This window comes from Plecotus auritus, assembly GCF_963455305.1.
Source record: "Plecotus auritus genome assembly, chromosome: 7".
In the NCBI taxonomy this organism is placed as follows: Eukaryota; Metazoa; Chordata; class Mammalia; order Chiroptera; family Vespertilionidae; genus Plecotus; species Plecotus auritus.
In genome coordinates this window covers 55,502,247-55,573,526 of record NC_137774.1, presented here as the reverse complement: position 1 = coordinate 55,573,526, position 71,280 = coordinate 55,502,247, and the positions used below count along the sequence as shown (strand labels likewise).

The window sequence follows — 71,280 nt, the reverse complement described above, 5'->3', positions numbered from 1 at the left end:
TGCTGGAGGAAGAAGTGGAGGACAGGACTCTACTCCTCTGCTGCCTACCTGTCTCATGTGCCGAAGGGACTTAAAGACGGACAGCTTTCGGGGCTGCCAGCTCTCACAGTCTGAGAGCAAGGAGGAACCTGTGGGGCATTTGGTCAGCTCCCGCCTCTCCGCACCCTCCGGCAAGACAGAGGCTTTTTCCTCTTCAGCCTCAGAGTTGTCCCAGCTTTCTGATTCCTCTTCTAAATCTGCAAGACGGACAACAAAGACAGCTATGAAGCCTGCTGCCCCCTGGACTCCTCCACTTCCTGGCTGCGATGGTCTCCTTGTGTGACCACTTCAGCCAGGGCTCCTCAAATTTTTTAAACAGGGGGCCAGTTCACTGTCCCTCAGACCGTTGGAGGGCCGGATTATAGTTTAAAAAAAAAACTATGAACAAATTCCTATGCGCACTGCGGGCCCGGGACGAGTCAGCTGCTAAGCAGGACAGGCAGCGGCACCCGGCGGGCCGGATAAATGTCCTTGGCGGGCCGCATGTGGCCCGTGGGCCGTAGTTTGAGGACCCCTGCTCAATACCATCCTCCTCATTTTAAAGATAAAGAAATGTCTGTTATTTCAACTAGTTTTCATACAATCTTCACCTGGTGAGACCCTCGGGGAGAGCTGTGCTCAGCACATGGAACAGAGCAGAAGGCAGGCCCTGCAGATGGGTCAGCTGCCCCCAGAGCCTGTGCTCTGAGCCTCCTATGACCAGGACACCGACCAAGATGTGACAGGAAGCCCTGGAAGTTTGTCCGGATGCACGGGGCTCTCTGTATAAGTAACTCTCACCATCTTCACTAGCCTTGAAACTTAGAATCACTACAATAATGAACTAGTCTAGGGCCAACCTGTCCATGATTGCAAAGTTTTCTCTTCTGAGTATCTTCTGCTCTCGCTGAAACTCTATTTCCTCTTCCCTACTCAGGAGAAGGTTTGAGTGCAAGCGTGTGGAAGTCACCTGACTACAGGAGGGGCCTTGAGACAGCTCCAATGTTTTAAGGTCAATTATTTGCCACTGCAGCACACCAGCAGGGTTAGTAACAAGCTATACACACACGCGCCATGGTCAGATCTACCCAACCATGCCACTGAGACTAGACCTCAAGCACCAAGTGACTGCCCTCTGGAGTAAAGCACAGCGGGGGAGACCAGGGGTTCCCGGGCTGCTGTCCTCGGCACCAGCCCCTGGGGAGCTCCTCAGCACACGGGCCCTGCGCCCAGACACGAAGACCTGACCCCACCCCTGAGAGGGCGGCCTAGAGACAGTGAAGTGTGGGAACCGCCGCCCTTGATGGAGCCCTGGGTCTGGAGGCAGCACAGCACTCTATTGACGAGCACAGAGTAAGAGAGTCTGGAAAGGCCAAGCACTTGGTTAACGATAAAACAGGGACAAGAAAGCTTCCCATCAGCCAATCCTTACACAGACCAACGGCCAGACAGTAGGTTTTCCCGGCGGCCTGGGACACAGACTCTCCTGGACTGTCCAGGAAAATGAGACAGGAATCAAAACAGGAGCGCCTGGGTTAAAGGGCAAGCTTCTCTGCAGAGGCTCCTCGTGGGCTTATCTCCAGGGTCCCCTGGTCAGCTCTCTGCCGGCCTGGAGGAGGCCGCTGGCTGGGATGGCCCCAGAGACCGCGTGGGCAGAGGGTGCCCCCGCTTACCCGCGAGCTTCTCCATCTGGACCAAGGTGTCCTCGGTGGGCGCGCCCTCCAGGAGCTTCTCCGTCAGCCGGCTGCCGCATGCCTTCAGGAGCCTGAGAACAGAGCCGGCATGTCTCTTGCCAAGAGAAAGCTGAACCCGAAGCCCCTCAAGCCTCTTGTTCTAACTCCCAGTTTACAGAAAACAGCGTAAAAGAACGTGTGAGCAATACCACAATATGATCAGCCAAATCCCAAACCAATGGCCCAGCTCTCCCAACAAAAGGCACAGGAAAAGCAGGGTAGGAGACACTATTCCAGACAAGGGATTTACAACAAGCCACACACTGCGTGTGACCTGATTCAAAAGTCACTTCTGAGGCAAAACAGGAAAAGTGAACGTGGACTGGGCTGGACGGTACTAAGAAATTAGTCCATTTTGTTGGTTATGATCATGGTTTTACGGTTGAAATGATATAATTGACATTTGCTTTAAAACTCTAGAAAAAAGTGAGGGGACCCATGAAAAAGCAGGAAGATGTTGATAGCTGCCAAAGCTGGACGACAGGATGCCTAGTGCACTGTACTGTTTATTCCACTTTGAGCTGTTTAGAAATTTCCTAGATAGAAGTGATCTTTAAAAACCAGGAGGGATGTACGTGGATGGTGGGGTTCGCAGGTCCTGGGAGCTGCACTTGGGGGTCCCCCTCTGAGCTCCTTGCCCACTAGGACCTTAGAGGATGAACCCTAGACTTCACACTAACAGCACAGGAATGAGCATCTGGGGGGTCTTCAGAGGATCGTGCAATGGAGGGACAGAAACAATCAAAGGCCAGAGGACAAACAGGGTCATTTCAAATACATCCACCAACCCACTGGCTCCTCCCTTCCCAAGAGGAAGACAGACCCTCTCCTCCAGACGAGTCTAGCCCCGGCAACACAGCACAGTCCTAACAAACAGCGGGACACAGCCGGGTGGAGCTGTGGTCGGGTCAAGAACTTGCGTATCCCACCCCTTCTCTCCTTGATCACTCACTCTGAGGGAAGTCAGCTCATCTGTCCGCACAGTGAGGGGCTGAGGCCTCCTGCCCACAGCCAGCACCAACGTGCCAGCCCCATGAGGAAGCCAAGCCAGATGACAAAAACCTCCTTAGAATCTGAGCCAGAACTGGCTAGCTGAGCTTCTCTCCAACTCCTGACCCACTGAAGGTGTGGGAGATAAATGATCACTGTTGTTTACAAAGAAGGAAGAAGATCCCTTGTCTTGGAATATCTTTCTTTTTTAAATGTATTTCTATTGATTTCAGAGAGAAAGGAAAAGGGAGAGATAGAAGCATCAATGATGAGAGAGAATTACTGATTGGCTGCCTCCTGCACACCCCTCACTGGGGATTGGGGGCGTGTGCCCTGACTGGGAATTGAACCGTGACCTCCTGGTTCATAGGTAAACGCTCAACCACTGAGCCACGGCGGCCGGGCCTAGTTTTTTTTTTTAGAGGACGTTTATTAAGGCTGGGGACAGCGAAACAAAGAAGGGCCTAGGATAGAAGCAACAGGAGAGGGATGTGCTGGGGAAATGAGCCTCAGCTGGGCTGCTTCAGCTCAGTAAGAAGTCCGAGAGCCAAAACCGGTTTGGCTCAGTGGATAGAGCATCGGCCTGCGGACTGGAGGGTCCCAGGTTCGATTCCGGTCAAGGGCACGTAACTTGGTTGTGGGCACATCCCCAGTGGGAGGTGTGCAGGAGGCAGCTGATCGATGTTTCTCTCTCATCGATGTTTCTAACTCTCTATCCCTCTTCCTTCCTCTCTGTAAAAAAATCAATTAAAATATATTAAAAAAAAAAGTAGTCCGAGAAAAGGGGGCCTAAGGACAGGGCCAGGGGTTAGCCTGAAACGAGCTGGGAGCAGCCGCTGCACACAGGTCCCTGGTTGCAAGCCTCCTAGGGGCCCTAAGAGTTTAGGGGGGCCCACCTGTAGGGAAAAAGAGGGAGAGGGAAAGGCACAGGCGTGCTCCTGGGAGGGAGCATGCACTCTGGGACTAGCATTTAGCAACATCGCTGGGAGGGGAGCTCTACAGGACGCATCCTGCACTCCTCAGGGAGAACGGGGTCCAGGTCAGTGCTCACTACACTGCACACCACGGAGGCCCAACACTGCTCTTCCCCAAGTCCTCCCTGCTCTCTCTAGAGATGCTGAAAGGCCTGTGGCCTCCTTACCACGCGAAGGAGGTGTGCAGGCATGCCCACAGGTTGTCATCGCTGGTCAAGGAGGTGAGCGACCGGGCGGCGTTGCCGTTCCTCTGGTGCAGGAATGGGGTGAAGGCTGTGTTCATCCTCTGGGCGCGCTGTGGGCACCCAAACTGCTCTGCCTCAAACACCTGCAACGCAGAGGAGGGCAGCCCTGCACCCGAGCACAGCAGCCAAGCGGCCGTGGGCTCCCAGCCAGCATCCTGGTGCTGCCCAGAAGCCTGTCCCCAGCCCACGCAGAGCAAGGAGCACCAGTCTCCTGATTCCGACAGATGGCTGGGCAAGGGAACTGGGAACATCCCCTGCCTCTCCTACAATAGCCTTCTGGGGCGCTGGAGAGACATTGAGGCGGCAGGTGTGCTCATGGCCACGATTGTCATGCTCCACATCTATCCAGTCCTCCCCCTCCAGGCACATGGAGGGCTCACCATGCAGAGCATATGGGGGACACGTGACCAGCACCCTCACTTCCCTTGAGCAGGCAAACGAGCAACACTCAATATGGCTGTCGGGATCCTACAACGAGCAGATCCCCGCCCAGTCCCTGCAATAGACAAGCAACCTGAGCCAGAGAAAAACTGTTGCCAGGTATCACCTGGCCTGCCCTGAGGTGCAATGCCAGCTGGGGGTAGCGGGTCTGCAGCCTGGTTAGTGACCAGGCCTTTGCAACGGAGGTCAGAGGACGAAGACATCAGGTGAAGCTAGGTCTGACGACAGCCAAGAAGCCAGAGCTGAACCAGACCAGGACAGATCAGAGACCAGAAAAACAACCCGTCTGACTGGCTGACGGCCGGGCCTCCAGACAACTCTGACCGAGGCCAGGAAACAATTTACTAGCAGAAAGAGCAGCAACTGCAGGACCACTTGCGCACACCCTGCTGCCCACTCCCTCCATCTGGGTCACCTTGAGCGCCTTGCCCTGGAGTTCATCAATGATCCCGCGGATCTTCCCAAGCAGGAAAGGCCAGGAGTTGATGAGGTAGATGCGGTCCATCATGATGGTGATGATGCTATACCAGCGCTGGAAGCCCCGGGCCAGGCTGTCTTTGATGAAGAAGGTGTGGCTGAACACAAACCCGTGCTGCTCGTCCCCAAAGAAGATAGGGCCTTCACGGCCAGGGCAGACCTGCGCCAAAGCAAGACAGTCCTCCCCTTGCTTCCAGGACAGAGTCCTCCCGCTCAGATTCCCTTCCGGCATCAGCCACCGTTAATTATGGGAGGGAAAGGAGGGAATGGGAGGAAAACTGCTCCCATCTCCTCCTGGGATCCAACTGTCTGTTATCCTGGAGTGCAAGGGCCAGCCAAGTAGGCTTATTACTTTTTTCTACCTTGAGCCATAAGTAACTCCTACACAAATAAATCTACCCCAGACTCATATGTGCCAACATCACTCTGAGATACACTGGAGAGCGGCAGGGGAGACAGCCACTGCGGAGCCCATGTGATAAAAAGTGCTGCATTTGTAGGAGAGGACTTGGGTCCCGTGACACAGCCATGCTCCCTTGTACACACAACCCCATCGGGCATGATTGCCTGCTACCTAGCAGGTTAGGAGCAGAACAGCAAGAGGAAGGAAAGAGCCGAAGGTGGACACACGGAACAGAAGTGAGCCCTAAGAGTGGGGGCTCAGTGGTCTGACCAAGTGGGCATAGTGACAGAAGTCTCAGTTACTGAATTATGAATTCTTCCTGACAGATATAAAACATAAAAGCTAAGACTGAAACTCAACAGCAGCAACCACATAGTTTAGAAACAATGGACTCCCTCTTCAGGAGAATCTGAGAGCACATGATGATTGAGGGGAAAAAAGATGATGTCTGATATGGTAAATTACATATCCTAGAAATATTCCATATCTTAGAAATGTGTCCATTAAGAATGAACAAATAACAAAAGTTTGGTGCTTAAAATGATAAGCTAACAACCACTTAGAAGCCATGAGCGCAGCACAGTGTGTTTTGGGTTCTGGAGAAGGGGCCCCAGTGGCCCCACCCCGCTTAGGGTCTGCCCGTGGCTTCTCTATAGGACTGACTTCTGTCTTCCTTCCCATAGCCCGCTGGGCCTGTTCAGGATTCCTGGGGTACGAGATCTCCAAGGACAGCCGCACCCTCCCACACCGCAGTGCCCACCTCACAGCTCAGGCTGCGCACGCAGGCCTGGCGGACAATGCTGAAGAGCTGGGGGTGGCTGGGGTGCTGATGGCTGACATATTTAATCGAAGTCTCTTTATCATGGCTCAGGTACCCGGGATGTCCCACAGCAAGTGACCGGCAGCCCTGCCCACAAGAAGGAAAAGAAAACGAGTTAGTCGGGAAGCAGGCACCATGTTTTCTTGCCCTGTGCAGAGCTGAAGCAGACTCCATACATTCGTAACTGCATGCTAGTTATATTTCCTGAGGATTCCGCTGTTTCCTGACGAGAAGAACCAGGATGCAAAGACCACAAAGGTTTCACAGGGTGTGAGCAACAGATCCAATCTACTGAGCACTCATGCAGCAGGTGTTCAGAAAGCTCTACAGCCCTGGCCGGTATTTCTCAATAATTAGAGTGTCGGCCCACACACCAGTCACCGGTTTGAATTCTGGTCAAGGGCATGTGCCTGGGTTTCAGGTTCAATCCCTAGCCCCTGTCAGGGCACGTGGGAGAGGCAACCAATCCATGTGTCTCTCTCATTTCGATATTTCTCTCCCCCATCCCTTCCACTCTCTCTAAAAATCAATGGGGAAAATGTCCTTGGGTGAGGATTAACAACAACAAAAAGCTCTGTACACATTACCTCTTTAATCCAAAGGACAGCCTTATGAGAAAATTAGCGAGACTCCCCATCATACAGAAGGGACACCTGAGGCTCACAGCTGCGAGTGGCTCACAGTGCGCTGTGCTGGCATCTGTCCTTGGTGTTGACACAGCCACTTAGCAGGAGTCTCAGGAAGAGGCCACAGGTATTAGCATCAGTGTGAGCAAGAATCCAACACTGCCTCTGATGTCAGGGCCCAACCCAGGTCCCTCATGTGAAGAAGTGACCTGGTGAGGGAACTTAAACTCCGCTTCCCAGAGCTCACAAAGCAGCACATGGGAGCCCCAGGACCCCGCGGGGAGGAAGCGCCCGAGAACACCAGCCAGAGGGAATCGGAGCCTGGGATGGGCCAATGTGGACACGAGTATGAACACGAGCATGTGGTGGGGAGGCTGAAAGGCAAATGGGATGGTGGTGGCGAGTCTGCTGGCACAGGGCGGGTTGAAAGGCTGAAGCTAGGATGAAGGGAAGAGCTAAAGGGACATAAAAGAAGCCAACTCCCTCCATGGAGAATGGTCTGCACACACCACTGGAAGAGCACACTTCCTGGGAGGCCCACCCATTGCACCACGGGCCTTGCTGCCCCCAGGAGGCCCCCAGCATAAGCAAAAGTCCTGGAGGGAGAGAAATGGCCCAGCCCCCAAGACACTTGCCTCGCACATGTCTGACTTCTTGGGTCCCGGGCTGCTGGACTCTGTGCTGGCCCCTTCTGCTGGGCTGTGCGTGCAGATCCCACTGCTCATCTGGATGCCGCCCTCCTCCTCCTCGGCCTGCTCCCCCTGGCCAGGGCTGTCCCCAGCCCCCTTTGGAAGAGGGGCGTGCAGAACCTCCGTGCAAAAGAGAGTGCGGGGGCCATGGAGCTCACAGAAATGGCAGAGGGCGACGATGGCGTTCATAGTGCCCTGAAGACAGCACAGGCCTGTGTTGGGAGGAGGGAAGGCCATCAGCTGCCTGTGTGCTCACACCACAGAACCATCAGCAACGCTGGAGCCTGGGACTGGGCAGGTATTGCCTGGGGCTTCCCATCCGGCAGAGGTGGCCACCCAGCAGGCAGCACCAGCTGAGCACCTATCCTGTGCCAGCACTGCCCTTGGTGCAGGGAGAACAAGAAGAGTTACACGAGGAGTTACAGCCAACAAGAGGGAAAAGATACTTCCGTGATCACATACACAGCCCTTCAGTCAGAGTGCTGAGCGGGCTTCGAGGCCACAGCACAGAGGGCAATGCTGAGGGAGCTCAGCCTGGCGGGGGGGGGGGGGGGGGGGGGGGGCGCGGGGAACATGAGCAGCTGCCTTCTCTGCATGACACATGAGGACTGCCCGCACAGGGGTCCTGGCTGAGCTGCACCAGAGAGGGACGTGTTCTCATACAAGGGCTCCTCAGCAAGTCCTGAAGGAACAGAGGGCAGGGAACCAAGGGCTGAGGCGGGCACGGCTGGGGGCTGAGTGTTGGCAGAGCTGAGGGAACAAGGGCAGAAAACCAGGAGGAAGATGTTAGGGACCTTTCAGGCCATGGCAATACCCTGAACTTCTCTGGCAGAGATCAGAGAGCCTTTGTTGGGTTCTGCTGAGAAACATGATAAACATGAACCTTGAGTCACGCCTGTGAAGCCTCCCAGGGGAGATGGTGATGGCAGAGGGAGCACGGGCTAGAGCTGAGCAGGGGGTCAGTCTGGTGGGGCCAGGGCACCTCGATGGGGCCCAGGCACCTCGATGGGGCCCAGGCCCCTCCCCAGAGCCTCGATGTGAAAGGGAGGGAGAGCTGGACAGGGTGACAGATAATGGCAGGCAGTGAGGTAAACTCCAGTGTCACCCTGGAGACCAAGTGAGCACCATGGGAATCGTGAGAGGAGCAGAGGTCGGGGAGGGGGGGGGGGGGGAGGCCGCAGAGGATGGGCCCAGTGCACAGCGGAGGGCTGGGCTTGGCAGCTTGTCCATCTGAAGGGAGGGAGAGCAGGGATGTGAATGGAGACAGTGTCTGCTAGTTGGAAAGAATCAGGCAAGGCTGTAAAGTAGGAGCGTGTCCACTGGGCTGGCAGGCAGAGGAGGTTTGGAAAGGAGAATACAGGCGCGAAGGCATGGAGGAGGGACAGTGACGTCAGCTTACAGCACGTGTGTGATGTGTGTGTGTTGGGGGGCCTGAAAGCCAGTCCCACACATCCAAGACAGCAGCTGTGAGCCGGCACTTAGAGTAAAAACACTGAAAAGCCACGTGCCTTGGTCTCACTCACCAGCCACATTTCAGGTGTTCCCGAGCAGCTGCACTCACAGTCATTGTTTTAAAAGGACAGTGCAGATCACAGACCATTCCCACCATCCCAGCAAGTTCTACTAGGAAGCCTTGCTCAGAACCATCGAGGAAACATTTAGGTTCCTGAATGACCGACTGAGGGGTGGACACTGGCCAGGTTCTAAACCAGGGGTGGGCAAACTTTTTGACTCGAGGGCCACAATGGGTTCTTAAACTGGACCGGAGGGCCGGAACAAAAGCATGGATGGAGTGTTTGTGTGAACTAATATAAATTCAAATTAAAGGAGCGGAAGGGAGAGCAAGAGAACCGGATAGAACAGCCGGATCCGGCCCGTGGGCCGTAGTTTGCCCACGGCTGTTCTAAACCCTCTTCTCCCACCCCCACTACAAGCCAAAGAAGGTGGGCACCCTCTGTCCTCACACCCGTGTAGGCAAGGGCATGTCCACAGCCTTGCCCTGAGAGGGCCTGCCTGGGACACGAACCTACAGGGAAGCAAAGCCTCAGAGTATGAATATGCACGGGGGGATGGGAGTGGGGCAGGGGGGGGGGAGAGAGACAGTCCCCTGGGAGGGTGCACCCTGGGGGGCAGCGTTCTCAACAAACCGCCGGAGGTTGCCCCTGATGTGCCCTCCGAGCAGCCCCCTGCCGTGGCTCTCCTCTGGTGATCAACCCCTCAGCTGCCACCACATCCACAGTCCTCGTCCCAGAGGCAGCGGCTGGGGTTCAGTGGGAGGGGGCAGCAGAGCCCAACACAGAACAGACTCTGGAAGAGAAAGTCAGCTGGTCCGACAGCAAATCAGGCCTGGGCTCAGACACACGGACACAGGGTGGCTGGCAGGTGTGGAGAGCCAGGGCCCTGTGTTCCCGGGGAGTGGGCAGTGGGAGAGGAGACGGAGTTTAAGAGATAGGAGGACGTTCAGTGGGGAGCCTTGAGTTACAAGCCTGGACTATAGTATGAGAGTGGCTGAAGAAAAAGGTCCCAAACACTCCTCACAGCCTTCGCCTGACTCCCTCCTCACCATTCAGTCTCTCTGTGCGTGTCCCCTGCCAGGCACCCCTAATCCGCCCACCCCCGCCACTTCTCACCTCCCACCTCACCGCTCTCTCCCCTCCCTGCATGAGCATTCCCTATGTGGAGAGGCCTTGTCATGTGCACAATAGTTCCTGACACATGGTAGGCACCACATTAATAGTTTTGAATAAAGTGACTTAGAAGCTGCCCCCAGCGAGATGACCATTGTTGCCACAGAATGTGGAGGCTCATTGAGGTATCCACAAGCAGGGAAGGTTCAACACAATCATGGGGAACACCAAGAGCCTAGTGTCATGGGAACCAAATAAACTGAATTTAAATAAAGGGTCCACGTGACTTACTACAGTGAAGTCAAAGAAAACAATGGTTTAAAAATTCATTGTGGGGACACCATGAAATTTACAGCATCTGCATCATAGGGATGCCAGAAGGAGAAGCAAGCAAGCCAGAGATAGAGAACGTGTTTTTAAAAATGACAGAAAACTTCCTGAGCCCAGTGAAGAAAAAAGTCACACAAATTCAGGAGGCACAGAGAGCCCCATACAAGATTAAATCCAAAGAGATCCACACCAAAACACATCACAAAATGGCAAAAAAAAAAAAAAAAAAAAGCCAAAATTAAACACAAAGAGAGAATCTTGAAGGCAGCAAGAGAGAAAGAGTCGGTTACCTACAAGGAAGTTCCTATTTGACCCAGCTGATTTCTCAACAGAAACATTTTGGCCAGAAGGATTGGCATGAAGTATTCAAAGTGATGAAAAGCAAGGACCTGAATCCAAGATTGCTCTATCCAACAAGGCTATCATTTAAAATAGAATGTGAAATAAAGAGCTTCCCAGACAAAAGAAGATTAAAGGAGTTCATTACCACCAAACCAGCATTTCAAAAAATGCTAAAGGAACTACTTTATGAAGAAATTGAGAGCGAGAGAAACATAGGCATTGGGAAAATAGCAATAAATAAGTATCTACCAATAATAAATAACCTTAAATGTAAATGGAATAAATGCTCCAATCAAAAGACACAGGGTAGCCGAATGGATAAGAAACACGACCCATATATGTGCTGTCTACAAGAGATGCACCACAGAGCAAAAGATACGCACAGGCTAAAAGTGAAGGGATGGAAGAAAAATGTCCCATGCAAACAGAAACAAAAAAAAGCTAGGGCAGCAATACTTATATCTGACAAAATAGACTTCAAAAACAAAGGCCATAAAAGAAACAAAGAAGGTCAGACATCTCTCATAGCAATGCTTTTGCAGATATGTATCCGAGGGCAAGGGAAACTCAGGAAAAGACAAACAAATGGAACTACATCAAATTAAAAAGCTTGTGCACAGCAAAAGAAGATATCAGCAAAATGAAAAGAGAACCCACTGTGTGGGAGAACATGTTTGGCAATGATACATCTGATAAGGGGTTAATTTCCAAAATATATAAAGAACTTACACAACTCAACACTAGGAAGACAAACAATCCAATAATGGGAAAAAGCCCTGGTCAATTTGGCTCAGTGGTTAGAGCACTGGCCTGCAGAGAAGGGTTGAGGGTTCAATTCCTGATCAAGGGCATGTACCTAGGTTACAGGTTCCCCAGCCCCAGTAAGGGTGCACATGGGAGGCAGCCAATCAATGTGACTCTCATGATGATGTTTTTCTCTCCCTCCTCCCTCCCTTCCACTCTCTAGAAATCAATGGAAAAGTATCCTCGGGTGAGGATTTAAAAAGAAAAATTGGGCAAAGGACCTAAATAGACATATCTCTAAAGAGGACATACAGATGGCCAATAGACATAAAAAAAATGCTCAATGTCAGAGATGCAAATTACAACTATAAAGAGGTGTCCAGCTGGGGTGGCTCAGTGATTGAGTGTTGACCTATGAATCAGGAGGTCGTGGTTCAATACACAGTCAGGGCACATGCCCGATTTGCGGGCTCGGTCCCCAGTGTGGGGAGTGCAGGGGATAGCCAATCAATGATTCTAATCATTGATGTTTCTTTCTTTTTTTTTTTTTTTTTTAATATATTTTATTGATTTTTTACAGAGAGGAAGGGAGAGGGATAGAGAGTTAGAAACATCGATGAGAGAGAAACATCGATCAGCTGCCTCCTGCACACCCCCTACTGGGGATGTGCCCGCAACCAAGGTACATGCCCCTGACCGGAATCGAACCCGGAACCCTTCAGTCCGCAGGCCGACGCTCTATCCACTGAGCCAAACCAGTTTCGGTTCATTGATGTTTCAATCTCTCTCCTCCTCCCTTCCTCTCTGAAATCAATAGAAATATATATTTTAAAAACTACAAAGAGGTATCCCCTCACACCTGTCATAATGGATACTATCAATAAATCAACAAACAAATGCTGGTGAGGATGTGGAGAAAAGGGAACCTTTGTGCACTATTGGTGGGAATGTAGACTGGTGTGGCCACTGTGGAAAACAGTATGGAATTTCCTCAAAAAATTTAAAATGGAACTGCCTTTTGACCCAGGGATCCTACTTCTGGGAATATATCCTAAGAATCCCAAAACACCAATTAGAAAGAATGTATGCACCCCTATGTTCATACCAGCATTATATACAACTAGAAGCCTGATGCACGAAGATTCATGCTAGAATGGGCTTTCCTTTCCCTGGCTGCCGGCACCGCCTTTCCACTCCGGCCCAGCCCCTTTCTGCTCAGGCCCCGGAGCTGCCTCTCTCCGCTCTGGGAGCCGCCTCTTTCTGCTCCGGCCCTGCCTTCCCACACTGTCCAGAGGCCCTGAGACCGGGGGTGGGGCAGAACGCCTGCATCATCGCCATGGTGATGACGCAAGCACCCCGTCACTCGCGCCTGTGTATGCAAATTAACCGCCATCTTTGTTGGGTTAATTTGCATATCACTCCTGATTGGCTGGTGGTGTGGCGGAGGTATGGTCAATTTACTTGTTTGTCTATTTATTAGGTAAGACTAGAGGCCCGGTGCAGTTTTGTGCACCGGTGCAGTTCTTCGGCATGGCCTGCATGGATCAGGCTTAAGTGGGCATCCAACATCCCCTAAGGGATATAGTAGTGCATGAAGCGACAGATAGCCCAGGGGGAACCCGGGCAGGTGCTGCGCCACTACCGCTCATCCCGACCCCGCTGCGCCTGCCACCGCTCAGTAGGCTCGCTACCACTCTGCTGCACACCCATGACCGAGAAGCAGTTGTGGGCTCACACCCAGTCAGTCCCAATGCCAGTCCCAATCTCAGTCCCAGTCTGGATGGGGGAGGGGCATGCAGGGGGAGTGTCTGTGGGAGAGGCTTGCACTGCCACAGCTGCGCTCGCCAGCCATGAGCCCCACATCTGGCCTGTAAGTCAGCTGAGTGGTGCTCCTGCTGTGGGAGCGCACTGACCACCAGGAGGCAGCTCCTGTGTTGAGCATCTGCCCCCTGGTGGTCAGTGCACGTCATAGTGACCGGTCAACTGGTCACTTAGGCTTTTATATATATACCAGAGGTCCATTGCATGAAGATTTGTGCAACAGGCCTTCCTTCCCCTGGCTGCCGGCACCAGTTTTCCTCCGGCACCCGGGACCCAGGCCTTCGCTATGGCCGCCGCCTTCCATCTTTGCTCCAGCCAGAGCCTTCAGTCTTCTCCGCTCCAGCTGGAGCACCGCTCCTGTAGCTCCCTCCACCCTCCCCCTCATAGCAGGTGTCCCACCCTGCCCAGCCGATCTGGGGTGTCTGCATATGCAAATTAACCCATCTTTGTTGGGTTAACTTGCATACTCACTCCTGATTGGCTTGTGGGTGTTGTGGAGGTATGGTCAATTTGCATATTTCTCTTTCATTAGTGTAGATAGATAGCTGGAAACAGCCCAGGTGCCCATCAGCAGATGAGTGAATAAAAAAGCTGTAGTACATTTACACAATGGAATACTACTTAGCTGTGAAAAAGCAGTCTTACTGTGTGTAACAACATGGAGGGACCTGTAGAGTATTATGCTAGATGAAATAAGTCAGTCAGAGAAAGGCAAATACTATATGATCTCACTAATAAGTGGAATCCAATGAACAAAATAAACTGAGGAACAAAATGGAAGCAGAAGCATGGTTACATGGAACAGACTGGATGGTGTCCAGGGGTGGGGGAGTGACTGAATAAAGAATACATATACATACCCCATGGACACAGGGAGGTGGGGGAGTATGGAAGTGGGCAAAGCAGGGGAGGGGGAACTCCTGTAATAATACCAACATTAAAAAATGTTTTGAGCCCTAACCGGTTTGGCTCAGTGGATAGAGCGTCGGCCTGTGGACTCAAGGGTCCCAGGTTCGATTCCGGTCAGGGGCATGTACCTTGGTTGCTGGCACATACCCAGTAGGGGGTGTGCAGGGGGCAGCTGATCGATGTTTCTCTCTCATCGATGTTTCTAACTCTCTATCCCTCTCCCTTCCTCTCAGTAAAAAACCAATAAAATATATTTTTAAAAAAATGTTTTGATTTTTTAAAAAATCCAATGTGGAAGAGGGGTGAGGCAACCACTGATGGAATAAGACCCTTGGAGGAATAAGTGTAGGGACCCAAACTAAAGGAGAGGTGTGAACCCTGGAAAGGCCACATCTTCCTGGAACGGCACATACTTTAGCGGAATCACAGGCCCACTGTCCCGCCTAGACTAGAGCACTCAAGGTCATTTCCAAATGAATCAGGCAGGACAGTGGCAGTCATATTTCAGAGAAGACCCGATGTTTTGTAGGTAAAGAAAAAATTCAGAGCTAATTCTAAGAGCAAGAGGTTTAGTGGCATGAAAAAAGTTCAAGCCAGTTACAGCCAACCTCAACCAAAATACAAACGAGGATTTGGGGATTCCACTTGAAGTTCACATTTCTGCGGCAGTATTTCACAAAGGACCTCTTCAAATATAAATATGTGGAACTGCACATTTTTGTAAAACATATAACGCTAAAAAACCGTCTTCACCCTCCCTACTGTTGGTAAGAAGGCCGCAGCCACCGGAGGCAGAGAGGTTCCCTAAATAACTCATCTGGAGTCGCCCAGCCCTGGGCATTTTCCCAGCCCGTCTTCAGCCCCTGCGGGCAGTGCTGTCGGAGGTCAGTCTTTCCTCACCCTCTAACGCTGGGCTGAGCACACCCGACAGGCTCTCCTTTCCAGCAAGCTTCCCAGAATCCAAGGGCAGAAATCAATCTGCCCTGCCCCGTCCCCTCCCACGTGTCTGAGCAGCGACGCCCCCACGCCCGGTGCTGCCCTGAGCCTGGGTCCACGACACCCCCTACCTTTGGTCTCCCCAAAGGACAGGAGGATAGGAGCGCTGAGCACGGACCTGGCGCGCGCGCGCGGCGTCACGTGGCCTCAGCCCCGCAGCCGGGAACCGCCCCCACGGGGGAGCCTCTCCGAGTCCGGCGCAGAGTGAGAGCGCCGCGGAGCCCGGATCCCCGTCAGGCCCGCTCGGTGGCTGTTCCCACGGGTGCCGCCAGGACCTGTGGGCAGCGGTGCCACGGCGTCCCTCCTGCCCCCTGGCGCCGGCCCTTCCGGGAAGCGACTCCTGGCCCTCGGCCTCCGGGGCTGCTGCTGACCAGTGACGGTCTCAGCCACAAGGGACCAAGGCCTGGCTAGGCTTCAGGAAAGAAGGGTGCCCGCTTGCCCGCCAGACGGGAGAAGTCGCGGGCGGGGCCTCATGCCCACCTCAGGCCTCGGGGGAGGAAGTCACCTCGCTCCCCTGACTCCAGCCGGGCGGACGGCCTCACCCCTTAGAACAGCGACCTTCACCCTCTTTCATCTCCGGCACATAAACTACTACACACCAAAAACTACAACCTTTGTCAACGTGACAAAACGTAAAGGTATCATTTTGCCTCACTCCCCGAGGCTGTTTGCCGTGTTGGCGGCAATCGATTCTCCGGCTGCACCAGGGAGGCGGTGCTGGCTCGGGGCTGCACGCTCCGGAGCCTGCGGGTCACAGACCGCACCCCGCCTCCGCCCTCCACGCGGTCCTCGGCCCCCAACCACGAACCTGCCCCGCCCTGCGGTCCGCACGTCCCCTCCCGCCCGTCCCGCACCGGCGCACTTCATGCCTCCGCCGAGGGCCCCACCCCTGCTGGGTCGCGGCGCGCCCCGGACTACCGGACGCCGAGCCGCCGCCCTGGGCCTCAGTCCACACGGTCCCCGCCGCGAGCCGGGCTCAGACGGCGGGGAGCACCGCCGGGCCGCACTCAGCCGCTGAGCACCTGACAGCTCGCCTTCTTCCACAGCCCGCCCAGCGTCCTCCTCGCGAGCCCAGTTCCCTCAGCCACAGCTGCGCCCGCGCCCAACTCACCGGATCAGACCTCACCAGCCGAGCCGACCCGGGCGCCTGACTCGGCCGGGGCCGCACCACCTGCCCAGGCCGCGGAGGGGCGCACGGACCGCACCACCTGCCCAGGCCGTGGAGGGATGCACGGGCCGCACCAACCGCCCAGGACGCGCAGGAGATCACGGACCGCACCACCCTCCCAGGCCGCGGAGGGGCGCACGGACCGCACCATCCGCCCAGGACGCGAAGGAGAGCACGGGCCGCACACCCGCCCAGGCTCCGGAGGGGCGCACGGGCCGCACCACCCGCCCAGGACGCGGAGGAGCGCGAGTTTGGTAACTCCGAATCTGGCCTGGAACCTGAAGCCCCTGCCCGACACCTTGCTCTGCCGCCCCCTGTTCCTAGCCCCCCACCAAGAAGTACGAAATGGTTCAATCCGTACCGGTGGGACTATTGGAGGCAGCCACTCCAAGAGGGGATTATACTTAATTTTTTTAAAGAAACGAACACATTTTTAAAAGAGCTTTGATGGAAGATATAGCTGTTCTAGGGCTCCCGGTCCACATCGAAGACGAAAGGAAACGGAACGTCGCAACGATATAAAAAACACTGTAATTTCTCGGAAAAGCTGGGTTTTAAACCACTGGTTTTTATTAAGTTGCCGGTGAGCCCGTCTTGTGGGGGGAAGGGGCAGGTGGGGGCGTGGCCGCGGGGAGGGGCGCCTCAGAGGGTGCCTCGGGGCCGCAGGGGCTGGAGCGGGCTGGGCCCCGCGGGGTGGCCAGTGCGCGGCGCCCTGAGTGTTGGGGAGGCGCCCGCAGCTCTCGATAGAAGTGGGTGTCTGTTTCTTCGATCTCCGAGGTCACTTTCTCCTTGGTTTCCGTGTGTTGCTGAGGAGAGGACCTGAGAAGAGGAAATTGCAGGCTGCCCTTGGCCGTTTCCTGTGGGTGACCGAGGAGGATGGGGTGAGATTATGAGGCCAGGCACGCTCTTACAAATTTCATTATTCCTACCAACACACCTCCTCTTGATATTGGGCAGCACAGACTTCATACATGGTGGGCAAAAGTAGGTTGATAATAACAACTAATGTGATAATTAATATATACTAGTAACTAACTAGAGACCCAGTACTTGACATTCGTGCACTGGGGGCGGGGGGGGGGGGGCGGCATTGGGGGCATCCCGCAGCCCGGCCTGCGCCCTCCTGCAGTCCAGGAGCCCTTGGGGGATGTCCGCCTGTCAGCTTAGGCTGCTCGGAGAAGCGATTGCTGCCAACACAGCAAATAGCCTTGGGGAGTGAGTGAGCTGAGAGTGGGCCTAAGCCAGCAGGCAGACATCCCCCAAGGGGCCCTTAGTGCTGTCCAGAGGCTCCTACCACCACTGCTGCGCTCACCAGCTGTGGGAGCGCACTGACCACCAGGGGGGCAGCTCTTGCCTTGAGCGTCTGCCCCCTGGTGGTCAGTGCACGTCATAGCGACTGGTCGTTCTGCCGTTCCGTAGATTTGCATACTCATCTTTTGTTATATAGGATATTATATAGGATAATACAAGAATAAACTGTCCTGCACTCACAGCTATAGTCCTGCTTTTGCCCACCCTGTGTATTTTGTGGTAAGTCATAAGACTGAAGCAGACAACAGCAGGAGCCCATAAGGATGCAATGGTTTGGAATTCTGCTTCTACTTTGGTATCAAGAAAGTGTTTTACTGAGTTTGCATAATGCCTGGAAAGTCTTAGAGGAAAGGTGCAAGGAATGTCTGCAGACTCCTGTATGGCAGTGCCTTTCGATTTTCTAAAACAAAACACTTCTAACTTTTGTCAAAGTGAAGAGGTTTCACCCTGAAAACAGCTACAGCAGCCCTGGCTGGTGTACTCAGTGGTTAGAACATCACCCACTAAGGGTCGTGGGTTCAATTCCCTGCCAAAGGCACGTACTTCAGTTGCAGAGTTGATCCCCAGCCCAGTCGGGCACATGCAGAGTGTTTCTTACATCGATGTTTCTCTCTCTCCCCCTTCACTCCGCCCTCCCCTTTCCACTGTCCATGAAAATGATGTCTTCAGCTGAGGACGAAACCCAAGGACGTTGCAAGGGGATAGGGAGCCATCACCCCGACTTTGATCACCCTGAGTTTGCTACTAGGAGAGCAGTAGGCAGTGGCAGCTTGACCTGGGCTTACCTCCGAATCCTACTTGGGTGACTCGATTGCCAGCCTCGATTAGGCCTCCCTCATGGACCTTCCCGAACCAGCCAAGGAGGACACCGGATGGGGAATCTCTTCTCCATTGCTGACCCTCCATCCCACACTGGCCGATCTTCTCTAGGTGAGTGACGTTCCACAATTTCCCTCACCTGGAGTCCTCTGCCCACTCTCTCTCTCACTGACTTCTGGAAAGTCTCTCATCTCAAAAGTCCTAGCGCTAGGCCACAAGACTCCTCAGCCATTTGGCTTTGGGTCCTTCTGGATCCAATCCAGAAGGTCACCTCTCATTTCTTGTGGCGATTTGTTTAGCAGTGGGGACACCTGCCCTAAACAGTCCCCTTTGGATTTGTGGTCTGTCACTCACCATTTCTCTCTCATGGGACAAACAGCACTTTCCATTTTAACACATTGCACAATTTAGATAATTGCTGTCACCGCAATGGAAAATGGTCAGATTCTCCAAGTCCAGGCCTTTTTCACCCTTCAGTCCCAATCCTCTCTCAGTCCTGCTCTACCCATCAGATTTCTCTCCTTCACGCAAAACATCTTACCCCTAACACTTCTGATTCTGAATCTACTTTTTACCCTATAGACCACCGACCTCCACCCCCTTACACATCCCCTTCCTCACCTGCAGTAGATCCCAAAACCCAGACCTTCCTAACCAGCAACCACCTGAGATCCCAAATCCCAAGAACTCAAGCTCCAAAGCAGCCTTTTCCCACCTAACACTCGCTCTCGGGCCACCCAAAGACCACCCTCAACAGCCTCTTCTATTCCCACGCCCATTCTAACCAAGGGAGGCAGCAGGAACTGAGGGCTTTGTGGTCAATTATGACAAACTTAATGAAATCACTCAGGGCCCTGACGAAAACCCAGCTCTCCTCCTCTCCTGCCTCACGGAGGCCTTGCACAAATTTACCACCTTAGACCCCACTCCCCAGAGGGAACCCTTCTTCTGAACACCCATTTTATATCCCAATCAGCCCCCGAGGTACACCATAAACTTCGAAAAATAGACACAGGTCCACAAACCCCTCGAAAAGACCTCATTAACCTGACCTTTAAGGTCTTTAATAATAGAGACAAGGAGACCCAAATCCAAAAACTTAAGTGAGATCAGGCCAAGGCTGAGGCCCAGAAGGAGGCCTTCCAGCTCCTACCCACTACTCTCATGAACCCCAAACGAAGTGCCAGTCCTCCAACCGTGGTTAAGTCAGGGGCTAAGCTTCCTCCGGGCCCATGCTTCAAATGCAGCAAGGAAGGACACTGAACCAAGTCCTGCTCAAACCCGAGACCCCTGCCTGGGCCCTGCCCAAGGTGCGGAAGGGAAGGCCACTGGAAATCAGACTGTAGTCTGGCCCCTCCGGGTCAGACCTCAGCCAATCTAGCGAGGCCGACCTCTGGATCCAGTTTGGAGCTTCCAGACCCCCTGGGACTGGCCACCGAAGACTGAAGTTGCCCAGGTCCTGACAGGGCCCCACAGACTTACATCACCAGGACAGAAACTCAGGGAACGACTGTGGTGGCAGGTAAGCCAATCTCCTTTTTAATTGACACCGGGGCCACTTATTCTGCCCTCCCCAAATTCACTGGGACCCTTGTCCCCTCCTCAGTCTCTATTATGGGGGTTGACGGATTAGTCTCACAGCCATTAGCCACCTCACCTCTACACTGCATCTTACTAGACACCGCCTTTATGCACTCCTTTCTTGTTCTACCTCAGTGCCTGACCAGGGCTACCACGCACCCCCTCATAGAGCCCAGTGTCCCAAACCTCGGTCACCCACCTCGGTTTCACTCACTCCACAAGGCCCAGCCATTCCTCGCCTTATCTCCTTATCTCCTCCATGAATGTCCCCTCCTTTAAACAAGAAATGGTCTCCTTTCTTGGGCTCGCTGCATACTTTCACCTCTGGGTTCCCAACTTCAGTCTTCTCCCAAAGCCCCTCTATGACACAGCGAAGGGACCCTCACTGAGCCTTTAGATCCCAAGGCTGCATTCTCACCTCTTTAATGCTCTGAAAACTACTCTCAGCACCTTCTCACCCCCCTTGCTTAACAGTCCTGCTACTATCAGAAGCTGAACTCATTATCACCCAAACCTTAGCCTGTTCTCTCTAAGGAAAAATGTGGCAGTTTTAAATCTAAGCAGCTGGAGGCCTGGGAGCTGCAGTCCTAGAACAGGCTATGGGGCCTCGTCCCCAGTGCACCCCCCACCCCTTTTCTCCAGCCTCATATGCTTATACATAATTTTCCGAAGTCTTTGATAACTTAAAGGCTTTGGAGCATTGCTGGGTTAAATGATAAACATCTAAATATTTTTAAATAACATAAAATACTGAAACATTTATTGCTAGATAAGTTTTAAATTCACCTGCTCTTAGCTTTTATTAAAGATGGTCTCTTGTACTTTGTTGAAGGTATATTTTCTTAAAAGTAAGAGTGTATTTAAAGTGTGTTGATAAATATCAATCTAAGAAATGCTGGCTGTTTACTTTTTGGTTATCATTGGAAATTAAGGTTTCTAAGAGTTAAGAATTCTAATTAAATTGGAAAGAAATTGTATGGTTTTGATAATAGAAGGCATGAAGAATGGATGCATTTTGAAAGAAAAAGAAAGTGAGTTAAAGTTGTAATAATGTTTGTGAAAATTGTAAGAAGGTTCATGAAAGTTATAGAAGGTTTGTAGGGAGAAATGTTAAAAGGAAGTTATATAAATGACACAGGCCAGTAAGCCAGGACAAGCAGAATAGGGAAACTGAGATAGTAAAACAGCAGTTTGCAACCATTTTGAAAATCCAGATGCCAAGCAGTCCACAGCCATCTAGTAAATCCTATCTTCCTAAACCAAGGACAAATGAAACTAAAAGAATAAACCCCATTTTGGTATAGACTACAACCCTCCAAACTCATGTCTCTTTCCTTCCACCAGACCACTTGTCATAATTCTTTTTAAAAAAATACATTTTATTGATTTTTTTTCAGAGAGGAAGGGAAAGGGATAGAGAGTCAGAAACATCGATGAGAGAGAAACATCAATCAGCCGCCTCCTGCACATCTCCTACTGGGGATATGCCCGCAACCAAGGTACATGCCCTTGACCAGAACCAAACTGGGACGCTTCAGTCTACAGGCCAACTTTCTATCCACTGAGCCAAACCGGTTAGGGCATGTCATAATTCTTGTTGTTCTAGTTTTTGCCCCAGTAATATTAAGATGTATATAACAATTTGTTTCCACTAAGTTAGGCAGTTTAGACCCCTAATCTTTTCCTCCCTAAAGATAACATCTAGGCCTCAGTTGTATTTCAGCTTCAGGCTCAGAGAAGCAGCAAAACCAGACAAGTGACACTGTGGCAGCCTCAGGACCAGCTTTTACCTCCCAAGTCACTCAGGACCACTTTCAAGCCTTCACCAACCGGTCTCTTGGGGAAATCATGCTACTTTGTCCCCTCATCCAGCTCACTACTATCGAAGTCCATTCCACTGTGATCTCGACGTCCCCCCTCAGCAGGAAGTAAATATAGAAGACATGACCTTTGTCCCTATTCCATAAAACAAAAAGGCTAGAGTGTTACCGTGTTTCCCCGAAAATAAGACAGTGTCTTATATTAATTTTTGCCCCCAAAGACGCGCTAGGTCTTATTTTCAGGGGATGTCTTATTTTTCCGTGAAGAAGAATACGGTACACATTTATTGTTAAATGAAAATAAAGGAAATTTATTACCTGTATACAGTACGGTAGTACGGTAGTTGTCAACACAAACCAGACAAACTGTGAATCCCACAGTATCAAGAATTTACTCATTTATTCAATGACAATCATGTCATCATCTTCTGGAACATCATCATAACAATCCAATTCCTGAATTTCCTGGTGAATTTCTTGTGACTCCATTTCTTTCAGAATCAGTGGACCAAATCTCTCATGTTTAGCAATAGCACTGTCTTTAAATGAGTACTTCTTGTCAAGGTAGCCTGCTCGCAGTGCATTTGCAATGCAACTGTCAGTGATTTTCTCCCATGAATTCTTCACCCAAGTCACAACTTCTTGCAGTTTAGGTTTCACAAAGTTTCCACGCTGATTTCTCTCCATTCTATTTCCAATGTAGTCATTAATTTCCATGTGCAAATTGTCTTTGAATGGCTTGTTTATTGCAATATCAAGAGTCTGGAGATAGGCCGTCATTCCTGCGGGAATTATTATCTGATCTATTTTTCTTTCGTGAAGAAATGTCTTCATGTCTTTAGCGCGGTGAGTGCTGGCTGCATCCCAGACTAGCAGACCTCTTTGGCTCCCTCACATAACAAGCGGCAGCATTAAATCGACCCACTTCCTTATAACTGCTTGTGTGGCCCAGGCTTTTTCAGTTTCAAGAATAAAAACGCCCCAAACACGTTCAATCTTTTCCTTCTTGCCCTTAGAAATGATTAAAGGTGGGATTTTAGTGCCATCCAGACGAATTGCCAAAATACAGGAAACACGTGCACTTTCGTAAGCAGTGGAGGGAATGTACGCTAAGGAGGCACCCCGCTGTTCAATCGTTGTTTGAGATGATTGGCCCATAAACACTGCAGTTTCATCCATAGCAATCATGTTGGAAAGATTGTATTTAGAGAAGTCAGCATCATCAATAAAGGACTTGAATGCAAGTGCTCGCTTAATAACTTGAGTATGTTCCAACCTAAACAATGTTGTAGATCTTCTTAAAGACAGTTCACTTCGCTGAAGGAAATTATCCAGCCAGTGTTGTGATGCTTTGAAGTCTTTGGGGGCTATGTCAAACTGTGGTGCCATTGCAAGGGCAAATTCTTGAATCTGAGCCCTATTCACAACCAAAGCCTTTGCTCTCCTGTCAACAACCCATTCACAGATCAGGCCTTCCAGCTCGGAAAATAATGGTTGCCGACCTGATCCACACTTGCGCTTTTTAGCATTTCCCTTGTCCACTTGTTCAATGAGGTTACCATACTCTGCTCGCCATTTTCGGACCAATCGGATACTCAACATCTTCTCTTTGCAGAAAGCAGTAAGGTTTTGGCCCCAAGAGTCTTCCACGATTCCTTTCTTGTACTCCACGGAGTAGCTTTTTCTTTTTGCGCTCATTTCTAGGGGTAAAAAAAAAGGAATTGGGGTATCAAGGTGGGGGGAGGGGATCACTCAAAATGACACAGGGGGGATCAGAGGGGGTATCAAAATGGCACAGGAGAATCAGAGGGGGGATTACCATTTTAGTAACCCCTTTTGATCCTCCTGTGTCATTTTGATTGCCCCCTCTGATCCTCCTGTGTCATTTTGATTGTCCCCTCTGATCCTCCTGTGTCATTTTGATTGCCCCCTCTGATCCTCCTGTGTCATTTTAAGTGATTCCCCCTCCCCCAACCCCTGTGCCATTGAACACCTTCACCAGACATCCCTCCTACCCCTTTATCAGACATTTACCCCCTGGGGCCTGCCTGGGGACTGTCACTGGGCTTGCTGGGGCCTGGATCTGGGCTGGAGCAGGGTCTGCCACTGACTGAGAACCTTCAGTCATCATGAAGGCGGCCACGAGCATCAGGTAGTGTCACCAGAGACAGACCAGCACTCACCACCTTCGCCGCCTCCCGTCCGCTCTAATCCTCCTGTTCTTCTACACACATCTGCGAAAGTCTCCTCCTCTCTCCCGCCCCACGCTCACCGCTCACTCCGACCTCCGCTCCGCCTCCACACAGCAGTGACGTCAGGACTCCGCATAACGTCACTGGTTGCTAGACGCCAGTCGGGGCGGCCCTAGCGACCAGTTTATGGTAAATTAATTTTCATTCTGAGACAGAGCCTGGGGGCCTTATTTTCGGGGGATGCCTTATATTTCACTCAGAAGGAAACCTGTAAGTAGGTCTTTTTTTCGGAGGATTTTTTATTTTCGGGGAAACACGGTAGGTCTGATCAAATAATTGAATAGACACCCCATCCCCTGGGAACTGACCTTTAGACCACTTCACAACAGACATTCCCTTTTGCTTAGCACTTGCTAAGACCATTATCTTTCCCCTTAGGACCTGCACAGAGAATTCTCTGCCCAGAAAAAGCCTGCCTAGAGTCCTTTAAAACCTCTGACTCAGTCTTTGGGGGCTGGCACCATTTTGGGGCTCAGCCCATCTGGTATACAGATGTCCTAATAAATTCATAATTCTTTACCCCTTTTGGCCTCATGCATTCCTCCTTTGGTGACCCTAACATTAGGAAGACAGGAAGGTGCTCTTTTTCAGGTTTTTTTTTAATCTTTTTTTTTTTTTCTTTTCATTTTGTCTTAGTGTTAGGTGTTTTGGTTTTCCTTAATTGATTTTTTTGGGGGGAGAAAGAGAAACATCAATTTCTTGCTCCCACCAGGGATTGAACCCACAACCTTGGTGACTAGGGACAACGCTCCACCAACTGAATTACCTGCCAGGGCCAGTATTAGGTGTTCCTGAAACTAACATGGTTTATCCAGGTTCTAAACCCAAGGGAAAAAAAATGGTTTTCTCTGTTGTAACTTTAACTTGAGTAGTTACCGTCCTGGGTTTCTTAGTGGACACCACCTTAGCAGATTACCTTCCTTCCATTATGATGAACAACTGAAGGTCCCATGTAGAGGAAGGTCATTCAACCACTGCCATTTTCTGTACAATCCAATGGGTTAGACCACAGGTGGGCTGCATTTATGCCATTAATACCTTTCCCAGCTCTGCTGGCTTCAGCCCCCTACCTCTTTTGAAGGTGTTTTCTCAAAAAATGTATAAATCTGTTTAATAACAACTACATGCCAATTCCTTGCCTCATTGAGTTGTACCAAGGCCTAAGTAAAGTGGGTTCCCACAGAGTGTAAACTCTCAAGGACAGTCTACATGAGAGACATCTCAGAAGTTGGAAAATATGTCCATTATTAGTGAGAAAGGAAAGCTGGCCGTAACTCCCAGCAACACCCAACCAATGAAATGCCATGGTAAACGCAACATTTCTATGTGCAATAGGAATTTTATAAAGTCTTACCAGGAAAGCCTCCCCACCCCATCCCTGACTCCAGCGCCCTGATCCCAGGTCCACTTCCACCAAAGGAAAGCTTTGCCCATGCAGCTGCCCAAGACCAAGACTGAGCAACTCCGAGGTCCCCAGACCCCGAATTTCTGCCAGCCAAGGCGGTTGACGGGCTGGTCCTGCCCTGATTGGGGTGTTGGGGGTGATCCGGACTGGATCAGGCTGGTTCGCTGGCCGCAATGGGTGTCATAGTGACCGTTCGTTAGGTCTTAATGGTCATGATGGCATTATGTTCTCTGGATTTTTATCTATATAGATGTTTTCTTCTAGGATTTTATTGTTTCGCTACTTACATTTAAGTCTTTTATCCATTTTGAGTTTATTCTTGTGTATGGTGTAAGTTGGTGGTCTATTTCATTTTTTTTGCATGTATCTGTCCAATTTTCCCAACACATTTATTGAAGAGACTGTCTTGATTCCATTGTATGCTCTTGCCTTCTTTGTAAATATTAATTGAGCATAATGGTATTTCTATTCTTATTGACACTAGTGCTACACTCTTGGGTCTTAATCCCACTGTCATAAAACAGCCCTTGCCTCAGAGTCAGAAAACAACTTGAATAGTGAGGAACCTCAACAGATTCATATTTCTGAACAGATACACATTGGTTACTTTGTTTTTTAATCCACACCTGAGGATATGTTTTTTATTGATTTCTGAGAGAGAGAGAGAGAGAGAGAGAGAGAGAGAGAGAGAGAGAGAGAGAGAGAGAGGAATAAAAAAAGAGAGAAGAGAGGAATATCAGTGTGAGAAACAATTTGTTGCCTCCCATATGGGCCCAGCTGGGGATTGAACCTGCAATCTAGGCATGTGTCCTGACCGGGAATTGAACCTGCAACATTTTAGTGTATGGGACAACACTCCAACCAACTGAGTAAACCCACACAGCCAGGGCAAGGTACACATTGTTTTATCCTTACTTCTCATGCCCTTACCCATTTATTAGGCGAGACTTCCTTGAGAAGTATAATGCTGGACTATCCTTTTCCCAAAAGGGGAAATAATGTTAGGGTTTGATGGTAACTGTCAGAATGGCCAATTAGGTGAATTAAATGGCCTTTAAACATCTTTTATTTGCTCCATTGTTGATGGTACAGTGATTGAATCTGAGAGCACTGGTCACTTGTTCCTATTGGACCAACTGCCATCTTTAAAAATATATATTTTTATTGGTTTCAGAGAAGAAAGGGAGAGGGAGACAGAGCTAGAAACAATGATGAGAGAGAATCATTGATGGGCTGCCACACTTGGGATCGAACCCGCAATCTGGGCATGTGCCCTGACCAGGAATGGAACCATATCCTCCTGGTTCATAGGTCGACGCTCAACCATTGAGCCATGCTGGCCAGGCAGGAGTTAAATTATTTATGGCAGGGGTCCTCCAACTTTTTAAACGGGGCCAGTTCACTGTCCCTCAGACCATTGGAGGGCCGGACTATAGTTTAAAAAAAAAACTATGAACAAATTGCTGTGCGCACTGCGGGCCCCGGACGAGTCGGCTGCTAAGCAGGACAGGCAGCGGCACCTGGCGGGCCAGATAAATGTCCTCGGCGGGCCGCATGTGGCCCGCAGGCTGTAGTTTGAGGACCCCTGATTTATGGTACTTGATTTCTGTAGTGCATTCTTTAGTATCCCCATTGATGATGCTAGCCAATACCTTTTTGCCTTCACTTAGTAAGGAAAACAACTTACCTGGACATTTCAGGGTTTTACTGAAAGCCCTTCTTATTTTTCACAAACTGAAGACTAGTTTGGATGATGATTTCCCCTAAAGATTCCACCTTATTGCAATATGTGGATGATTTACTTCTTTTTTTAATAAAAAATTATTGTATTGAATTTATTGGATTGACATTGGTTAAAAAATTATGCAGATTTCAGGTGCACAATTCTACAGCCCATCATTTGTACATTGTACTGTGTTCACCACCCCAAGTCAAGTCTCCATCCATCACCATGTATCCCCTATCCTCTCCTTTCCTTCCTGATTCAGTTCTTTGCCCTTTCTTTCTCCTTCTCAGTCTGCTCACAGAAGATAGCATCCATCTGTTAGACCTTTTGGACTTAAAAGGACATAAGATCCCTAAAGAAAAAAATCACTATTTTCCAAAACCCAGTTTGATATTTGGGATATCTGATATTAGAGCAGGGACTCCTCCTGGGTCCAGGGAGGCCTCGTGGGGTCCTGTCTCCCAAGGCCCCGAACTGAGCGTCAGCTGTGAGGTTGTCTTGGGTTAATAGGCTGTTGCCAAAATTGGACCCTAGATCTCTCTCTTATGACAAAACCTCTAAATGTCTTCCTGATCCAATTTTTGGGAAGAACAGGATGACATAGCCTTTAAGCCTTAATGGAGAGTTTCATAAACCCACCTGCTCTTGAGCACCCTATCAGATTTCTTCTTTCCTTTTTGTGTATGAAAAGGAAGGGAATACTCACTAAAAACCACAGGGATCACCAGACTTCTAGGATGCTATAGTCAGCAACGGGACCACGGGCGTGGGGTACCCCTTTGCCTTAGGCCATTACTACCACTGCCCTTGGGCTGCAGAGGATGCTGCTACGGGTTCCCTGCTAACCAGGTTTGTACCTAACACAGTAGGAGCGCTCCTGGGTTCTCTTCACATCAAATGTCTTTCAGCCAGTCGCCTTCCTTCCTAAAAGTTATTTTTATTAACTGCTTCCCACGTGAGGCTTTCATGTTACAATAACCTCAGTCCCTGAGACTGACTGCTTGGCGCTGGTGCCCGACTCCCGGTGACGATTTGCAGGCGGCTCCTCCAGGTGAGGCGGCTCCCGGTGTGCAGGGCTCCCAGTTGCGCCTGTGCTGGTTATGCTGGTGGAGCCCTTTTGAAGTCACCAAAACAGCATCTTTGCCTTTGGCCCCTTCACCTCAGCCCTCACTCGAGCTTGAATTGTACTGTAGCAAAGGGTCACATTGAACGTTTATCCTGACAGGAGCTGTGCCTTTGGAGTAGCTCCTGCCTTTGGAATGTACGGCTTCCTTCCCTCCATGGAGGTACTAGATGGCCCGCCTGTTCAGGGTTGTTGGGTGCCATACCTGTCCCTGAATTGTCAGCTGTTATTCAGACTCAGGACCTTCTGAACGTGACTCCTGGAAATGGAAGGAAATCACCGGTTGGCACATCTGCTCACAAACCTGCCTGTGCAGACATCAGCAGCAGCCAAACCTGCCAGGCCCATGAGATGTCTTTCCTGTGGATACCTTAGAAAAACAGCCAGAGAAGCCAACAGTTCACTTCCGGAAAACAAGGCTGGGAATCCAACAATCGCCGGTTTGATAAGAACAGAAGGCTCTGGTTTGGATCAAATAATAACCCAGTCCTACCAGAAACTCTAAAATGTCTACTCTTGACTACTTTCATGCATTAAACATTGGTCCACTGACGAAAGGACAGCATTCATGAGTGAATATGGGTGAGAGATGGAACGAAGGCCACAAGAAGCGCCGGCCATCAGCGCCCCGCCAACCAAACCTCCAGGGAAGCCCGTCCGCGCGGCCCTGGACCCTTTAAACTCTGGATGGGCCATTTGAGGTTTGGCCAGTGGGCTTCGTCCAGCTCCCTCCGTCGAGTGGATGTAAATGTTTTAGTCCTGATGTGTGTTTGCCCACTGGACAGGCTTTCCCTGTAGACAAGCTAATGCGCTGCAGGGCACAAGTCCCGCTGGAGGCTCTTCCTACCCAGGAGCTCCACAGACTCCGAGCACCCGGAGCCCACTCCTGGTCAGGGGCACCGTCTGTGCTGTTGGGCCGGGCCTGCCACACTCGCTGTGCTTAGTGCCCTGAACCTTCAGGTTCAGTTGAACATACTAATGGCATCAAGACTCAGTTGGCAAAATTTGTAGAAATTCTTCAAATACCTTGGCCAAAAGCATTTGCCATCAGTTCTTTGAACTCTCAGGCCTACCTCTTTTAGGATTCACAAGCTTTCACCTTTTTTTATTTTTTCATTTTTTATTTTTTTTAAAATATATTTTACTGATTTTTTACAGAGAGGAAGGGAGAGGGATAGAGAGTTAGAAACATCGATGAGAGAGAAACATCGATCAGCTGCCTCCTGCACACCCCCTACTGGGGACGTGCCTGCAACCAAGGTACATGCCCTTGACCGGAATCGAACCTGGGACCTTTCAGTCCGCAGGCCGATGCTCTATCCACTAAGCCAAACCGGTTTCAGCGCTTTCACCTTTTTTTAAAAAATATATTTTATTGATTTTTTATAGAGAGGAAGGGAGAGGGATAGAGAGTCAGAAACATCAACGAGAGAGAAACATCGATCAGCCACCTCCTGCATACCTCCTACTGGGGATGTGCCCGCAACCAAGGTACATGCCCTTGACCGGAATCGAACCTGGGACCTTTCAGTCCACAGGCCGACACTCTATCCACTGAGCCAAACCGGTTAGGGCAGCTTTCACCTTTTGAGATAATTATAGGACACCCCTTGGTTTCGGCTCCTGTTTCTTTTGATCCACAGGTAGTAAAAGAAGACATACTTTCATATTGTAAAGGCTTAATTGCTTTTATTAAAAATAATCATGTTTGGGAGAACAATCTTTTCACAGTGCACTCCCAGGAAATAAAAAACTCAAAATCCACACTGTATAACCTGCAGATTTTGTTTACTAGAAGACACCTCAAAAAAGACCCCCTGACCAAAAGGGGTTGGGGTGGGTATGGGAGGCACACGATAGATGTCTCTCTCACATCGATGTTCCTTTCTTTCCTTCCTTTTCTTTCTTTTCTCCTTCCTTCCTTCCCTCCTTTCCTTCCTTTCTTTTCTTCCTTCCTTCCTTCCTTTTTTCTTCCTTCCTTCCCTCCTTTCCTTCCTTTCTTTCCTGCCTTCCCTCCTTTCCTTCCTTTCTTTCCTGCCTTCCCTCCTTTCCTTCTTCTTTCCTGCCTTCCCTCCTTTCCTTCCTTTCCTTCCTTCCTTCCTTCCTTCCTTCCTTCCTTCCTTCCTTCCTTCCTTCCCTCCTTTCCTTCCTTTCTTTCCTTCCTTTTTTCTTCCTTCCTTCCCTCCCTCCCTCCCTTCCTTCCTTCCCTCCTTTCCTTCCTTCCTTCCTTCCTTCCTTCCTTCCTTCCTTCCTTCCTTCCTTCCTTCCTCCTCTCTCCCTCCCTCTTCCTCTTCCCCCTCCCCTTTGCTCTCTCTCTAAAAGCAATAAACATACTGGTATATCCTTGGGTGAGGATAAAAAAATAGAAAATATAGACCCACAGAGCTGTAGATTTGTTTTGTTAAATCACTAAACAAGTAATTTGTTATAACAGCAAATAGAAAATAGTTACCACGAGCAAATTTAAAACCACATCTGTCTTGCCTTGGCCAGTGTGGGCAGTGGTTAGAGCATCTGCCCCAGCACCGAAGGGTCTCAGGTTCAATTCCCAGTCAAGGGCATGTACCTGGGTTGCAGTCTGCTCCCTGACTCCAGCCAGGGCAAGTATGGAGGCAACCAATCGATGTGTCTCTCTCACATTGACGTTTCTCTCTTTCCCCCTCCCTCCTTTCTACTCTCTAAAAAGCAATGGAAAAAATAACTCAGGTGAGGATTAATAAACAAAAATATTTTAAAATGACACCCACCGCTGCACAGTGGCCAGTGTGTAGCTAGAATGGGGCCTATGGAGGTGTAGAGATGTGGTTCTGAGTCCAGCCCAGAGACCTTAGGCACATTAAAAAAAATCCCCGGCAGCCTCGCTGGGGAAGCCCTGACCGGCCGCTGCCTACCCCGTGCGCCCGAACTTGGATGTGTCTCCCCTAAAGCAGCACCACGCGCTGCCGGCGGCACGCACCTGAGCACCTGCAACAGAGCTTCAGCAATGAACACAGCAACTCCACAGGAAACGAACCGCCAGAACCACTGAATGGGCCTGGGCACCTCTTGTCTTACTACTGAGTCTCACCGCATTGTTTCTTCTCCTTGGAAGGAGCACGCCCTTGTTCACATTTCCTAAGCTGCTGTGGAAGGGCCCCTTTCTGGATATTGAATCTGTCATCTCGCCGAGATAGTAATGTCCTCATTTCATTAGCTACAGGTTTGAGCTCCTAAGTCCCTCATGCACATTCGTTTATGTTGTTCTGATTCTGTTTTGAATTCTTCTTGTCATTAAGTTCTGCACCTATTGCCTGTCAACCCTGGGCCCAAGCTGCTCCTGATCCAGGCACTTCCCCTCTGATGTGAGAAATGACACCCCAAAGAAGGCCTTCCTGACATCGAGGGATAGAAAGGCTGCAGAAGCTGGTCAATGATGCTTCCAGAGAAAGATCTCCATCAATAGGGGAGAGTGGCAAAAACTGAAACTTAGAGAAAACTTAGTCTGAGGAGCTAGGGCTTAGGGACGTTCTAATGCCTAAAGATGAGGAGTGCCCTGTGTGCCCAGGCCCTAGAGCAGTGGTTCTCAACCTTCCTAATGCCGCGACCCTTTAATACAGTTCCTCATGTTGTGGTGACCCCCAACCATAAAATTATTTTCGTTGCTACTTCATAACTGTAATTTTGCTACTGTTATGAATCGTAATGTAAATATCTGATATGCAGGATGTCTTAGGCAACCCCTGTGAAAGGGTCGTTTGACCCCCAAAGGGGTCGCAACCCACAGGTTGAGAACCGCTGCCCTAGAGGAAGGCTTGTTTATAACGAAGCTGTGTCTTTACTGCGCCTGCGCTTTGCTAACTTTCCCTCTATCAGCAGCCTCCCTCTCCGCAGGCAGGCCAGTGTGCATTGGCCTCCCACGTCTGCATGCACTGGGTTGCAAACCCTTTCTTTTTCCCGAATAAACACTTTTTTGGTGATGAAAACCTAACAAATATTATTTTTCAGTAGACAGGAACAGGAGCTCCCAGCTCCACACTGAGCAAGCCCAGGGCTCCATGGGGAAGAGAAGTCCACATATTTCTGGTGGAGAACTGGTGGGGGCTGTGGCTGAGTGAGAGAGCTGCGGGGTCCCAGGTTCCTCTTAATGGGCCTGCGCACAGACTTACCTGCTGACAACACAGCGGCTCTGAGCTCAGCGCTGGAGCAGAAGATTGGAAAGCCTGAAAAGCATACGGGGAAGAACTGAATTGCCTGGCTTCCTGGCAAAACCAGAAGGGGCAGCTTTCTCGCAGACCGAAGTGCCAGCAGAGCCCTTCCCAGGCACCATCATCCTCCAGGCTAACTGCTCCCCAGCCCTGGGGATTCCCTGGGACCCTACTCCACCCAACTGGCTGGCCCACCCAAGTTGCTTCCAGTGGCTTTTCCATACAAGTGGCCTGCCTTATCTCTTACTACACTTTCCTAATATTTCTCAAAGGTCCACAAGATCTAAACAAGCAGCATGGCCTTGGCATGCCGAGGACCTCTTGCTAAGTGGCCCCAAGCCTGACACGAGGGCTGTCAGCCTCAGTTCACAGCCACTGGGCCCACAGGACACCTACTGCATAAGGCCATTCTACCAAGACTGGGAGATGTAGCAGCTCTACCTCATACATAGGAACAAACACAGGGAGACAGCCAAAATGAGGAGACAAAAACAAACAAATCTTGTTTCAAATGAAAACAGAACAAAACTCCAGAAAAAGAACAACAAAAAATGGAGACAGACAATCTACCACATGCAGAGTTCAAAACATTCAATGAGCTCAATAAGAATTTTAATAGAGATAGAAAAAAATATTTTAAAGAGATAGAAAACAAAAAACCCAGCAGAAATAAAAAACCAGTCAGAAATAAATAAGTGAAATGAAGAATAACTTGGAATCAACAGTGGATTAGATGAAGCAGAGGATTGAATTAGCAAATCTTATATAATAAAACCCTAATATGTAAATTGAACTGTGGAACTACCTGTCGCTATAACGCGCAGGGGCAGATGCTCAATGCAGAAGCTACCCTCTGGTGGTCAGTGCACTCCCACAGGGGGACTGCTGCTCAGCCAGGAACCGGGCTCACAGCTGGCGAGCGCAGTGGTGGTGGTGGTAGGCTCCCGCCTCCCCGGCAGCACTAAGGACCCCTCAGGGATGTCCGACTGCTGGCTTAGGGGGTCTTGTGGTCTGTTAACTGTTGTGCGATGAATGTCGTGCACTGGGCCTCTAGTTGGAATATAAGGTAAAAGAAAACATAGCAAAAATAAAAAAGAATTTAAAAAGTTAGGATAGTTTAACATCAAGTGTACCAACATTCACATCATAGGATACCAGCAGGAGAGAGAAAGCAAGGGATTGAAAATCTGTTTGAAGGAATAAGGACGGACAACTTTCCTAACTTGATGAAAGGCATAGACATACAAGCCCAAGAGGTGCACAGAGTCCCAAACAAGATGAACCAAAAGAGGCCCACAAAAAGACAATGTAATTAAAATGCCAAGGGTTAAAGACAAGGAGAGAATCTTAAAGTAGCAACAGAAAAGCAGTTAGTTACACATATAATTAACTGCTGATTTCTCAACAGAAACTTTGCAGGCCAGAAGGGACTGGAAGAAATATTCAAAGGGATGAAAATATACAGTATAACCAAAATTACTCTACCCAGCAAAGCTAGCGTTTAGAATTGAAGTTAGATAAAGAGCTTCATAGACAAGAAAAAGCTAACTCAGAGATCATCACCACCAAACCAGGATTATAAGAAATGTTAAAGGGATTTCCTTTTTTTTTAAAAAAAATATTTTTATTGATTTTAGAGAGGAAGGGAGAAACATCAATGGTGAGAAAATCATTGATTGGCTGCCTCCTGTACGCCCCCTAATGGGGACCAAGCACATAATTTGGGCATGTGCCCTTGACCGGAATCGAACCTGGGACCCTTCAGTTCACAGGCCAACGCTCTATCTATTGAGCCAAACCGGTTAGGGCTAAAGCGATTTCTTTAAGAGAAAAAAGAACGTAAGTATACATAATAAAAATGACAGTAAGTACATACTATTACCAATTACTTTAATGTAAATGGCTTAAATGCCCCAATCAAAGATGCAGGGTGGCTGAATGGATAAGGAAACAAGATCCATACATATTCAGCTTACAGAAGACCCACTCCACTTCACATCAAAAGACTAAAAGTTAAGAGATGGAAAGACATTTCATGCAAATGAAAACAAAAAAGCTGGTGTAGCAATACTGTATCCCACTTCACATCAAAAAACTAAAAGTTAAGAGATGGAAAGACATTTCATGCAAATGAAAACAAAAAAGCTGGTGTAGCAATACTGTATCAGACAAAATAGACTTTAAGACAAAAGCTGTAACAAGAGGTAAAGAAGGACCCAGCATTCCACTTTTGAATATTTAAAGAAACCTGAGACACTAATTTGGTAAGACATCTGCATCCCCTATGCCTACTGAAGCATTATTTAAAACTAGAGGCCCGGTGCACAAAATTTGTGCACGGGGGTGTGTGTCCCTCAGCCCAGCCTGCACCCTCTCCAATCTGGGGCCCCTCAAGGGATGTCCGACTGCCCGTTTAGTCCAGGTAGGATCGGGCCTAAATAGGCAGTCGGACATTCCTCTCACAATCCAGGACTACTGGCTCCCAACTGCTTGCCTGTTTGCCTTCCTGATTGCCCGTAACCGCTTCTGCCTGCCAGCCTGATCACCCCCTAACCACTCCCCTGACAGCCTGATTGATGCCTAACTGCTCCCCTGCCAGCCTGATCGCCCCTAACTGCCCTCCCCTGCAGGCCTGGTCACCCCTAACTGCCCTCCCTTGCAGGCCTGGTTGCTCCCAACTGCCCTCCCCTGCTGGCCTGATTGCCCACAACTGCCCTCCCTTGCAGACCTGGTCCCTCCCAACTGTCCTCCCCTGCTGGCCATCTTGTGTCCACATGGGGGCAGCCATCTTGTGTGTTGGAGTGATGGTCAATCTGCATATTACTCTTATCATATTAGATAGGATAGCCGAGATATGGAAGCAGCCTAAGTGTCAGCTGATGGATGACTGGATGAATGGAATACTTACTACTCAGCCATGAAAACCACCTTGCCATCTGCAACATGGATGGATCCAGAGGGTATTACACTAGTGAAGTATGTTAGGGAATCCAGGATGGTGGCTGAGGAGGTAGAAGCTACACTCACCTCCTCCCAGGACCCAACTGAAATTGCAGGTGTACATCAAGATGTACACCTAAAGCGTATATAATTTTATTAACCATTGTAACCCCAATAAATGAACAAACAAAACAAACAGTCATGGATACAGAGAACAATCTGATGGCTGCCAGATGGGAGGATGGGTGAAAAGGGGAAGGGGTTAAAATGTGCAAACTGCCGGGTATGAACACAGTCACTGCGATGTAAGGGACAGTAGGACTCCTGTGAGCTGGAGAACATGAGTTTAGATAAGGGTCAAGCCCAGCCTCCACTCATGTTTTCTCAGAACACAGCAGCACTGGCTCACATGGTTATAACAACAGACCACAAGACCTCAGCCTCTCTATTAGGGGCACTTCTTACAGGACTCATTAGGTTCCAGAGTTTCTTTTTGTAAACAACAAAAAAGAAGTGGCTGACTACACAAGTTGATACATTTAAAAAAGTGGATGTTGCTAGTGAGAAATTTTTTTTTAAGGATCAAATTCTAGTTTAATCTGATCCCCCTTTTCAAAGGCTCCACCCCATTCCCTGCTAGATCAGTGAACCATCAGGGCCTCAAGCTCTTCAGAGGAGCGGCCTGAAACATGAGGACGCAGCTGCCAGCATGGCTGGAAATGTTCCAAGGAAGAGGGCAAGCCTGGCACCTGCCGCAGGAAAAGCCACTCACAGGATTGTGTGCAGCACACACCAGAGGTTAGAAGCACGCCACAGATTCTCTAACTCACAAGCCGTACTGTTACGGAAATGCATGTTCATTTTAATTATAAAATACTAGCTTCTATCTTATGGCCTCTCATGGCCTTTTTTTAAAAAACCAATTGGTATCTATCAACTTTAGATCAAAATCTTCCAAAAGTTTCTAAAATAGATTTGTTCGAAATGAATGTTTTCAAAAACTTTTCAGATGAAAAGTGATAGAAAAGACACATAAATGTTCAAATAATTTAAAACAAAAGGGTAGATTTAATGCAATGACAACATTAATCTGAGGATAAATAAATCCACAACAGACTTGAAAGTTTGATTTTTTTCTCCTTTACAGAGAGAATGGTTTTCTGAAAGCACATAGGGCTGAAGAAGTCAAACAAAATGTAATTTCTCAATGTCCTCCCTGCTGCCCTTCTAATAGCTGCTACTGGCCACGGTGATAGCTCTTGTTTAAATCAGGATGGCCATTTGCTTCAAGAATAACTGGATGGCTTGTTTCCAGAATCATCTTCTTGTGACCCCATGCTCTGTAAGGAAGAGGGAAGCAGTGCATTTACGTTGGCCCTTGTCAAGTTTCCCACCAGCCCCACCAAGCACCTGTGGGCCTCCCAGAGGACAGGCCCCACATTTCTTTGTGCACAATATTACCCTCGTGTGCATGGAGAGAAATTCAGTCCAGGGACCATCCTCTGTATCCCCTAAGCAGTCTGTAGCGTGAAAATGCTCTCAACAGTCTCTCTGTGAACTTTAATAAAGGTTTTCAAGAACTCCCAGCAGCTAAACATTTAGCCTGAAATTGAGTTCACAGTCCTCATGTGGGAACAACCCTCCTTCTCCATCCAGCCCACTTGTAGTTAATGAGGGGAACCCTACTCAAGTACCTTCTGCACGAACTGGGGGTTCACTGTGATCTCCTGGTCCATCGCCTTCAGCCGCTCATCCAGCTCTATGCACTTCAGCATCTGTGGGTGGACAGGTTAAAGGTGGTTAGAGTGCAGGTGTAGGTCGATTTGAACCTAGACTATTCAAATAACATGGGGCTACAGGTTTCCAATCCCTTGACCTGGAACCACTGGAGCTTTGGAGTCAGTATTTTTGAATTCAGAAAGTTAATACAGTCCCAGGAGTAGGACCTAGGGAAGCACCCCCTAATCAAACACATTGTCATTTGCAGTGAACCCTAAAAACATTCACACTAAGTAGAATAGATAAAGACTATAAATCATGTCAGGTGACATTTACCATCAAATGAATTACAAAAAAAACACCCCAAAACAAGCAATGCATAGTGTCCTTCCCCAGTTCCTTCTCTGCAATTCAAAATTGGGAAAACCCTGAAAACTAGAAGTTTGCTTTTTACGCTTTTGAGATGTAAGGCTTTGTTCAATTCATTGCCTTAATCTGAGGTAAGAAGCACAGGCCACCAACGCAATCCTGACTTGTCTGCAGAACCAGCGGCACTCAGAGCAGTGCGACCTGAGGCACAGGGGTGGCTGCCCTGTGGCCAGCTGCTGCCCAGTAGCTTGTGGGGGACGGCCTTCCTCCCTCCTCCCCACTCCTGTACAGATGTTCTCTGACCCGACCTGGAACTCTGAATACATTTGGCCACAGCAACGAGACTCCATCACAGGTGCCAGTTGAGTGTGGATAAAATCATACTAATTGTAAGACCCTTCAGATGACTGAGGAGTCAAAGCAGGCTTTGGTGAGCTACATGGGCATTCTAACCCACCACTCATTTATAACCAATGATCCTGAAGAGTCAAAGCAGCCCCTTTTGTAATTACCTTTCGAGGAACTAAAGTGCTCTTAGAAGCTCATTGGGAACTACCTGCATTTATACTAAAATTATCCTGGAGCACAGGGACAGTGTTTCAAACACAACATCTCAAACACTAATCCAACATCAAAACTGGATGCTCATGTTACCTCCTGATCGATGTTATGAAGCATGGCTGGGTTATTATATTTTTCAGGGTTATCATGGAAACTGACCATACCATCCTTCTGATTAATACTTGCAAAAATTTCACCATCTTCTATCTATAAAAAAAATTAGGGAAGAAATTTAGACCTGAACACTATGGGAATTTATAGTGATTCAATATAACCAGGGCAAAGCACAGAAAGCAATCCTATACAATAAAAGGCTAATATGCAAATTGACCAAACAGCAGAATGATCGGTTGCTATGACGCGCACTGACCACCCGGGAGCATGTGCTCAACACAGGAGCTGCCCCCTGGTGGTCAGTGTACTTCCACAGGGGGAGCGCTGCTCAGCCAGAGTCAGGCTCATGGCTGGCGAGCACAGCGGTGGTGGCGGCAGCGCTAAGGATGTCTGACTAACGGCTTAGGCCCGCTCACCAGGAGGAGCAGACCTAAGCTGTCAGTCGGACATTCCCCGAGGGCTCCCTGACTGCAAGAGGACACAGGTCAAGCTGAGGGACACCACCCTGCCCCCCCCCGAGTGCACGAATTTCGTGCACCGGGCCTCTAGTAAATACATAAATGTGTATGTGTATTTTTTTTAATATATTTTATTGATTTTCTACAGAGAGGAAGGGAGAGGGATAGAGAGTTAGAAACATCGATCAGCTGCCTCCTGCACACCCCCTACTGGGGATGTGCCCGCAACCAAGGTACATGCCCTTGACTGGATTCGAACCCGGGACCCTTAAGTCCGCAGGCCGACGCTCCATCCACTGAGCCAAACCGGTCAGGGCTGTATACGTGTATTTTAAGCACAACTGTTTTTCAACAAGTATTTATTGAATTCTGAGAATGTTCTAGGCATTTACATGTGCAAAACTAACACACTCATAAAAATCCATGCCCTTACATTGTTTCACTTGTATTTTATTTTACATGTGAGGTAAAAGTCATTAACCATTTTAAAGTGTATAATTTAGTGGTATTTGGTACATGCACAGTGTTGTGCAACTACCTCTATCTAATTCCAAAACATTTTCATCACCCAAAAGGAAACCCACACCTATTGAGCAGTTACTCGCTGCTACTGAGCTCCCTACACCGGCCTACTTCTTTCTAGCCTTGGAAAGGACAGATACGGTTAATGATACAGCAACCAGCCCAACACACATTAAATAGAATGCCTAATTCTCTAAGTCAGTGGTCAGCAAACTGTGGCTTGCGAGCCACATGCGGCTCTTTGGCCCCTTGAGTGTGGCTCTTCCACAAAGTACCATGGCCTGGGCGAGTCTATTTTGAAGAAGTGGCGTTAGAAGAAGTTTAAGTTTAAAAAATTTGGCTCTCGCCGCGGCAGCACGCTCTTATTCTGGCTCACCGCGCTCTAAAAAAAAATAAATAAAAAATTTGGCTCTCAAAAGAAATTTCAATCGTTGTACTGTTGATATTTGGCTCTGTTGACTAATGAGTTTGCCGACCGCTGCTCTAAGTGATCAGAGAGCTGCCTCTTTAAAAACTGGAAGGAATATATCCAAATATTTGAAATGCAAACCTAGGTTCACCACAACAGCACTTTCTGTAATAACCATGTTCATCTAATTAGAATGGGAGGGTATACTCACACAGTGGATCCCTGAAAATGAATGAACTACTAGTAAAACTACATATAACATCATGTATGAATCTCATGTTAAGCACAAAAGCCAGATCCCAAAAAGTATATACTGTATGTTTCATTTTATATTTTATACTAGAGGCCCGATGCACGAAATTCATGCAAGAGTAGGCCTTCCTTCCCCTGGCTGCCAGCACCGGCTTCCCTCTGGCACCTGGGACCCGGGCTTCCCTCCAGTCTCCAGCAGGTACCTGGGACTGGGGCTTTCCTCTGGCTACCGGCAGGCACCTGGAACCCAGGCTTCCCTCGCAGCCCCGGCTTCACCTGGAAGGTCGTCCGGAAGGACATCCGGTCTAATTAACATATTATGCTTTTATTATTACAGACAAAGCTCAAAACAAACACAACTAAAATAGGATGTAAGAAGTCAATATAATAATAACCTTTCTAGCCCAGAGCAGGACTGGAAGCAGGCATGAGAGTTGTTTCTGGGGTTCTGGTAGCATTCTGGCTCATAATCTGGGTGTTGGTCGCACTTTTCCCTATGTGGGTTACATGTCAATAAAATGTTTACTTTAAAGCACCAGTCCCAGAAAGGTTCCCTGGTGAGTCCCACCAGACAAGGAAGGGAGAAGTCAGGCCAATGTCTATCATCTCTCTCAGAGGACAGGGGCAGAGGGAACACTTCCCAGGCCATTCTATGAAGTCAGCATTACCCTAATTCCAAAGTCAGACAAAAATATTACAAAAAAAATATTACAATGTTCACTATCTCTCATGAACATAGATACAAAAATACTCAACATATAAGCAAATCCAACAATATGGAAAAGAATTATACACCAAAACCAAGTGGGATTTATTCCTGATGTGCAAGGCCGGTTAAACATTTATGTTAACTCATCATGTCAGCAGTCTAAAAAAAAGATCATGGTCAAATCAACATATGCAGAAAAAGCATTTCATAAAATCCAATATCCACTCATGATAAAAACTCTCAGTAAACTAGGGAGAGAGGAGAACTTCCTCAACTTGATGAAAAATATCTACAAAAAACTTAGAGCTAGTATCGCCTGGTGAGAGACTTGAAGATTCCCACAAAGATCAGTAACGAGGCATCACACCACTCCTCTGCAACACTGCACTGGGAGTGAAAAAGAAATCTGTTCATAGATGTCATGATCATCTATGCAGAAAATCTGAAAGTATCACCACCAGCAACAAAAAACTCCTGCCATTACTAGCATAGCAAAGCTGCAAGACGCAAGGTTAATATACACAAGGCAGCTGCTTTTGTATAAAGCAGCAATGAGCAAGTGTAATCTGAAATTGAAAACAATATCATTTACATGTGCATCCCTATCCCCCAAAATGAAATACTTAGGACTAAATCCAACAAAATATCTATAAGATCTATCTGAGGAAAACTACAAAAATCTGATGAAGGAAATAAAGAACTAAATAAATTAAGAACTACTTCATGTTCATGGCTAGAAAGATTCAATATTATCAAGATGTCAGTTCTGCCAAAACCGGTTTGGCTCAGTAGATAGAGCGTCGGCCTGCGGACTGAAGGGTCCCGGGTTCGATTCCGGTCAAGGGCATGTACCTTGGATGCGGGCACATCCCCGGTGGGTGGTGTGCAGGAGGCAGCTGATCGATGTTTCTCTCTCATCGATGTTTCTGGCTCTCTGTCCCTCTCCCTTCCTCTCTGTAGAATGTCAATAAAATATATTTAAAAAAAAAAAAGATGTCAGTTCTTCCCAATTTGATCTATAGATTCAATGCGATCTCAGTCAAAATCCAGCCAGTTATTTTACAGATACTGACAAACTGACTCTAAGTTTATGTGGAGAGATAAAAGGACACAGAAAAGCCATACACTATTAAAGGAGGGTGAAGTTTGAAGACAGACCCTACCTGACTTTTAAGACTTATTATAAAGCTACAGTAATCAAGACAAATAGGTAAGTGGGACAGAATTGAGAGCCTAGAAATAGGTCCACATAAACACAGTCACTGGGTCTTTGACAGAGGAGCACAGACAACACCATCAAGCAAAGTCAGCCTTTCTACAAAGGGAGCTAAACTGCCATCCACACACAGAGGAAGAATCTAGACACAGACTACACCCTACACAAACATTACAGGCCACAGACCTAAAGGTCAATGCAGAATCAGGAAACTCCTGAAGATGACACAGGAGAAACCCTAGAGGCCTGGGTATGGCGATGGCATTTTAGACACTCTTACCATATGATCCAGCTATCACCCTTTTTGGTATTTACTAAAGCGAGTCAAAAACTTATGTCCACACAAAAACCTGTACAAGGATGTTTATAGCAGTTTTATTTATATTTGAAAGCAACCAAGATGAGTGAGTAAACTACTATATCCAGACAGTGGAATCTTACTTAGCACTACAAACCTGAAGAGACAGGAGGGACCTTCAATGCAGTGAAAGGCTGCTTCCTGTGTAAGTCCAACCAGAGGCCATTGTGGAGAGCTGTGGGAGTGAGGTCAGTGGCTCCCAGGGGTGGAGAAGAGGACATGAACAGGCAGAGCACAGAGGGCGTGTAGGGCCGGGAAACTAGTGTGTCAGACCATAATGATGGGTACATATCGTTATCCATTGTCCAAACCCACAGAATGTACAAGAGTGACCCACCGTAAACCCTGGACTCTGGGCGGTGATGATGTGTCCATGTGGGCTCCTCTGCTGTAACACATGCACCACTTTGGGGTGAGGACAATGAGGGAGGCTGTGCTTGTGCGGGGACAGGGGATAATGGGAAATCTCTGTACCTTCCCCTCAATTTTGTTTTGAACTTCAAACCGCTCTAAACAAAATCCTGCCCTCATGGACATAACACCCAGGCCAGGCTTTTTCAAGCTCGGCAGTACTGACACTTCAGGCCAGCTAATGCTTTGCTGTGTGGCTCTCCTATGCAGTTAAGCTGTTAAAGAGCATCCTTGACCTCTACTCACTAGATACAAGTAGGGACAGCCTAGTGGGGACAACCAAAAATGTCTTCAGACCTTGCCAAATGTCCGCTGGCAGACAAAACACCCCCTGCGGACCCAGGGCCTGACAGGCTGTGTCTGGGTTGGTTATGCAGTGTTCAAAACCCGTCCCCCTCCTCTGACCCCTCAAAGCATTTTGCTAACTTGTGTGTCCTGGCTGGGGTCATAACCACCCATGTGTTTCTTCTTACCCCTGGGAGGCTCGGTAGCTTCCTCATTCCCTTTAACCCCTACAGGGTTAGCAAGGTGCCTTTAGCAGACACTCCCAGGTTGGTTAAGTCAGACAAGTTTTGTTTGGCATGTCTGTGTGTTTTGAATAGAAAAAAAACCAAAACCCTCAAAACATCTTCAAATTGGACTATTGGAATAAACTACTCCATTATCCCAATGGAAAACAGCTGTATTACTCCTAATCCTGATGTGGCAGGGCTTCTGAGCCACAGGGGAGGTAAGAGCAGAACATGCAGATGCTAGCTTCCTGCAGACCGGCTGTCTTGGGCCAGGACAGGTCTGTTCTGGTCGAGCCATGTATCTACATAACTAAGCAGTAGGTAGATTACAGTGTATCAATTTAGTGGGTTACCATGTAGTCAACTAAATGATGCTTATCCAAATATGGGGAGTGGGGAGATACACCTGGAAGTGATAAACAGGGGTGTCAGGTATACTGGTTTCTGAAGCTGGGTGCTGAGCACAGGGGTGCCTCCTCTAGAACCCTTTATAGCAACACTATTCTATGCACAGAAGGGGCTCGAGTGAGACCACGGTCAGTGCTGTCACTGAGCACACTGCCTCACTGAGGACTCTGCTGGTGATGGAAGCAATGCCCTGACCTACATATGGGCACAAGTTCATGACCTTATCATGGACCAGTATGTTGAGTAACACTGCTTTATGCCTCTTTGTATATCATAAATATTTCATGATGCTCTAGCCTGTTTGTCTCAGTGGATAGAGCATCGGCCTATGGACTGAAGAATTCCAGGTTCAATTCCGGTAAAGGGCATATGCCCAGGTTGTGGGCTTGGCAGGGGGTGTGCAGGAGGCAGCCGATCAATGATTCTCTCTCATCATTGATGTTTCTATCTCTCTCTCCCTCTCCCTTCCTCTCTGAAATCAATCAATCAATAAAGAAATAAAAAAAAAATTTCATGAGTGTTTTAAATGTTTACAAAAACTGACATGAGCACAAACAGGATGCACCCTATAAATTATTATTATTTTATTAAAATATATTTTATTGATTTTTTACAGAGAGGAAGGGAGAGGGATAGAGAGTTAGAAACATCGATCAGCTGCCTCCTGTACACCCTTACTGGGGATGTGCCCACAACCAAGGTACATGCCCTTGACCAGAATCGAACCTGGGACCCTTCAGTCCACAGGTTGATGCTCTATCCACTGAGCCAAACCAGTTAGGGCCCTATAAATTATTATAATTACTGTGATTAGAGAAATCCATAGATCGCTAAGGAAATAAACCAAAATGTCCACAGAAGTTGACTTTGGATGTTCCTCCACCCCCTTCTCCTTTTTCACATTTTCCATAATGAACACCTGTTACTTCTACAAACACAGAAATCCACTAGTAAGTTTTAACAATGAAAGCACACTTACCATGTGCAGGACATATTTTTCTGCCTCCTGTGGTCCAGATAATTGCACACGACTTGCCATATCTTGTAATGATAGTGTTAAAAAGGTCTGAAATGCAGAAGCAGAATTAATCACAGGTAGGAACTACTGAGAAAATAAATTTTATTCAATGTGTATAGAGTTCTACTCAATCACTGAACAAGTGCTTTCCATTACTATACAAAATGACTTTTTGTTGTGAAGATGACAGATGAGCCCAGTGGTTTTAGCCACCACTTTTCCAGAGTAATGACTTCTAGAAGTGCAGCCTCCACATCTGAAATGACATGTGTGCAAGGTTATCACTGCAGCACTGTTTGCAACAGCAAAAGACTGGAGCCACCTACAGGTCCATCAGCAGAGGACTGGTTAAGTACAGCACAGCACAGTTATATAAATGCACTACAATGCAGTTGTAATAAAAACTAAGAAGTGACCCTTTTTTATGAATCAAAAAAGAATCTAAGATATGTACAATATAAAAGATAGTTAAATATAAAAGAGGATGCAGAACAGTGCACCCTAACGTGTGTAAAAGAAAGGGAAACAATGTCTGAGAGAGCGGGCACAATCTCTGATGCTCCGGGAACTAGTAACACTGGGTGGTCTCTGTGTAAAGAAAAAGAGGGGCTGGAGTATATGAACTAGATGGACATTTTTTCTATCTTTTGAACTTTGTATTGTAAACTTATTACTGATTAAGTAAATATGAATCCTTCGAAAACCAGTGTTTATCACTGCTCTGCTTGGGATGTGATGAAACTATCTTTTTCAAGAACAAATTAAAAGAGCTCCTGCCTGGCTGGCGTGGCTCAGTGGTTGGGCATCAGCCTAGGAACCAGGAGGTCACAGTTTGATTCCCGGTCAGGGCACATGCCCAGGCTGTGGGCTGGATCCCTAATGGGGGGCGTGCAGGAGGCAGCCGATCCATGACTCTCATCATTGATGATTCTATATCTCTCTCTCCCTTCCTCTCTGAAATCAATAAAAATACATTAAAATAAATAAATAAATGAACCCCCCTCCCCAAAAGAAAAGTCAGCAATATTTAAAATAATGGCATTTTTAGAGCAGGACACATTAAAACTCTGATCTTGAAAATTCTGGACCAAAAAAATCTACATATACTTTAGTTTGGAGAATAGCACCTAAGAAAATAAAATTGTTAATTTTGAGTACATAAGTAGCTTAACTCAAAGGAAAATTCAAAAGTGAACATTTCTAAATACACAGAACTATCAATGTTCTTATAACTAGAAAATGCCACTGGAATGCCCATCAGTCAAGGACTGGTTGAATGAATTACGATCCACCGTACAATAGACTACTGTTACTGACACAGGTACTATGATAGAGGCTTATGTTGCCAAGGAAGAAAGAGGGTTAAGACATATTGAACAAAAAAAGCAGAGTAGAAATAGCATGAAGAATATGATCCCAATCAGACTTAACTGGGAGTTCCTACACAGGCATATAGACAGAAGACGGAGGAGTCTAGAAAAATGCCCATCAAAATGATAACATGGAGTAGATTCAACCTCCATGGGATAACCTGTCCCAGTTGCCTTGCTATGGGACATGGCTCCTGTCACTGACAGTCTACCTGTTAAGACTTCTTACAAAGCTTTTATTTTTTGACTTTTGAATAAGAAAGAGACATGCTGGGTAGAAAAACCTTCAGTGTCTCCCCCTTCTATTATTCTGGCATAAGGACGTAATGCCAAAACGTTTAACAGCCACCATCAAAGACTTAACCTTCTGACTAGACACATCCTTTAATCACACTGTCCCTCCTCTATGTCCCCTGGGCAGTGCTTTTCAGCCCAGTAGACCCAACCAACCACAAGTCAGCACATACAAGACTGAGCCACAGCCCCGGCCCTGACTGACCACCTTGAGGCTCTTCCTGTTCATTAGGTCAAACTCATGTTCTTGATTGATCTGATCCAAACCAGAGTATAAACTACCAGCTTACTGTCAGGGCTGGACTGTGGCTGACTGCTTCACAAAGTTAACTGATGGTTTTTGCAGCGATACCTACTTACTAGATTTCTTAAGATCTAATTCCTCATTTAACTTTTATTTAACTTTCTGCAATTGAATTTTTTAAAAAATACACTGTCTTTTAACCTTGGTAATATTTTGATTCTTTTCCTTAAAACTTAAGTACTAGTCACAAATGGGGTGCTGGTCTTCAAAGGCTACCTCCTGATGGTGAGATAGGAATCTACTCCGAGTGGTTCTGTTGGCACCTGGACCAAAGAGGAAATGTTGTAGGGAGAACTGGGCTGCTTGTTATTCTGAGTCCCTTAGATCCTGGTCTTTTTTGTCTGTGGGTCAAGTTGGTTTTCCTCTGCCTGACAAGTTATATTTGCTTTTTATCTTTTTTTTTAGTTGCTTTCACATTCTTTATTTCCTCTTACAAATTAACTTTCTACAAATTCTCTGTTGATTTCCTCATGTTCGCTAGCTACTCTCTAGTATTTAGGCGTTTCCTTCCTTGTCCGGTGACCACTCCTCACCCCCTACTCTTTTCCATGCGGGGTCTGCTGCCTCCACGACCAGCCCTACTCTTCATTTTCCTCCAGCTTCCCTGGGCCCTCACTGTCAAATCCTCTTCCGCTCCCCCCTCAAACACCCAGCAACAAACACCCCCTATTCGCTTTCGTTCCGCTGCTTCTCTGCCCATCACCCCGCTGTGGACATAGGCAGAGGGCACACACAGAGACAGCTGCACTGTTCACACCAGTTCTGAACCAGTCTGACCAGACTACTTCTCAAAAGGAAAAAACAACACTCTATTTGTTTAAGCTGCTCTTAGTTTCCTATTCTTTGTAGTATATGCCTTCCTAGCTCACATGGGATTTCATTTTTCTTTTAAATTTTCTATGTACAAAAACCATCACTTTGCAAACAAGAATTATATAATTGACTTATCTTCTAGCGTTCAACCACACAGCTTCTTCACCTCTGGCCTGAATGGTCATTAGCGTCCCAGTGCTGTGTTCAAACAGATCAGCACAGCCTGAGCGGCCCCAGGCTGCTCACGAGGACTTCCATCTGTGTTGTGACATGTAGCACCCCACTGCCCACGGAACGGTTTACCTCCCTCAGGCTAGCTTCCTCTGCCTCCCAGAGCAGTCATAGCACCTGCCCATCTTCCTCTTCACCTGTTTCTCATCTCAAATACCCTGTGCTAGCCCCCAAAAGACCAACAAGTTCTCAGCTGTGGTAGTTCCGAGTGGGCAATCCTGCTGCACGGTATCCCTGCAGCTGCTTCTTCAGCACCGAGAAGGGAAAGAGGAGAGGGCAGCGGCCACGAGGCGGGAATGGCATCGAGGGCCACGTCCTCACCTTGGTTAGCCTTTGAATGTTCTTCTTATAGAGAGAGGACAAGCACTGCTTCACCAGTCCCATGTTGTTGTCACGAGTAAACGTTTCACTGTGCTTATTCACCAGGTTTCGGAGTTCTGAGGGGTTATTGGTTGAATAAACTTGTGCTAACTCGTGGTATGCATTACTAAGAGGCTAAAGGTTTAAAGGGGAAAAATCAGATTAAAATGTTAGAAAAGTAAAATTTATTCAGGAAGCAAAACAAATATGGCACTGTTTTTTGAGCAAGTACATCCAATACGCTTTACTGTTACCTAACAAGTTATAACCTACCCAACAAATGCTCAGTGAAGACCAAGGATAAATTTTCACTATGGAGTAATCTACACTAATAAAAGAGAAAGATGCAAATTGACCGTACCTTCCCGACACCCACCAGCCAATCAGGAGTGATTATGCAAATTAACCCAACAAAGATGGCAGGTTAATTTGCATATGCAGGCACCGAGCAGCTGGGGGCAGGACGCTTGCGTCATCGCCATGGTGACGACACAGGCATTCCACACCGCCCCAGCTGCTCCGGGCCTCTGGGCAGCTGGGAAGGCAGAAAGGCAGCTCCGGGCTGGAGCAAAGGCAGAAAGACAGCTCCCGCCGGACCGAAGGCGGAAGGAAGGCCCATTCTTGCACGAATTTTCGTGCATCGGGCCTCTAATTTATTATAAAAAAAACTTTGTGGCACAGAACAAATAACTGCACAGCAGGTGCAAGTGCACTGTATCTGGTGAAGACACACCCATCTTTTCCCCCTATCAGTGGCTCCTTTTTCTATTGGGAAGAAAGAAGGTGGAATTTTCATTATTTTCCATTCTCTCACATTTCATGCACACACATACACCTCCCCAGGTGCAATGGGACAATCGGCTACTTTTGATAAGAAGGAAGACAAGAACAAGACAACTGATGGTGGCTGAGGACCTAAGAGCCTGAACTGCTTTAGGTATTTTACCTCACACACATTATCCTTGTAAACTGGGGCAGAGGTCCAAGAGAATGTGATTATGAGCACAGGGGTAAACTGGATTCAAACCTACATTTCTACTTTTGAAGTTTGTGGTCTTTTCAACCAGTTATGACACCATCATAAATAAAGTGCTAATGCTTGTAGAATCATGCCCCTTTAGAAAAGCATTCCTGCCCAGCCAATGAGGCTCAGTGGTTGAGCATCAACCCATGAACCAGGAGATCACGGTTCAATTCCCAGTCAGGCATGGGTTGCGGGCTCAAACCCCAGTAGGGGGTGTGCAGGAGGCAGCTGATCAGTGATTCCGTCTCATCACTGATGTTTCTATCTCTTTCTCCCTCCCTCTTCCTCTCTGAAATCAATAAAAACATATTTAAAATAAAATTTAAAAAATCAAAGTATTCCTTCTAAAACAGGGCCACCTAAAGGAACCATGGGAGTTCTCCAAAATGATCTGCAAATGGCAACCCTAATCCTGTCCTGCCTCATTTTTCCATGGGATCTCTCACACCCACCTTGCTCCCAACCGCCAGCCTGTGACCAGGCAGCCTAGAGCTTGAGAACCACGACAGGCTCTCAGGTGGAAAACACTGGCTCTCTTCATCAAGACAACATACAAACTGATACCCTGAAATCTGACTTTTGTACAGGGACAAACAGGGTAAAATTGTTATTAAAATGATTGTGACCTGCCCTGGCCAGTTTTGCTCAGTGATCAGGGTCTTGGGTTTGATTCCTAGTCAAGGGCATGTACTTTGGTGGCAGTTTCCCCAGCCCCAGTAGGGGTGCGTGTGGGAGGCAATCAATCAATGTGTCTCTCACACATCAAAATTCATCTCTCTTTCTCTCTCCAACTCCTCCCTTCGTTCCACTCTCTCTAGAAATCAATAGAAAAAATATCCTTGGGTGAGGATTATGTTAAAAAAGAAAAAAAAAAGATTGTGATCTCACCATCTTTTAAATTGTTCCATTTTTAAAAATGTGTTTTTATTGATTTCAGAGAGAAGGGAAAAAGAGAGATAGAAACATCTATGAAGAGAGAATCACTGATCAGTTGCCTCCTGCACATCCCCAAATGGGGATGGAACCTGCAACCTGGGCATGTGCCCTGACCAAGAATTGAACCCTGACCTTCTGGTTCATGGGTTGATGCTCAACCACTGATACACACTGGCCAGGGCTGTTCAAATTTTTTTTTAAATCGTGAGCATGTATTTCAAAATATTTTTTAAAAGAATTAATTTATTTTTAATGTGGTCCCAAAGCTGGGTTCTCAAGGAACACACAAGTTCCGTGAGCAGAACCATAGTCTTCACATGATCTCCCAGCACCTGAGCCAACTGAGAGCTCAATACAATCAGCATTGCTTTTCTAGCACTTCACTAAATTATAATGAAGAAAAAAAAATCAACCCTTATTGGAGCTCAAACATCTACAGCTGTAAGTCTGAAAACAGGTTCCTGAGAAACATGCTACTCCAATCGGTGATCAGAGGTGTATGAATAGGAGTGACGTTAGAGGTTCTACCAGAACCGCTGCTCCCAGGCTCCCTGCAGACAGTTAACAAATGTCCGCTAAATTGAAGCTGTTGGGAGAATTAAATCAGTATAAAATAAAATTATATAACTATGTATCATTATATTTCCTTAAGGACTTAAGAAAGCAGTTTTATTTTAAAAACTCACCTTAATGAATCTACCCACAATTTGAGATGTATATTTTGGTAGCTGTTGTACTTTTCCAAGTAATATCAAAGAAACTAGAATATACTTTTTATATGATTCCAACATGATATGACTGACCGCCATGGCAGGGGTAGTTATAGCCTGAACAAGAGAAGAACATTGAATGTGAAGACAGCATACCGTAGCAGGAAAGGACAATCAACTATAGGTATTGCCTGAATTATGAAACAATACTTACATTCAATGTCCTATTTTCTTTATAACATCTTTGTTGAGATACAATTCACATACATAACATTTTCCCTCTTAGAGTATACGACTCAGTGGTTTCAGTATATTCACCATGCTGTATAACTGTTCCCACCACCTAATTTCAGAACATTGTCATCCCATCACAAAAGGAACCCCACATCCATCAGCAGCAAAGCCCCATTCTCTCCTCTCCTTAGCCCCAGGCAATCACTGTTCTATTTATGTTTCTATGGCTTTGCCTGATGTGGCATTTCATATAAATGGCACCATAAATATGCGGCCTTTTGTGGCTGGCTTAGCTGTGAAGGTTCATCCATGCTGTTGATACCTTATTCCATTTTATGGCAGATAATATTCCATTGCATGGATGTTTCACATTTTGTTTACTCACTCCTCAGTTGGTGGGCATTTGGGGTGTCTCTACCTTTGGCCACTGTAAGTAATGATGCTATGAACATCTGAGTACACGTTTTTGTGTGAACATTTGTCTTCATTTCTCTTGGGTATATATTCCTAGAAGTGAACTGCTGTGTCACATGGTAACTCTATGTTTAACATTTGAGGAATTCCCAATTCTTTTTCAAAGTGACTGTACCATTTTATAATTCCACTGTAATTGTGAGGGCTCCAAATCCTCCACACCTCACTAACATTTATCCTTGTTAGTATCTTTTTTTTTTAAAATATATATTTTATTGATTTTTACAGAGAGGAAGGGAGAGGGATAGAGAGTTAGAAACATCGATGAGAGAGAAACATCGATCAGCTGCCTCCTGCACACTCCCTACTGGGTATGTGCCCGCAACCAAGGTACATGCCCTTGACTGGAATCGAACCTGGGACCCTTGAGTCTGCAGGCCGACGCTCTATCCACTGAGCCAAACCAGTCAGGGCGTTAGTATCTTTTTAATGCAGGCACCCTAGGAAGTATGAACTGATGTCTCAGAGTGCTTTTGATCTGTATTTCCTTGATGACTAATGTTGATGAGTATCTTTTCATGTGCTTATTGGTCATTTGTATAACTTTGGAGAAATGTCTATGCAAGTCCATTGCCCATTTAGCAATTTTTGTTTTTGCTGTTGATTTGTTAAGAGGTCTCTGTATATTCTGGATGAAAGTCCCTTAGAAACATGATCTGCAAATATTTCTCCCGTTCTGCAGCTGCCTTTTCACTTTCTCACCTGCATTTGTGAAGGTTAAGAAGAACTGAAAACTATCACACCCAATCAACCCAATATTTCACAGCAAAACTCAAACCACTGAGCCTGAGGCACTTCTTTGAGATTATTCTACAGAAACAGTCACCAAAGCACACGAGAATACAAGTACGCCCCCCCGCACCCACCCCCCGCAACCTGCTCTCGCAGTGAAAGAACAGAATCAACTCTCAGTTCTACCCATCGAGAACTAGTCCACTACCTGGGCCAGTCTGTGGTGCAATATGAGGAGATAAAGATGCTTCACTTTTTGCCTGATACAATGCTATACTGAATTTTTTCCAATATGTACGTCCTTCTTTTGGAATTTTTTTGAAGTGGTAATATAATCGTATCACCTTCTGAAATTAAGGTACTAATACCATCTATAACGGCATACATATTATTAAAACACAGTGGCTTGCCCTAGTCAGTTTGGCTCAGTGGATAGAGTGTCCGCCTGCAGACTGAAGGGTCTCGGGTTGATTCCAGTCAAGGGCATGTACTTCAGCTGCAGGCTTGAACGATCCCTGGCCCTAGGAGGCAACCAATGGATGTGTCTCTCTATCCATGTTTCTCTCTCTGTCTCTCCCCCTCCCTTCCACTCTCTCTAAAAATCAATAAAAAAATATCCTTGGGTGAGGATTAACAACAACAAAAAAACACACACAGTGGCATGGAGTAGACTAATACTAAACAATACTTGTCCTTAGGGTAAACCAGGGAATAAGTATATTTTCAGGTAAAAGGCTTCTACCTATAAATATAAAAAGTTTGTTTTTAATATTTTAACTGTTTGATGAAACTATTTTTCTAAGTACATTGCCTATCATCTTGATATTTCTAGATGAGTATGCTAATCACTTACTACACTGGGCTGTACAATGATAATGCATTCAGTGGCTATGAAGTGTGTTTATAATTTTCTGAAGAATTGAATTTTTAAAAAATATAATTTTTATTGATTTCAGAGAGGGAGAGGGAGAGATAGAAACATCAATGATGAGAATCACCGATCAGCTGGCGACCTCCTGCAAGCCCCACACTGGGGAACAAGCCCGCAACCCAGGCATGTGCCCTGACTGGGAATCCAACTGAGACCGGGTTCATGGGTCGACCCTCAACCACTGGAACACACAGGCTGGGCGGAACTGAAATTTTGGACTGTGTCCTCTTGAAGATGTTACCTGCCTACAAACGTCCTTTAACGCTACCAGCACCTTCTGGTGACCCTTCCCTAGGTTCTCTTGGTGGTACTTGTCAACCCCCACTCACGGAGGCAATGCTCAGTCACAGATGTGTGCGTGTGGTATTTACCCATTAGTATTTCAGCTCAATGGTAAGCTCCTTGAAGGTTTAAATATCCTTTATTAATTTAGTATGTGCTGTGAATAAAATAAGAACTAACTGACATCTGATAAACATCTTAAAACACTACTATTAGAAAATACAGGATAGGGTAAAAATATGTTTACAGTTCATGTGGAAATTAATACAATAATTAATAAGTAATAATACAAGGATAAACTGTTTCATGTACTCAGAGCTGGACACCTACTTCTGCCCCACTGCACTGTATTCTCCCTTTCAGACTCTAAGGAAACCTCGATTATTACACCAAGCTGCAGTGTCATACTACATATTCCAGTGGCTATTACAGACACAGAAAAGGAGCAGGGATTTTCCACTGTGCATACTTAATATCCTTTGAATTTCAACCATGAGAATATTTTACTTATTACAATAAAACTTAAAACACCACATATGGCTTTAGAACAAGACACTTCAAAGATCATTCAGTTCAAACTCTTACCTACATGCAAAGGAAGCTATGAAGGTTGAGACATTTACAACTGAACCCGGATTAGACGGTATCAGCGGCACAGCTGGGTCAGACCCCACCAGCAGTGCTCTTCCCTCCACAGCTAATGCCCTTTGACTGAGGAGCAAATCACCACCGTGGACACTAAGCATGTCAAACTTGCTACCCGCGGGCCGCATGCAGCCCACAACGAATATTTTTGCAGCCCAGCCAATATAATGGTATGTAAGAAACGTTTTAATAAAAATTTCGTAACTTAATTTTTACAATATCCTGTTATACATAATTATTAACGAACTATGTTTGCTAATGACTGATTACTATAATCGTGTTGCATTCATTTCCCTTATGCACCTTACGCACAGGCGCACCATTTCTCTCCACTAATAACAGCAGCGAATATTTTAGCAGCCGATTGCCACGTCGTCATTAGTCTTGGATTGACTTGTTTGGTGTGTGCAACAGGAAATATTTCGCTTTCAGAGAACAAAGAAAAATAGGTTTATTTGCATTACCCTTATTAATTTGTGCAGTTATTCAGTGTCTGGTAAGTTAACGTTCAAGATAAAATATTAATTTTCATTAAAATGTTCTATTATTTTATGTTAACAATGACTCATTTATTTCAGCCCTTTGTATTCAGCATGTCTCTTATCGAAATAAACCTACGTTTCTATGAAAATGGAAACTTCTGGGTTTTTTTGCAGCCTTGTTTATTTGGCCCGTGTTAGCCTTTGAGTTTGACATGCTTGGTGTACACGGTCACTGAGAAGTGGTCTTTGACAGGACCTCCACCTGGTACTCAGAGCCCGAAATCAATCCGCTCCAGGCGGGCATTTCTTTGACCACACAAGCTCAAAACACCCACTTAGAGATGAGATTACCTGCTCATAAAAGTAGAGTGCTCTTTCGAAGTTCTTCAGCCCAGTATAGATCATGCCTCCATAATAATAGTAACATAAAAAGTGCTTTGCATCGTAGGCTCCATTCTCTTTACAAATATCCATCATGTCCACGTCAAGATATGGAAGGGCAGGCTTAAAGCATTTTGCTAGCAAACAAAGCTGTGAAAAAATATTTGTATTAAATTGTCATTTTATTGTACTCTGGCAAGCTTTAGCAGAAGTAGCAAATTCATAGACTCCAAAAAGTTCAAGAAAACACTGTTTTAGATTTTCACATTTAACTTATTGATTAAAAGGATCCACATATTAATATATTACTTTGCTTTCTTAAGCATTCAGAATAAAGTAGCATTTGTTGTTTTTTAAAATATTTTTTTATTGATTTCAGAGAGGACGGGAGAGGGAGAGAGAGAGACATCAATGATGAGACAATCATTGATAGATTGCCTCCTGCACGCTCCCCAGGAGCCAGCAACCTGGGCATGTGCCCTGACCAGGATTGAACCCTGACCTCCTGGTTCATAGGTCAATGCTCAACCACTGAGCTATACCAGCAGGGCTAAAATAGCACTTCTTTATAAAGGATGAACCAACCATGAGATTCAGTACTTAAAGTTCAGCTAACAATTCACCTAGTAACCATTCTGTCATATATGCGCAAACAAGTGAGTCCTTTTTTTCTTTACTGAACTAATCACAGAAATAGATCAGTATGCTATGATTAAAAATGGAAGCTTTTTCTTTAATTATACTTGTTCAATTTCTAAACCCTTTACATAAGCGTAAGAAATTGTGCAAGTACATGGCAACGTCCTATATGTGGGTGATGTGGCACAGATGTAGACAACGTACCAACTCCCTGAGCTAGCTGTTCACTTACCACTAGAGCACTTTATGTATTTTATACACCAATCACAAACGTTTCTTAAAAAATAAAAAATGGAAAAAGCATACCTTCATTGAAACTAGAACATGTGATTGAAATAATCCACAAACCATGTTATTCATTAAGGAAACAATCTCAATACCCTATGGGGACTGGTTAAACCCATGTTATGAAATACTCTGCAGCTATAAACCACTGATATGGAACCATCCCTAAGATACTTTAAGTAGAGCCCTGGCCGGTGTGGCTGTTAGTTGAGAGTTGTCCCATGCTCTGAAAGGTTACTGGTTCAATACCTGGTCAAGGCATATACTCCGGTTAGGAGCTCCATCCCAATAGAGGTGTGCAGGAGGCAGCCTATCGATGTTACCCTCTTACATCGATGTTTTTCTCTCTCCCTCTCAAATCAATAATAAAAAACATATTTTTTAAAAAAAGATAAATTGCCCTAACTAGTTTGGCTCAGTGGATAGAGCATTGGCCTGTGGACCAAAGGGTCCCGGGTTTGATTCTGGTCAAGGGCACATATCTTGGTTGTAGGCTCCTCCCCGGCCTGGGCCCTGGTCGGGGCGCATGCCAGAGGCAACCAATCGATGTGTCTCTTTCACATCGATGTTTCTCTCTATCTTTCCCTCTCTCTTCCACTCTCCCTAAATATCAATGGAAAAATATCCTTGGGTAAGAATTAACAAAAACAAAACAACAAAAAATAGATACATTAAGTAGAAAAAAGCAAGGGGAGGAAAAAGCAAAATCAATGTACCGTATATAATTATTCATACAAATTATTACAATTTGTATTAAAAAAGAGACAGACTTGGCAGGTGACTCAATTGGTTGGAGCGCTGACCTGTACACCAAAAGGCTGCGGGTTCAATTCCCAGTCAGGGCACATACTTAGGTTACAGGTTTGATCCCTGGTTGGGCGTGTATGGGAGACAACTGATCAATGTTTCTCTTACACATCAGTGTTTCTCTCTCTCCCTTCCTCTTTCTCTAAAATCAATAAAAACATTTCCTCCAGTGAAGATTAAATAAAAAGAGAGAAAAAATAGACATATTTGCTTGTACATTCATAAAATATCTTTGGAAGGATAAACAAGAAACTGCTAACACTGGCTGCCTTTGGAGAGGGAGGTGGCTGTGAGGCAGGGTGGTAGAGAGACTTTATTTTGCCTGCTGGATTTTAAACCATGCGCAATAAAATAAATAACATTTTGCCCTAACTGGTTTGGCTCAGTGGATAGAGCGTCGGCCTGCGGACTCAAGGGTCCCAGGTTCAATTCCAGTCAAGGGCACACGCCCAGGTTGCGGGCTCAATCCCCTGTAGGGGGTGTGGAGGAGGCAGCTGATCGATGTTTCTCTCTCATTGTTTCTAAGTCTCTATCCCTCTCCCTTCCTCTCTGTAAAAAATCAATAAAATATATTAAAATAAATAAATAACATTTTAAGGTGTAAAGTTACCTGTGTTTATTCTCAGGTTCCAAGATTCCTTTAAAAAGAAAATAACTTGGCATTTTTTAAATGTCAGAAGTGTTAATTACTCTGTTCTACCAAGCCTACTAGCTGAGCCCTGTTCTATAGTTTGTATCCAAAAACTGTTGAAAATCCCCTTTCTATAGAGGTACTTATATATATCAATTGTTAGAACATATCAGTCTCCACCAAATTGCCTTCATTTATCTAATCTGATGTTGAGCAAACCTACAACCAATTTTCCATCCCCGACTCAGTCTAACCCTCTGCTGCTTACCTGGCAGAGATCGGCATGTACCGAGGTCAGCTGGTTTGTGTTCATCTGCATCTTGTCTATGGCTTGCTTGAGGATGCCAATTCCTCGCAGGGGCTGTCAGAAATGACATCTCTTTCAGATAAGTTCTCAGAGATGGCAGCACATTGGATCTTATGTTGTCACTTACAAATAAAAAATAACACTAATTGACAGGTTTCTTTGAATGACAACATGAGGTTTCCATACTCTTTCAGGACTGTCCCAATTCAGTCAGAAAATGTTTTCTTATGCTGTTTCTTGTGACATTTAGAGTAATTCAGCAGCATTTTTAAAACCATAAAGCCTTTTTTACAATGAAGATAATCAAAAGCAACATTACTTTCTCAACAGTTCATTATATTTACATCTAAATAAACAAATCATTTAAAACAGATGACAGCCTATGCTTAGTAAACTTAACTGTGTTCAAGGACGCTGACATTTTCCCCTCAGGTAGCTGGGCATCATCTGGAAATGTTCTCCAACATCATCTCTTACCTGATAATAAATTACTCCTGAAACTGATACGACCAGTTATAAAGGGACCTGATTATAAATAACAAGACTGAGTTTCAAGTGAGGTACAGTCAGTTTCAGGACAGGAGATGTGACTAAAGTGCTGAATAACTGTAAATGGTTTTTCAGTAAAGGTTGTTGGCAGTTTTTTTAACCCTCTCTTTCAAACCACCACTTACTCAGTTCTCCTACAAAATACCGCTTATTTCTGTTTCAGTCTCCTTCAACTAGTCTTGAAGTTCAATTCCAAATAAAAGAGAAACACCCAAATTGTAACTTGTGTCAATATCACAAAATTAAAGAAAGACCAAAGAACTGTTCCAGATTAAAGGAAATACAAGTTGTGTGACAATGTAGCACAAACCATGAACTGAGATTTTCTTTTGTTATAAAGAAATTAATAAAACAACTGGCAAAATGTGAGTAAGGTCAGTATATTTGCTAAAGAATTATATCAATGTTCATCTCCTGAGGTTGATCTTTGTATTGTGGTTATATAAGACAATGTCCCATTTTTTAGGCAACACTCAAGGGCCATCCTATCTGCAATTTACTTTCCAATAGCTCAGGAAAAAAGAGAGAAAGGGATAAGCAACTGTGGTAAGATATTAATATCTGGAGAATCTGGGTGCAGGGTATATGGGAATTGTTTATATTATTCTTGCAACTCTTTATAAAGCTAAAATTATGTTACAATTAAAAGTTTAAAAAGTTTTAGCAAACAAAACCCAGCATATTACCATGCAAAGGACACTAGAACAGGAGCTCCAAAACCATCACCACTGGCTGCAGGTTCCGAGGCTGGCCTCTCCCTGCACTAGAGTCTACACCCGTGGAGGGACTAGCTGTCCTTACCGCAAACGCTATGAGTATTGGAAATGACCTATATCTAAGTGGTAGGACTCTTAGTACTAACCTGGAACCTTAACAAATTAGTTCATTGTCTAAGTTAGATTCCTTCTATATATAAAAGCCTAAGCAACTGTTTGACAGTTCGCTATGACACGCACTGACCACCAGGGGACAGATGCTCAATGCACAGGCTTGGAAACATGGAACAGACTGATGAATCTCAGAGGGAAGAGGGTTGGGGGAAGGGCAGAAAGAGATTAACCAAAGATCTTATATGCATACTAGAGGCCCGGTGCACGCACCACTGGGGTCCCTTGGCCTGGCCTGCAGGGATCAGGCTGAAACTGGTAGTCTGACATCCCCTGAGGGGTTCCGGATTGTGAGAGGGCACAGGCCAGGCTGAGGGATCCCACCGGTGCACGAATCTGTGCACCGGGCCTCTAGTATGTTATAACAGAACTACAAACACTTGAATAACATTGCTTACCTGTTTTCTTTCCATAAGGGCATTTGTCAGCTGATGGCAAAGCCCAGCAACTAGATACAATAACAAAATATTAAAAATATAAATGACTAGACAGGCAAAATACATTCAATGGAAAATAGCAAAATGCAGTTTAGCTTACACGTGTCTGTTGCATATCGAATGTGCTCCCCATTACAAGTACTGATAAAAAGCTGAACCTGTGAGAATAATGTTTCGAAGTCAGGAACACTGGGCATAGAAAACTTCACAAATCTGGAATAAAGGGAAAAAATCAATTTATCTTGATATTTCACAGGGTGAAAAGGTAGAAGCAACTGAGGTCAGAAATCCATCCTACCTCCAATGCTCTGTGAATTAAATGTGCCTCAGTATTTTTAAAAATTAAGCAACAGGATCTATGAGATTTTCCTGGCCTGTTTTTTTTGTTTGTTTGTTTATTTGCACAATCAAGACACACATAGATTAAAAAAAAAAATGCTTAGAAAAGAACAACTTTTAAAAAGAAAAATTCCAGCCCTAGCCATTTGGCTCAGTGGATAAGAGTGTTGGCCTGCAAACTGAAAGGTCCCAGGTTCAATTCCGGTCAAGGTCACATGCCCGGGTTGTGGGCTCGATCCCCAGTTGGGGACTTGCAGGAGGTAGCCGATCCATGATTCTCTCTCATCATGGATGTTTCTATCTCTTTCTCCCTTCCTCTCTGAAATCGATAAAAAATATATTAAAGAAAAAAAGAAAAATTCCATTAAATGAGGCCAAATATCAGGTCTTCCTAGTATTTGTGAAGGAACTCAATATAAACTTATAACCTAAAGTTTAAAATAATATTTTCTTTTCAGTTCCAATGTGGTCAGGACGATTTATTCAATGTGAAAGCCAGTTGTTGTTTTTCCTGCCCTGAAGATAATAGGCTGAGTAGGACAAGGAACTAGAGCTATGGACCAGAAGGCTATGGCCAGGCCTGGGTGATGCTATGGTCCATCTGGGAGAAAACACTTTCTGATGAGGACAGGATGAACTGGAGGTGCTGGGAAGAGGGAGGACTCAGATGACCCATCCTGATGCCCTTGGCAGATGGTGTCTTCCAATTGCCCACTATAAACACTCGGGGGGAGGGGAGGTGCGCGGAAGGTTCGAAGATAGGTTTTGGGGAAGAAATCACATAAGCTACTACTACTGAGGCACTGCTTACAAGTCAACTTTAAGCTCTTCTTTTTAGTAAAAAAATGAACTGTCAAAACTAATTCACAATTTCTCTAAAATCTTTCAATTTGTACTTCTATCCAGTTCAGTATTACTTGACTTAACATCACCTGTCACTGTACTTCCCATTATCAAGTATGTCTGAATCAATTTCACCAGGGCTTCACAATAAATTAATAAGGCACTGTCATTTCCAGTTTATAAATAAAAACACGAAACTTGGGACCCCATACCTAATAATGGAAGAGCATAATTCAAATCCGGGGTACACAGAAACAAGGTCAGGGCTCTTTTCAGGTTTTCTTTTACTTAAATACAAGAAGAAACTCTGTTTTGTGTACTCACAACTGTAGCCCTACTTTTGCCCACCCCGTACATACACGTGAATTTGTGTGTATAAAACATGCATACTAAAAAAGGGGGAAGCCCCAATGAATAAAAAAGATAAAAGCATGCATTCTGTCCTTTTAATCAGCGAACACCCACAGTGGAAGCCTTTCCCAGCCTGCGCATCCCACAGAGCTTTCTGCAACAGTGAAATGTCCGGTATTCGCCCTGCACAACACAGTAGTTACCACAGCAGCTACATGTAACTACTGAGTACTTGCAATGTGGCTAGTGCAACTGAAACTTTAACTTTTTAAAAGTAATTTACATAGATGTCGCTAGTGGCTACCGTATTGCAGAGCAAAGCTCTGGACTAGGGGTGGGGAACATCTGGCCCATGAAATCATTTGGTCTGGCCCTGCCAAGGCATTAGGGATGAGCAGGCTAATTTTTAAGGTGATAATTTTGTATGGCTGGCAAATGATGTTATAAATAGCCAAATAGCCCTGTGGTTGGCAAACTGCGGCTCGTGAGCCACATGCGGCTCTTTGGCCCCTTGAGTGTGACTCTTCCACAAAATACCACAGCCTGGGCGTTAGAATTAAGTTTAAGTTTAAAAAATTTGGCTCTCAAAAGAAATTTCAATTGTTGTACTGTTGATATTTGGCTCTGTTGACTAATGAGTTTGCCGACCACTGAAATAGCCCTTGGCAGAAAAAAGGATCTCCGCCCATGCTCTAGACCCGTGGTCGGCAAACTCATTAGTCAACAGAGCCAAATATCAACAGTACAATGATTGAAATTTCTTTTGAGAGCCAAATTTTTTAAACTTCAACTTCTTCTAACGCCTTCTTCAAAATAGACTCTCCCAGGCCATGGTATTTTGTGGAAAAGCTACACTCAAGGGGCCAAAGAGCCGCATGTGGCTCGCGAGCCGCAGTTTGCCGACCACGGCTCTAGACCCTTTCATTCGGAGTTTCTTCTCTAAACTCTCTTCTTGACCCCTACCTTTGCCTCAGGAATCCCAGTCCAAGTAGAGCCAGACCCTCACTCTTAGTTCTTCTCAGTTTATTTATATTATTACAACTTTCACAACAACCTTAACATCCCAATTTTAATACTAAAACATCAAGAGAAAAATAATTCTACTGTAAGGTACCTGGAGTTACAAGGAACCCAATTAAAACAAGATCTATTTAACTTGATCTCAAACAGCTTAAACTTGTTAGCTGATGTGGCTCAGTGGTTGAGCGTCAACCTATGAACCAGGAGGCCATGCTTAGATTCCCAGTCAGGGTACATGTTGTGGGCTGGATCCCTGGTGGGGAGTGTGCAAGAGGCAGCTGATTGATGATTCTCTCTTATCATTAATGTTTCTCTATCCTCCTCTCTGAAATCAATAAAAATATATATTTAATAAAAAGTTGGAGAATTCAAAGCAATGTTGCTTTTGGGCATTGGTAATTACACTCAATATACACAGCCATGCCATGCTTCATCACTCTTGCTACTTTATTTCCAAGTTAGGAAATATGGGCAATCCGATGGACTACGTAAGTAAAAGTATTCAGATAAATACAAACTCTAGTGCCCACAAGTGAGATGGCCATTCATTTTTAAAAATAAACTTCAAGCCCTAGCTGGTTTGGCTCAGTGGATAGAGTGTCGGCCTGCGGACTGAAGGGTCCCAGGTTCGATTCTGGTCGGGGGCATGTACCTTGGTTGCGGGCACATCCCCAGTGGGGGGTGTGCAGGAGGCAGCTGATCGATGTTTCTCTCTCATTGATGTTTCTGGCTCTCTATCCCTCTCCCTTCCTCTCTGTAAGATATCAATAAAATATATTTAAAAAAAAAAAAAACTTCAAAATGTGTATAAATATAAACACAAGTTAAAAACTATTAGTAGGTGTAAGTAAAACGTAACTACTATGACATGACTTTAGTCGTGCAAAAGAACTCCATGTTGTTTACATGGCTTACTTCCTGCACCAAAAAAATAAAGTCAGAAAGTGCATAGTGTTCAGTTTAGAAAGCACAAAACTATCCAAGAAGTTGTCCCTTACAAAACAGCAAGGACGCCCAAGGAGTGCTCCTGTACATCCAGAGCCCCAAGCACAGTGTCCAGATGGGATAAGTTCTTTGCAAGGAGTTCCCCGCTCTTGTTGATTAGCTCACAAAGCTGAGTCATCTGCCCTGAAAAACAGGAATAACACTATGTCATTCAGTTACAGTACTAACCAAACCAAAGGTAGGAAAACGAGACTTCGTATCCCAGAGCAAGAAATACCTAAAGATTATTCCTTATATTGCCTTCATTTCAGATGAGGATGGAGAAGGGCCAGAGAAGTGAAATGAACTAGACCACCCACATCCCTCTGCCCCCTGAAAGTTTCTCCATTCCCTCCATTCCTTTTTCTGGTTCCCCAGCCAGAAATGTACACATACCATCACTACCACTCCCTGCTCCCTCTCTGTATCCAAAATGTCACCAAAGATGATTTCCTTTTACTTCCTAAGTCTCTCAGCTCCATTCCTTTTGCTCTCCCCTGACTTAATTCATATCCTTATTTCTTATCTAAACTACATCATAAACCTTCCCAATGCCCACTCTTTCCTCCAGCCCATATTTCACATTGGCACCCGTGTGATCTTTCTACAATGAAAAATTCAATCAAATTACCCCAATGGTTTTAAGAAGTCCAAATGCTTCAGCCCAGTGACTGGTCCCTGTGCCTCCCAGCCTTATGTCCTGTACTTCCCTTCACACACTTCGTCTTTGGTCATGCCAAGCTCAAAAGTCAACCAACACTCCCTATTCTCTCACCTTTATGCCTCTACACCTGCTTTTCTCCAGGCTGCGTGTTCCTCCCTTCACGCTTCTCTCCCATGTCCTCCTCTACCAGACTCATACTCTGCTCTACAATCTGCCTGGTCTTCCCGGATCCTCACCTACCCTCCTTTCCCATGGCTAACTTGGTTGGATATTTGTCCTCTCCCCATCACCTGAGAATAGGTAATTCAGCAAAAACTCAGGTGAAGAGTCCCTTCTCCAGCTTAATAATACAGTTTTACACAGCCAATCAATCAACAAGCAGCTTGATGACTCTCCTAAGACCCATTTTTCTTTCCCTTTATCACAATGTTATAACAACAAAAGTATAGATTCTAATTAGGCCCAAATTGGTACTGTGAACTAGACTTACCCATTTTAACAGGGTATTCTAATAACAGACATACCATAGGTACTCTCACACCTCACTAGCTGTCTTTCCATGACCTATTAGGTATCATTTTTCAAGACAATAATACAAGTTGAACTGAGAAAGACTGACTCACTATCACTTTATTAAAGACCTCACTGGTATGTATGAATACGCAGCATCTGCCAGTTAAATGATCGCCCCCTTTTAAGCCCACTACTTGAAATAAGTTTACAATGATTTGAAACACCCAGAAATAAGCATTTCAGTTCATTACCCCACCCCCCCATATTAAATAATCAATGCTGAGTTGAGACTTAAAAGCTGGGCCATTATGAAATCAGGAGAGTCAACTACTGCAGGGCCAAGGGGAGAGTCCACAGTAGGTTTAAGTGTCACAGGCACATTGAAATGAGCCCAACTAGAGATATGGCAGTGAAATTTCCTCTATCCCTTCACTTAAGCTCCATGTTAAGAAATTCTGAACGGGAGCAGAGAAAATAGACACTCATCCACAGGCACTATGCTGTGCACAGTGTGGAGGGCAGTCACAGCGTCCCCTTTTTCCGCCTGGCAGGCTGCTCCTGAAGTGGCGTCGTGCAGAGCATGCAGGCAAAGCTTCCAGGTAAGTGATCCCTCTGGATGCTCAACAGCCAGAGGAATTCAGTGGCCTGTACACAAAGTGAATGAGGCAGGACCCAACCCAACCTTCTAAGCACCCTGCAGCCCAGAAAACTGAAACGAAGTGTTTGTGTCCTAATGAATGGCGGTTTCTTCATTCACACAGACTTAAAAAGTCTATGCCTTGCCTGTGAGCCTAACTTCTATAAAAAATACGGGACATGAGACAGAACAGTTAAGCCTTACAACAGCAGCGAGGTAGAGGTAAGTGAAGATAAAGAGACTGGACACTAAAGGGGACTTGCCCAAGGTCACGCAGCTCCTAGAACTTTACAATCCACGGCCGTCCACAATTAGCAACTACTTATTGCGCCCGTGCTTTCACACGGCTTCTCTCTCTCAACCCTAGCCACTCCATGAAATAAGGACTTATTTTTATTTTATAGATGAAGAAAAAGGATGGTGAAAGGGGCCTTCACAGACAGCAACTAATTCAGAGCCCAGGGTTCCATCAAGTGATGAGATGAATGAACCCGAAAGTATGAAAATTAAGGGCAAAGTGATAATGGTCACAATTCTACCCTAGAAACCGAGCCTCCGAGCGAGCGCTCCTCCGGCCTTCTGGAGGACTAACATGGGCGCGGGGGCTCGCCGGGCGCCGGCCGGGGGGGCCTGCAGGCGGCCTCCTAGGACGGGCTCGCCGGGCGCCGCGGGACAGGCGGCCAGGGCACCAATCACCGCGGGCGAGGGAGGCTGAAGGGGCCAACTGGCGCCCGCACAGGCGGCCAACGGAAGTCACCGCCCCAAAATGTCAAGCGCCGCGCCGGGGTGGAAGGTGCGTCCTGGGGGTGCGGGCGGGTCCCGGAGGCCCCAGGACGGGAGCCCGGGAGTCCAGCGCACGGACTGCGGAGGCCGAGGAGCCCGAGTGCACGAGGGGCGGCTCCCGCTAGGCAGCGCCCGATCCCGTCCGGGCCTACGCGCCGCGGCCGCGAGCCCAGACCCGGGCACCGGCTCGGGATGAGCGGCTGGGGCTGCAGGGCCGCCCGGGCCTCACCTTGAGCTGAGAGCTGTCGGACACTGTTCACGAACTGCTCCAGGGCCGAGGCCATGTTCCCCCGGGCTCCGAGGAGCGAACCGGCCCCGCGGGAAAAAGCCTCGCTCTGGGGTGGGCGCCCGCTAGCCGCCAGAAAGCTAGGGAGCGGCAACGTCACTTCCGCAGGTCAAGCACCGCGAGATCTCATCTGCCTGGGAACCAGTTACTGTTTCCTTGGAAACAGTTTTGATGCTAGCCCTAGCGGGAAATTAGCTCGCTTTTCCTTTCTTCATTTTGTTCACCTATGAAATCCCTTCCTCTATTTAATGGGGAGGGTGGTCAGAGGAAGAAGCTAACCTCGTAATCCCTGTGAAGCATAGTAATGATCCCTCCTTTGGGAAAACTGCTGTTTGAAACTGCGGTTTTGAAGTTCTCTGCTATTTCTTGCTAGTCCCTTGTTCCATTAAGTCAACTCTTATTTTTAGACGGTCTCTTACTCTGTAAAAATAATTTTGTTTTTTAATTAAAATAATAGAAAAGATAAACTTAACTGTCTGACCTTGTAAGCTAGCCATCTAACGTAAGGGGCTGATACGCTGATACTGATAATATTTCCATGCCAAGTATCTATATAGATATGTACTCAAGGTTACAGGTGTCTGTATAGATATGATATGTACTCAAGGTTAGAAGCTGTCTGCAAAAATAACTTACACAAAGACCTAGAAGGATAAAAGAGAATACTCCTTCCTGTGGTTGTTCAGAATTTGACAGAGACATTCTGCTCTGAACCTGCGCATAATAAAAATGATTCCTAACTAATTGGCTCATTAAGGCCTCTTGTATCCAGCTGGCTGATTTATGATACAACACCTGGCCCCATCATTCTCGCTGGGCATAATGGCCACTTCTTCCCTGAGCCTTTGCCTGTGAGTAGAACATAGACACACGCAGCCTTGTGCTCACATCTCTTTCCTACTGCTGAGTAGCTGTATGACTTTGTGCAGGTTATTTGACCATCCTGTCTTGTTTTCCTCACCTGTAAAATTCTTACAATGACCTCAACCACCTAAAACACTTTTAGAACTATGTGTTCATTCAATATATATGTTAAGCCGGCCGGTGTGGCTCAGTGGTTGAGCATCAACCTATGAACCAGGAGATCACCGTTGGATTCCAGGTCAGAGCACATGCCCAGGTTGTGGGCTTGATGCCCAGAAAGGGGCTTGCAGGAGGCAGCCGATCGATGATTCTCTCTCATCATTGATATTTCTCTCCCTCTTCCTTTTTCTCTAAAATCAATGAAAACATATTTTTTTAAAAAAGATATATGTTGAACGAATTGATTTCCCCATTTGGAATTGATTTGTCTTTCCTCTACTTGACTCCTCAAGCATATTGCTCTTCTCATATCACCACTTCTCTGTTGCAGAACTTTGTCTTCATAATCCATACCATATCCATTGCTTTTAACCTGCATGGAGTTGCTTGAGATCAAGCAACTGTATTACTCACCTCTGGACATCTTAGGGCCCAACACATATCCACTGAAGGTTGATGGCATCAATTCAACACCAAAGGAATCCCCAACTTGGGGTGCAATAAAGAAGGAAACTTTATTCCATGCAAACAGCTCAATTTCAGTACAAACAGCTCAATTGTGACACAGCACGGCTGTGAAAATAGCCCAAATAGTCTGGGGCCAGGCCCCTCTCCAGTTAGGCAGCTCTGTTCTGCCCTGCACTGGACTGTTCCATACTGCTTTACTCTGTGGTTGCTCTGGTGAGACATCTTTGGTGTTTCTCTTTCATCTTTCAACTCCAGCCAAAGAAGCACAACCCTTCCCCCGCTTCAGTGGAAAGGGAATCTACAAACACAGCTCTCAGTCTTAGTGGAAAGGAAGAGTACACTCTTAGAGCAAGAGGGGAGCTGGCTTATATAGACAGAAGTCCACACTCCTGATAACTGATTGGTTCATTGTCATGCAGATGAGGACTCTAAAACCTCACAGTTTGATTGGTCCAAAAGGCACTGTCCTGATTGGTCAGAATGGAGCTGTTCTGATTGGTTGATGAAGAAGCTGATGGAGGTGGGGGGGGGGAAGATATATCTATGCAGCTCTGATTGGATGAGGAAATCTCAGTCTTATTGGTTAAAATAGGATTCCAGGGACTCCTTGATAGGGGCTGGCTCAGCTGGCAGGAACACAGTGCAGGTAGACAGCTTAGTGCAGGCCTCTCCCTGAAGTGCAGTTGGTGAGAAAGGCCCCTATGTAGAAATGGCGGCTTATGCTCTGTTATTAAATATTAGCCCAGTTAGCCACTGGAGCCCTTCTTAATAGGCATCTTCTTTCTCAAGGTCCACACACAAGAATTGATGCATAGTAGGGTCTAAGTAAACATGCATTTTAAAATGTCATCCAACATATATTTACTGAGCATCTACAATGTTCTGTGCTAGGCACTAGAGATACACTGTGGAGTGAAAACAGTCATTGTCCTTTCCCCCTGCAGATAATGGACAAATAAAGACCCTAGAAAAAGGGGCTAATGCTCTGAAGGAGTGAAACAAGGTTCTGTAAGGTCATGCAGTGAAGGAAACTGACCTAGCCTGGAAACAAGAGGGAAGGCATTCTCAAGGAAATTGTCAACGTAAGAAAAATTCAAATCTGTGAAGAATTTTTGGGAGTTTGAGTCAAACTGTCAACAATTGCCAGGAAGCAAAATCTCAACGGATTGAGATAATGCTCCAGAGAATGGCAGTTTGGCACCTTATTTTATGCATTACAATAAAAAGAGGAAATGAATGTGGGTTATATGAAATCCATTGGTGATAGATTAGGGAGGCTGGAGAAAGCAAAGTGGAGAAACCTCTGGGAATTGATAAAAAGCAAAATAATAGACATATACTTCTCTTTTTCAAAACATTTTTTAAAATATTTTTTTATTGATTCAGAGAGGAAGGGAGAGATAGGAACATCAATGATGAGAGAGAATTATGGATTGGCTGCCTCCTGCATGCCCCCTACTGGGGATCGAGCCCACAACCAGGCAAATGCCCTTGACAGGAATCAAACCGGGGACCCTTAGGTCCACAGGCCTACACTTTATCCTCTAAGCCAAACCAGCCAGGGCTCAAAATATATTTTTATTGATTTCAAAGAGGAAGGGAGAGGGAGAGAGAGAGAGAAACATCAATGATGAGAGAGAATCATTGATGGGCTGCCTCCTGCATGCCCCACGCTGGGCATCGAGCCCACAACCCAGGCATATGTCCTCACCAGGAATCGAAGCATAACCTCCTGGTTCATAGGTTGATGCTCAACCACTGAGCCATGCTGGCCGGGCTTCACATACTTCTTTCACTTAGGTGGGTATATGACAGTTAACAGTAAACAATGAACTCAATAACAATGAGGGGATTTGTAGTCTGCAGAATGGTGCCTGGGCTTTGAGGGGTCCATGAAAAGGAAAATTACTTTGACATTCCAAAGATATGTTATCATAGATGCAAACAGACAATAAACAGGCTCAGTTAGGCTAAAGTTTGACCTTTGTCAGGGAAGATGCTGGTGTAGGACATGACTACCCACCATAAACTGCTTTTAGTTAAAAAGTTTTAACTAAAACTTTGTGGTTATTTTAGGTCTCCAAGTTTGCAAGCCTCCCACACAGGCCTCCCCTGAGCCAGTCAGGTTAGCATGTGGCCCCTTTTCCTCCACAAAACTAAACTCTAAAGAAAGAATAGGCATTAGTAAGATAAGGGAGGGAGAACTTATACTAAGTGAGAAGACAGCATGTGCTAAATAAGACCCAGTGTTGGGAGAGAGCATGTTATCTGAGATTCAGAAACTGAAGGGAGTGGTATGAGGTGGAGCTGCAAGGCAAATAGGGCCCACCCCCGGGACCTGTGGTGAAGACCCTGGGCCTCCCTAGGAGATGGGGAAGCCATTGGGAGTTTGATGAAGGAGAGTGGGGTGATAGGATTTGCATTTAGGGAAGGTTGTCTGGCTTCCTCTGAATAACTTCAGAGACTTCTAGCATTTTTCATATGTCTCTTAGCCATGTGTACGTCCACTTCGGAGATTTTTTAATTGGGTTGTTTGTCTTCCATTTGTTAATTGCATGAGTTCCTTATATATTTTGGATATTAACCCTTTATCAGACGTATCATTGCCAAATATGTTCTCCCATACAGTGGGCTCCCTTTTTGTTTTGTTAATCGTTTCCTTTGCTGTGCAGAAGCCTTTTATTTTGATGTAGTCCCATTTGTTTATTTTCTCTTTAGTGTCCTTTGCCCTAGGAGCTGTATTGGTAAATATATTGCTGCGAGAGATGTCTGAGATTTTGCTGCCTATGGATTCTTCTAGAATGTTTATGGTTTCCCAACTTATATTTAAGTCCTTTATCCATTTTGAGTTTATTTCTGTGTGTGGTGTAAGTTGGTGGTCTAGTTTCATTTTTTTGCATGTGTCTGTCCACTTTTCCCAGCACCATTTATTGAAGAGACTGTCTTGACTCAGTTGTATGCTCGTGCCTCCTTTGTCAATATTAATTGAGCATGATGGTGGAACCCTGGAAGGGTGATGGCCTCCAGGTGGGCAGGGGTTTTAGGCAGAAAGGCTTAGTGTAATTTCTTCACTTTTCTGGGTCAATTTCACATTCAGGACCCTCCCAGTATCACAACAACAATAGCACCATGCTCTCTCTGCCCGCCTTCCGGATGCTGACAAGCATCTAGGTGGCCTCATCCCCACCTCCTGTGGGCTTGGCAGGGTAGGCCTCCGGGGAGGGCACACCAGCTGGTGGCACCAGGATTGGGGGCAGCCACACTCTGCTTATGCTTGTGGCCTCTGCACAGCCTTGACCTGGAATCCAGAATCCCAAGGGTCCAGTCCGTGGGTAAAGCAGTCTCGCCTGGGCTGGGTCTCCACCTGAAGGTGGGTGTTCAGGACCTAGCCCGCAGCAGAAACGGGGAGACGTCCGGGTGGGGAAGAGTCCTGCCAGAGCAGGGTGGTTCCCAGAAACCAGAGGCCTGGCTGGCACGGCCCTCGGTGACCAGCCCGAGGAAGGGGAGAGGAAGGAGGGCGTTCGCTGAGTCTCGCGGGCCAGCAGAGGCAAGGACACGGGACGGAGACGAGGGTTTGTAAAACTGCACTCCTGCCACTGGGGCGGGGCCAGCAGCTGCCGGGAGCCCGCGGGCAGAGGAAGAGGAGGCAATGGCTTGGGGAAGGTCCCCTGGAGAGAAAGGGGCTTTCTGGTGTTGGGACCATTTGCCGCAGCCAGAGTGAGGGTGAGCGGTCCGGGGGAGATGCCCCACCGCCTGCCCCTCACCCGAGGGCGTGCAGCAGGGAGTGAGAGGGCGGGAATCCCTGCAGAAACCCGGCTGGGGAGGAGGCCGCGCCACACAGCAGGGCCGGGAGCAGGTGCCTCTGAAGTCTGTCCCAGGCCCCACCACTCCCTGGGCACTAAAGCGACAGGCCTCGGCGTCCCTGCAGCCTGTGGAGTGGACAAGGGCGCGGGCCGGAGCTCAGGAGGCGCCGCCAAGGCAGGCACCGTGGCACCTCCGCTGGGCACCTCCGCTGCGGGGGCAGTGGAAGCAGGTAGGCGGGGCCATGCGGCCAGGGCACGGAGCAGCGGCTCT

At 46.7% G+C, this 71,280-nt stretch overlaps 2 protein-coding genes across 8 annotated transcripts in view; both read right to left on the bottom strand.

Moving 5' to 3' along the window:
• The window catches only part of FLCN (folliculin), a 22,092-nt gene extending 5,725 nt beyond the window's left edge, over window positions 1-16,367 (bottom strand). The window contains exons 1-7 of one of the 4 annotated variants that reach the window (XM_080682834.1): window positions 16,297-16,367; window positions 7,363-7,628; window positions 6,042-6,188; window positions 4,817-5,038; window positions 3,883-4,043; window positions 1,692-1,783; window positions 49-236 (exon numbers count right to left, since the gene is read on the bottom strand). In XM_080682834.1, the coding sequence (XP_080538960.1) occupies window positions 49-236; window positions 1,692-1,783; window positions 3,883-4,043; window positions 4,817-5,038; window positions 6,042-6,188; window positions 7,363-7,605 (1,053 nt within the window). In that variant the 5' untranslated portion in view covers window positions 7,606-7,628; window positions 16,297-16,367. Of the gene's footprint in view, window positions 1-48; window positions 237-1,691; window positions 1,784-3,882; window positions 4,044-4,816; window positions 5,039-6,041; window positions 6,189-7,362; window positions 7,629-16,103 lie in introns of all 4 variants that reach the window. The other 3 variants (XM_080682835.1, XM_080682836.1, XM_080682837.1) reach the window with 3 other exon arrangements.
• Window positions 16,368-36,553: 20,186 nt separating this feature from the next.
• COPS3 (COP9 signalosome subunit 3) lies at window positions 36,554-65,826 on the bottom strand. 4 transcript variants are annotated; one of them, XM_080682830.1, is made up of 12 exons: window positions 65,659-65,820; window positions 62,847-62,976; window positions 59,396-59,508; window positions 59,257-59,306; window positions 57,384-57,476; window positions 54,724-54,903; window positions 50,569-50,709; window positions 47,884-48,057; window positions 44,512-44,598; window positions 38,257-38,370; window positions 37,209-37,289; window positions 36,554-36,854 (listed from the first exon to the last, which is right to left on the bottom strand). In XM_080682830.1, the coding sequence occupies exons 1-12, from the start codon at window positions 65,711-65,713 to the stop codon at window positions 36,801-36,803; spliced, it is 1,272 nt and encodes a 423-aa protein (XP_080538956.1). In that variant the 5' UTR covers window positions 65,714-65,820; the 3' UTR covers window positions 36,554-36,800. The 4 variants fall into 4 exon arrangements, with proteins under 4 accessions (XP_080538956.1, XP_080538959.1, XP_080538958.1 ...); XM_080682833.1 differs by lacking the exon at window positions 59,257-59,306 and having other exon boundaries at window positions 65,659-65,826; XM_080682832.1 differs by lacking the exon at window positions 62,847-62,976 and having other exon boundaries at window positions 65,659-65,819.
• Between the last annotated feature and the right edge of the window lie 5,454 nt (window positions 65,827-71,280).

Excerpts from the sequence above, each read along its gene's own strand:
- COPS3 (XM_080682830.1), bottom strand. The coding sequence starts at position 65,713 with ATGGCCTCGGCCCTGGAGCAGTTCGTGAACAGTGTCCGACAGCTCTCA. Across the intron at positions 57,477-59,256 it reads CCCTTATGGAAAGAAAACAG|CCCCTGCGAGGAATTGGCAT; the intron begins GTAAGCAATGTT and ends CATTTCTGACAG. Across the intron at positions 54,904-57,383 it reads TACATGCCGATCTCTGCCAG|CTTTGTTTGCTAGCAAAATG; the intron begins GTAAGCAGCAGA and ends ATTTTTTCACAG.